Source organism: Cupressus sempervirens, chromosome 4 (genome assembly GCF_028749045.1).
Source record: "Cupressus sempervirens isolate cs-2001-9-10 chromosome 4, ASM2874904v1, whole genome shotgun sequence".
Classification (NCBI taxonomy): domain Eukaryota; kingdom Viridiplantae; phylum Streptophyta; class Pinopsida; order Cupressales; family Cupressaceae; genus Cupressus; species Cupressus sempervirens.
Genome location: NC_143121.1, coordinates 356,908,361 through 356,980,449, shown reverse-complemented (window position 1 = coordinate 356,980,449; position 72,089 = coordinate 356,908,361). Strand labels below are relative to the sequence as shown.

General features: G+C 31.3%; 2 pseudogenes; both read left to right on the top strand.

Moving 5' to 3' along the window:
* The first annotated feature begins 28,670 nt into the window (after positions 1–28,670).
* LOC149561536 (homocysteine S-methyltransferase 1 pseudogene) lies at positions 28,671–58,753 on the top strand (annotated as a pseudogene).
* Positions 58,754–64,851: 6,098 nt separating this feature from the next.
* On the top strand, positions 64,852–67,193 carry LOC149561535 (homocysteine S-methyltransferase 1 pseudogene; annotated as a pseudogene).
* The last annotated feature ends 4,896 nt before the right edge of the window (positions 67,194–72,089 follow it).

The window sequence follows — 72,089 nt, the reverse complement described above, 5'->3', positions numbered from 1 at the left end:
AACACATCTACGTACTCTTGTAATATTGGATAATCATCAAGTGAAGGTTCCTCCCTTACATCATCCTCTGTATCACTAATAGTGATGGAAAACAATTGGCATCCCCTTCGCATGCACCACTTAAGCTGGATGGTGGAAATCATATGGAGGGATACTGGTTTCTAAACTCCTAAAATCATCCTAGGTGTACCATGATCATCTACATAGTCAATTTTTTTCCATCGACAATCCACCTTGGTGCTGTGAGTGCTAAGCCAATCCATGCCGAGGACCACATCATAGGATCCTAATAGAGTAATATGCAAGTTTGAAGTGGTGACCACATCTCCATTCTAAATTGGGCACTTATGGATCAATGAATCAACTGACACCCTAGTCCCTGAAGCTAGCTCAACCTCCCAATTAACATCTTGTCTAGCTACCACTAGCCTGTAATGCTCCACTACATGTGGGGAAATAAAAGAATCTGTAGCTTTTGAGTTAAATAGTATAATCACCTCAAAACCTGTAATCATATCTACAACATCAATCACTATAGCTTGATGATCAGCCTAGTAGTCATCAACTATTGCAAAGACTCTATGGGGCCTACCCATGTCACCTATAGTAGGCTTTGAAGTAGCTCCTCGCTGATTGCCTATTGTAGGAACCTGTTGGTACTCTCTCGCATTATGACCCATACCACCACAAGCATAACATGGCCCATGAGTTTGAATCTATACTCCCTATGACCTGGATTTCTATTGACCCCTAGTTTTGTTAGATCTGCTAAAGCCTCCCCTAGAGGATTTCTGAGTCTTGGCTGACTATATGTACTAGCTCTATGGCCTCTAATCCCATCTAGGGCCATGTGACTACCACTGTTTGGGCTTTGAGCGCTAGTAACCCTGTAATGGTCTCTGCCTAGTGTCTTATTGCCCTTTTTGTTGTGTTTGTGGCCCTTTTGAGGGTCCTGCTGTATGACTCTGATTACCCTTCCAAGAGGTTTTCTTCTGAGCTGACTACTGGGAGGGATTCTTATGGGACCTAGAACGAATATCCTTAGCAACCAATGCTATCTTGATTGTCTCTCAGAAAGTAGTAGGAAAAGCCAACTGTACTAGTCCCTAAAGTGATAAGTTAAGGCCCTTAATGAATCGATGGATGCAAAGTTTCTTGTCTCTCATGTACTCCACATAAGGGAGTAGCTCTAAGAAACTACTCTCATATTGGGCCACTGTGAGACCCCTCTACTGAAGATCATGGAACTCTTCAACCTGCCTCTGTCTAAAGTGTTCTGACAAGTATCTACCCCTAAAATAGTCCACAAAAGACTCCCAAGTGAGTGTCTCTATGTTGATCCTCCTTATAGTCTCCTCCTATTGCCACCACGTGGAGGCATCATCTCGTAGAAGTTGTATGTCCAATCATGCTTTCAAGTTGCTCCCATGGGTACACAAAATTATTTGAATTCTAGAATATGGGTTAATTGAACACTTGAAGGACATAACCATATATATATAGATAGATAGATAGATAGATAGATAGATAGAATATTGTGTTCAATTTTAATAATTCAAAAGAAACAAGTAGTATATATTTAGATTTGTGTTAAAGTCTAATGGATAAGAGTAGTATAGCTAGAAATTAAATAGACATTAGTTTATGTGATGATAAAATGAATCGTGAATACAAATTGATAGTCATAGTTCATGTTAGGGATTGATGAATACAAACTCAACCAAGTAGATAAAGATGTTAGATCATTGTATATTTTATTTGTTTAAAGATATTAGATCATAGTATAATTTAGTTGTTTACAACTTGCATAAAAATAATATAAAATATCATGAGGTAGTACTTAAAATATTAGTAGGAAAGAATGATATTGTGAGCAGTAGGATAAAAGAGGTATATTAAAGTAGGATGGGTAAATATAATATTATAGTAATGATCAAGCTACAATGAGAGTTAAAGAATGAATTAATAATAATATTAATATCAATATAATGATTAACCTGTCCTTGAAACAAAGGAATAAACATTAGAACATACTCTTAATTGATACCTTAGGCCCCTACTATTATGATGTCACAAAATTAGCTCCACTTGAACATCCAATAGTTCATTTTGAATACGAAGAATTGAGAGTTCATGACCATTGCACCATGCATAGTGTGGCCTTAATATCTAACATTCTCCTTCCCTCTTAGTTCAAGGATGATTTTATTCTTTCTATCACTCTTCTGTGAAAAATAATAAAATTTGTTGTGTTGTTATCTTGGAAAGTTATGGCATGATATTCAAATATGAGAGTTGTTAGCCCCTATGACCATGTGTATCCTCTTATTCTACACTAGGCATGGGTAGATGGTGACGCTAGGAGGCTAATGCTTTCCCCATACAAGTTTATGCAACACCAAGTCAAGTAAAAATGGATGGTGGGCCACTACAATAATTACACCCATTTATGTTTTTTTGTTTCAAACATTCCTATACTTCTTACATGGTGCCTACCTCCATTTTTTTTGCACATTTTCTTGCTGCCTATGTATTCCAAAGGCAAGATGGCTTGAATTGATGATAAAGGTTGATGTGACAGCCCCTCACCTATTTAATATGCTAACAACTTGAAGTGTCTAAGTCTAATTTTGGTCAGAGATAAAGGTTTTCATTGGTTTTTGTCACAAGCCATGTCTCCTTGATATTAGAGAGCCCACCTATCTATTTAATGCATCAAGACAAGTGGGATGGGTGGTTTTCTTTTGTTGTTTTTTTTAAAACTTATTTTATTAAATCTAATCTATTGCCCTGGCTGACCAATATATCCTTGCACATAAGGTGGTCGACTAAGTTGGTGGCGATTAATTTAATAGTGGTCCCATTCCGTGACTAGTTAATCAATATTCCTTATCATGGACAATTTATTTATTAAGGAGAGTTTTAAGTTGTTTCAATTTTAACTTGTCAACTCATGATTTATTATTTTATTTGTCTGTAATAGAATGAGTTTTCTTGGGTCTGGCCATACATTTTCCAAAATAAAAATGTGCATCTATAGGCTTCCTTTGAGTTTGTTAATCAAATATGTCCCTTTAAACATTCTTAATGAATATTAAGACTAAATATGTGATGGTCTAATGTTTCATTACACCTAATCATTTTCTAGTTTAATTTTATTTTACTAGTTTAATTAACAATTTGTCATGAACCCACTACATGTGGTTATCACAAGATCAAATTTACCACAAGGCAACCAATATTTCTTGAAACTAATTTTCAAAGCATCGAATATACATTAAGAAAACTTGAATATCATTTATTCTCAACAAATATACTATCTACAATTCTATTCTATCCTATGCATATCTTACAATTAATTTTTACTTTAAATATTGAACTTCCGCAACATATTTTATACTCATGCAATTTTGTGAAGATAAAAGTATCAAATAATAGTGCTTACTCCATTCTCCATGATAGAACATGATACAATTTCTTTTCTTCAACACATACCAAACTTGTGCAATGATAAAGCAACATCAACACAATATCAAATAATTACAAGGTGGTGGAAACATTACTCAAACTACACAATGAAGAATCATACAACAAGATATCTCAAAATCTCTCTACATGAAGCCATTGATAACACATTGCTACACAATGAATTTTCATCATAAGATGGATCTCACTTCAACATTATAACACCAACCATAAAGGTGTCTTTCTCCATGCAAATAATGAACTTATTAACCATCCAATTTCCAAACTCTTCACGTGAAAACCTGCAAAAGAAAGATAAATTGGGAACCATGGAGGCTCACCTCGCAACCTAGGCCTCAAGGAGACCACCCACCGAGCTCAAGGAAACAAGGCATAAATGGTTTCATGCTACACACTCACATGCCATGCATATTCACAATAAATTGACAGGATTTACACAATATATTCTTAACACATCCCATCCCAAGGCTTTGCACAAAGATTCAACAAATAAATCAAGAATAGGGTGAAGGTGGGCTCTCATCATGAGGAGGATTTACATAGCCTTCATTCACAAAATACACATCTCTTTCAATATCAAAATGCCCTTTTAGTGTAATCAACATCTTCCCTTCTACATACCTCATTATACTTCCCAAGATGCAAGTGAGAAAGATAATTTGCATTCCATAAAACATATACCACCTTCTCCACACAAGGGAGAATTCCTCAACTCCATGTGTGAGCCCAACTAACCCCTTCACCCAAGCATATCTTCCCTCCCAAGGGTGAGTGATGCTTCACACCCAATTCACAAGACATATAACATGAAACAAAAAAAATCAAAGGACTCATACCACACTACCCACATGCAACACGCAACAAAGATTTATTCACAAGTACACCACAATGTCATCATGAAATGAAGAACACCATTTCTAATCTACATGTAGAATGAAGAGGCTTCATGGATCATGATACCAACCTTCCTCCAAGCAAGGCAATGAATAATTGTTGTAGAGCTCCGCCCTCCTTCTTTAAACCCTATTAGACTCTAAAGGTAGAGAGTTGCCAAGTGAGGTTCAATTTAGCCATGCCTCTATTTATAACCCTCTTATTTTCGGATTCAATGAAGAATGTCATTTTCACGGGGTCTCCTAGGTCCACTACACACCATAGAGGTCATTAATAGCTCCCGAACCTATAGTACTAACATGGGTAAGGTTAATTTTAATCACAATTTACCTTAAAGTTACTTTATGACCCTCCTAAAGCTAGGTAATTCAAATTTCAAATTTTTTTCCAAAGGTGATAACCTTGTCCTCTTCTAAGGCAATAATCAAATTTCTCAATTGAGGCTTATAACACGAAACAAGGTGGCCACATGATCCATTGACGAATAACATGTCATTTCACATAACAAATACAAGTGTCAAGTGACACACACAAAATGCACTAAAACATCACCCATGACACACTCAAAATCCACACATGAAAAACATACCACACACATACATCACACGTTTATGAAATAAGCACATCACAACGAGGTTTACGAATCTTACAAAGATTAACCTTGGCAGAGTTATTAAAGATGTGTCTATACCTTGTTTCCCCATTAAGTTTCCATGGTTCCTCTTCCTGCACATCAAACTCGAGCATCAGTAGTCCAAGGAATCAAATAAACATACATAATGTAAATGCAAATAACAATAATATCCATATTAACATAATTCAAATTAAATATCCTTTCTTAAACCTTCAATTTATTCCACTCCAAATGTTAAGATATCAAAATTTGTATATCATAAGCATCATAATCAAATTAGTATTCATCCTTACACTAAAAATTTCTAGAAGCAAACTAACATTTTGCATTATATCCAAATCTGATAATATCATGTCATAAAACTACACCCAAATATAATCAAACATTTCCTATACAATAACAGGTTCTCTACACATAAATAGTGTAAGACACTACTAAAGTTCCATATCCATAAAGAAGGAAAATCCTCCATCTATCTAGATATGTCAAAAATATCAAGGTCTCAAATATCAAAATGTAAATAAAACACCCAGGCTATAACGGGTTGGTGTGAGGCCTCACATAATGTTGAGCTTCACTTGGTTTCAAGAAAAGTTTAATATTCTTTACTAATTAGGGCCATCCATGTGAAGGTGGAAGCTCATTTTCTCCCTACCCCCCAACATCTAAATTCCCCATGAACATCTAAAATTCATTCATTCTTTTAATTAAGTGTAGCATTCATGAATTATCATATGATAATATTCATTAACACATTAGTTTCATTAGAACTTTCACATTAACATTGAAACATAAGATTCATTAGAACATTCACATGATCATTCAATAGAACATAAATTAAAAATCTATACATAAACATCAATCATTATCAAATAAGTTACTTAAATAAGTTAAATAATTTACATGAATAATTTTCTTTTTCTTTTTCTTTTTCTTTTTTTGTCCTTCCCTATATTGTTATAGAGGCATATCCATGTTGTCATCAATATTTTTTCTCACCCATGAACTTGCACTCCCTATCCTTTGCAAAGGAAGGTCCTTTGCAATAAAAAATAAAAGGGTTAAATTATTAAAAATTGGGACTTTAAATATTTTAAAGAACATTGTAGTGCTCTTTACCTTGTCCAACCACATCATCTTGCCCACTAGCTTGGACTTCAACACGCTCATCAAGAACGGCCTCTGCATCTCTTGCAATAGTAATACAAGATGTGTTCTTAATCCCAACACATATTATATTTAAATTTGTATTGCTACACCAAATTCAGTTAAAAATGGTTAATTGTATTAATAATTTAGAGATAAACAATTGAATAGAAAATATATACCTTGAGTACTAGGATCCACATTTGAATCACTGCCTCCATGGTGCTTGACTGATGTATTAGGATTAGCAGGATGCAATGCAGTGCAAATAATTAGTTCATTTATCATCAATATATACATATACACACAAGAAAAATGTTGAGAAATCTTAATAATTTATCTTGATATGTATAAATATATTCACTTAAAAAATTTAAACAAATGTATAGTCATTGTTTCCCTACTTTAAACAAATATAATGACTTATATTTTTGGAACTTAATATCAAATACAATAATTGCTAAAGTATTCAATTTGAAATAAAAATCAATTGACTTATTTAATTCATCGATAGATCCAACAGAAGAACCTTGCACACTCATTGCTCATAGTTGTTCAACCATGACTGTATAGCCTAATTTTTTGTCCTCTTCATAGATTATTTTTAAAACTCCATGGCCTGTGTTTTTGCTTGGTATCATGATTTTTTTTTTAATCAATTAATCAAGACCAAATTGTTTACAATTTATAGATATTTTCATATAATTTTTTTATTTACTTATACTTACAACTCGTTCAACAAGTTTTGAATATCCACCCGAGTCGAGCTTGTGCTACCTGTGCTTATGTTTTCTTGCTTTGATTGCCTTTTATGTGTCAAGCAACCTATGTGAAGTTTGAAATATGTTAGATAACATAAGTATTAAGAGTAATTATTACATAATTTCATTCTTAATATTATGACATACCTTCTTTCCATAGGTTGTACCATTTCTCCATCATCTAATGCTATTTTCTAAGTGAAATCATTTATACGATTCTCCCACTTAATTATGGAAATATAGGGGGCCTGCTAATAACAAGGATTTATTTTTCATTTGTGTCTTGTAGTTGAACCTAAAATACTTCAAGCTTAGCCCACTTTCTCAAGGAGACTAAGTCTTTGAAAGGCGCTGGGTCCAAAAAGTGTTGTCATGGCATCAATGAGTTGGTCCTTTAACTCTTTCTCTTGCAAATTCCACCTTTAAAAAAAAGAAAAAAACTGTTAGATTCATAAATGAATTAAAGCTACCTTTTAATTTACTTGAAGAAATTGATCAAATTAAGGAAATATGATCTAGAAATGAAATCAAAATATGATACACTGTGCGTATGGTCGGTCCAAATATATGCAAACATTCATTTTTAAAATTTTCATAAAATATATTATTCCCTATAAAATAATAATGTTATTAGTAGTTATTGCATGGGAGGTTAGTGCATTTGATTACGAGTATAAGATTGTATAGTAAAAGAATTGATCAATCTTTAAAGAACCTGGAAGTTGGGGTACTTTTAAGGGAAGACCATCTTCATTGCTAATGAGCAATGAATCATAATTCTTTAATCTTCCTATACATCCAATGCAGGAAAACCTAGGAAGATCCTCATTGCCTCTTGCATAAAATGAATCAAATATTTCAAAATTCTCCCTAAGAAATAATAGTTCAATTGAAATAAGCATGTGAAAAATTAGAGAGAAAAAGAGGAGTTGACTTACCAATAGGCGGTGCCACCGCATCTGTTGTTGAGCTTCATGTTGCCAAATTTGCAGTTGGCAATGCCTCTTTTTTTTTGTGCCTTGTAGCAGGTGGCATAGTGAATAGAGGATCAATGGTAGGATCTAAAAAATGACATTGTTAGAGCACAATAAAACAAGATTGTTAGAGCTATTTAAAAAAATATTGTTCAAGCAAAACACAAGTGTAGCATAGAACATGCGATGTACTTGGACCACCCGAAATATCATCCTCTATGGGATTGCCCCTTAACATCCTTACCATCCTTTCAAAAAATAACACATTTATTTTATTTAATGACATAAATAAAATATTACATTATGGGTGACTACAAGAAGTTGGGTCGCAATTCTGCGGAAGTTAGATCTGCAGAATTGTACTTCTCAGAAATGGGTACCCAATTTTTTAAAAATTAGGTACCCATTTCTAAAATTACGCTTCACGCACCCGAGCAAAATTTTAAAAATTGGGTACCCAATATTTAAAATGGATCGAGTGCCCGAGCCGCTTAACTATCGGGCGCCCACCTTTTTAAGAATCGGGTACCTAAGTTTTAAAAAATTTGGTACCCGATTGCTTAAAAATCAGGTACTCAATTTTTTACAAATCGGGTACCTGATTTGTAAAAGTTTATATAAGCACTTTTTTGGCATTTTTGAGGTCATTTTCATGACCTCAAAAATGGGAGCCCGATTAGAGAAGCATACGGGAGCCCATTTTTCAGCCCTACCGACTACCCCCTTGTTGCTAGTTTTCAATACACAGGTATTTTAATATGTTTTATAGTATTTTGTTTTATTTTCTTCAATTTTCAATTTAATATGTATGTTAATTTATTGTTTTTTTCACTATTAATATGTACGTAAAATTGTAAATTTACATTGTTAATGAACTTAAATGTTTAAATTTTTGTATTTGTTAATTAAAATATAGTTTCGTAAATGTTTATTTAAAAAATTATTGTTTTAGATGTTTTGAAATGTATTTAATTTATGTATTTATTACAATGTTGAATGATTAGATTAGATGTAAATTTATTGTTTAAACATGTAATTTTACAAATAAATATAACCTCGACCTAAAACCATATAACCTCGACCTTGTTTTAACTATAACCTCAACCTAAATTCATTGTTTAAACTATAATCTCGGCCTAACCATATAAATAAAACCCTAAACATATATAAAATACTTAATCACATAACAGTCGGCCAAGGGATCCAAACAAAAAACTTATAGTATTTAAAATGATTTTACTTAAATTGTATTGTACTTTGTTTCATGGATCGAAAATGGATGATGTAAAGTATTTTTATAAATGTATATTCTTTCAGCCTTTCATACCCTGTGACATGTACAGTGGATGATTGTGCATTCCAAATTAATTTGCCAAGTGGCGTTCAGAACAAATGTATATAAATTATTTAAATGGATTGAACTGAAGTAGTTAATATGAACTTTCATGTGGATGTGTTATTTATTTTACTTTTAGTAGTTTGTAATTATTTAAAAATGAAATGTAAATGTGCTCATTAAGGAATGCAATCTCTTATGTTTTTTATAAATGTAAATTATTGTATGTATGTTATTGCTTGCTTAGTAGAACTTTTGATTAGTTCTTTGGATCCCTTGGCTGGGCGTCATTTAGGATTAGTTCTATAATGTCAATTTGTATTGAATTTAACTCTAATCATAACCCTTACTATCATCTTAACCTAAGTAATCTTAATTTTCTAAAACCTACAACAGGTAATATATAAATAATTAAATAACTTTCCTATCTTACCTTGAGTACTAATTTTATAAATGTCAAACCCTAAGATTGAAAGGTAACCCTGGCCCTTAACTAATTAATATTATACTCATAAACAAAATTGAATTATACCATGATCATAAACCTAATTATATATCCCAACTTAAGAGTAGAAACCTTGAATTTAACCTTAAAAATCCTTTCCCCAACCATTAACCAAATTGAACCATTACCCTAGAAGATTGAACCAAGTTAAACGTTGACCTTACGACTAAACCAAATCACCCTAAACTAGAACTCAATAATATATTGAACACTTTAAAAAAAAATTCAAATCTAACTTTTTTGAATTAATGTTGGTTTTTAATCTAAAAGCTCTAACTATAATTCTATATCTAAAACCAAATTTAGCACTTTCAAACTTAATTCAATTTATTAACTCTTGTCCTAATTGAAACCTAAGCATGTAAACCTAATAAAATAGTATAAACAAAATTGAAACCTAATACTAAAACTAATTAAACATTGATATCAAGGTCTCAAAATGATACATCATAAAAAAATTAGAAGAGACTTGAATGAATTAGGCATCTAATTAAGTAACCCTCCCTGACCATCAAGAGGTGGAGATGTCCACATCAGTGTGAGTAGGAGCCCGGACTAGACCCTTGGATGGGTAGCCTAAATGTTTATTACCTTTGTAGAATGGAAGGCCACATAACAAAATATTGCCTTATTCTATAAAAAGAAATACCCACCACCTAGTGATATATATAGTAAGATCTTTTCCCTAATTTTACTATCAATTTTTTTGGTTAGAAGATGATGATATTTCAAAATGATTTAGAAGATAGGGATAAAATGAGAACCATCATTCCTAGAATGAAGATGCATTATTCCAAGTGATAAACCCATTTATATCATAAATCAACTCCTCCATCCAAAAAATTAGTAATGAGAAATCCCTATGTCAAGTAATCAATGGAGGGCTCATAAAATTGATCAACTGATCAACAGAGGGCTCATAAAATCCTTAGGTCAAGTAATCAGTTGATCCCTAAGGGGAGATAAGAATCTCATTAAAAATTAGAGATAGGACACTCCTAAATGCGTATCATACAAAATAATTATTGCCAAGGTCTTAGCCTCTAGACTAGAAGATATCCTACCCAAGATCGTTAACCCTACACAAAAGTGTTTTTTTAAGGATATTTATGCATATTGGAGAACTTGATAACCTATTGGAAGACTTTGGATTGAGAAACATTTCTAGGATAGAGTGTAGGCATGCTCAAGTAATTGATTATGAAAATGTCTACAAAAGGGTGGAATGGAGTTTCACTATGATGATGTTGCAAGCCCTCCATCCAATATTAAATGTCAAATGGTGTCCTCTCTTATGATTGGTGTCAAGGTTTTAGTAAAGAAATTAATGGGGTTAGATCATAATTTTTAGGACTCTCTAGATCAATTATGAAAGGGTGTCCTCTTGCATCCTCTTTATTTTTCATTGTTGAACATTGACTCATTACATTATCTCCTTAGAGATAACTAGTTGTCTCTAAAAGTTAGAGGATCTACTCTCCAAATAATTAATAAGTATCTAATTTACATAGTTTGTTGATAATATATTTGTATTCTTTTTAAGCTAGAAGAGTGCAACACGAGTCATTTAATGATCAAATTGGACCTCTTTTCTTTGTATCGGGTAGTAAGATTTATGTCTCTACATCTATCTTTTTGGGGCTAAATATTGACTCCCCTACCTTGTGTAGTAAATATGTATTGGATGGAGATTTCATAATTAAGTGGTTAGGTACCTAGGGATTCCATCTGTAGTAAACCCTAACATATAAATGAAATGTGTCTTTATATCAACAAGAAGATCTTTGGAAAACTCAACAACTGGAACTCTAATTATCTCACTTTGGTTGGTAGAATTCAAGTATGTTAAAAGATTCTCTCCTTGAATATTGGGTGTAAGTTTGTCTACTTCCTCCTCATTTTATTTAAATCAATTTGGTCTTCTATATAAATCTATTAGGACCATTTTGTGGATAGCCAAGGGATTACTTTGGCAATAAAATGGATAGCCAAAGCTTCATAAGGTAATGAATTATGGATTATGATTAGAATTAGGATTATTATATGGTTAGGGACATGTAAATTAGTTCATTACCTGACATGATCTACACTTATAGTTTGCAAGAAGGTTTTCAACTTGGTGCCATACTCTATTTTTGAGATCTTCTAAAATTGCTTTTGTAAGAGATGTTTATCTCAATACCTATATATGTACATAATATGATGGTGCTTCCCCATACATATATACTCAATATACTTTACACATTATATGAAACTTCTTATATTTTCACCTTTACATCTTTTCCCCCTTTCTAATGTAAATGCCAAAGGTGAATTTTACATGGTTATTCCAAAATGTGAGAAGAAGTCAGAACATACCTTTAGAATTAGTGCCATTGTCTTGTCCCAGTTTTATTGTAACATCTTTTTTGTGTGCAATGTAATCTAAACTTCTACTGATAATTCTATCATCTGATCAACAATGGAGAAATTGTTAGCATGTGCTCTATGACATGAGTATTTTTGAAACCTTTCTAGAGAACATTTTTTATTAGCCAACTACTTTTTGTAGAACTTCATATGACCAGGTTTACAACAATAATGCATGAGTTAAGTTTTAGATTTTGATTCTTTGAAGAATCATGAAGTTTTTTGTATCCTTTCTATATAGTAGAATTGTCCCCTCATTCCCAAAAGCCCCAAAATTCCCTTCATCCCTAGGTAACTTAGTTAATGGGGATGCCTATTTTAAGTATCGAGATTTGTACTTGTGTCACACAAAGTTTTTCTCTTTGTTCTTCTCCCTATTCTATTATGTTTGTAATATGGTCATATGATTGCATAGAAGGTTGAATCCTTTGAATGCTATATGACAAGAGCATTTTTGATACCTTTCCAAGAACAATTTTTGATCAGCCAACTGCTTTTTGTAGAATTTCATATGACCTACTTTACAACAATAATGTCATGTGATAGATTTTAGATTCTTTGAAGAATTGTGAAGTTTGATCTATCCTTTCTATATAGCATAATTGTCTTTGCCTTTCTCCTTGGTATTTAATGTTTTTTCATGTTGGATGTGTCATTGTTGATAGAAAACTACTTATGTTAAAAAGCGAAAAATAGTTAGGATTCAAACTACAATCATAAATATTTTTTTATCAATTCATAATTCTATCTCTAAGCTTTCATTAGATAATTGTAACCTTAACTCTCGTCTTAGGACCATAATGAATATCCAATACAAGTAAATATAATTTTAACTAAAACCATAATCCTAGGTAAGTTCCCTAACATTAAAGGATCACAATCATTATAATAATCTTAAACTTAGCCATCATGAAAACTGTTAACATAACAAAATTGTAAACCATAACCTTGTCATAATCTTAACTTTGTTTCATATTGAGACATGAACATGTATAATCCATAAGGAGTTCATACTTAAAAATTTAGTATTTAATGTTTAATTTGACTTAAGTGTTTAACTTTATTTATTTAATTGATATGATTTTAATAAAGATATGCGCATTTATATAGATCTAGTTGATAAATTTTAGATTTAAATTTTATTAAATAGTAATTTTGTCATACATGTATTATGTTGTGATGTATTGTTGATGTGTTTTATGTTTTAGTTTGTTTAAATATATATGCAAATTATATTTGATGGACACACCGCTACCCCCTCCCCCTCCCATAACCCCATCTCTGCCACCTCCACCTCCACCTCCACCTCCACCTCCACCTCCACCTCCACCACCCACCACAGATGAGCTCCACGAGACCATGAGGTGTAACCTTAGTGACCTCATGAGTGATATAGAGGCTATCCAAGGTGAGAGGCACCCCCCCTCACCTACTATGTCTTGCACATAGCATGCAAGGTGTGGTTGACTCCATTCATCATTTCGATTTAGACATCGATTCATTTAGATCATGGAGGGAAAGCATGCATGCCTTCTACTCTAATGGCTTATCATATAGAGAGGTTTATAACCTGCATATAGGTAAAGGAAATTTTCAACATTATTTTGTAAACCCTAAGATGGGTGAACCAATTAGTGAGAAGAAGCCTCACATTTCCATTAGGTGGTGTACACATTCGCGCATAGCAGCACATTTTTGGGAGCGGTGGTGGATGGTATTTGACCATCCACCACATGCTAATCATGAGGTACCCATGTACTTCCTTAGGAATTTATTGGCTGAGTTTGAGTTGGGTTTGAAACCCAACTATTTTGATATGAAAGCATTTTAGGGGGTTGGTAGAGGGATGCCTCAAGATATGCCTGGGGAAAAGCTGAGTGACAGAATGAGAAACCGCAGGTGAGATGAGCCCCTTGTACCTCTTCCTGTGCCTGTTGTGCCTACTCCTCACCAACATCATGCAATTTTATCTGCTTTTACCCATTTGAGTGCCCTTTCGGGCAATTTAGTATAGCAATGGATGCAGGCAATACATGCTCCTCCACTTGGACATGTTTGTACTAGTTGTGGAGGCATATGCACAGGCCCCTAAAGTGATCCTGGTGCAGCACACGATGGCCATTATGCTGAGGGTGCATATTTTGATGATGATGTATACACTACCCCTGGTGATGGTAGTGATGAGATAGACGTGTCATCATTTGTTGACCTCATGCAACAGGGAGAGCTTGGAGAGAGTCAAGAGCAGTAGGTAAAATTTTAATTTCAATATAAATATAAAGTGCACATAATTATTTACTTTCTACATATGTGTAATTGTATTAACTATATTAATTTGTACTTTTGAAATAACAGAGGATGGATGACACTGTTCCTCCTAGGAGGCAGTATAGTCTTTTTCTGAGACCTACAAATGTTGGCATCCCTTATATGGTATGCACTTTGAATTACACTATAAAAATGTACATTCAAATTCAAATTTAATAAGATGTGCTCATATGTTCTTTTTATTTGATTTTGTAGGGATTTTCTGCATCTACACATACTGATGTTAGTACAAGTCCTACTCTAGTTACCACTGAGGCACAACCTCAAATACATACGGTATGAACTTTTAACTGAAGACAAATAATTTGTATTATTTTTATGTATGTACATTATTATTAGCTTATAATTTGAACAATTTTGACTCACATGTATATATATATATTATGTGTTTTGATTTTACAAACAGGAGCATGGATATCATACTCATCCATACAGGCCTTGGTACAGTCTATTTTTGACTCCATCTTATGATTATCATGCTAGCATACTTGTAGACACATCTGTGACATTGGCTACCACTCAGGTATGATATATAGATTATATATACATGTTTAATTTATAGTGTATAAAAAATGTAGTGTAGAAATTATGTACTTTGTAATTATATTCATGTATATTTAATTTTGACTAAACATTTATGTATCCATAATTTTAGGACTACGTCCCCATGAGTGTTGCTGAGAGCACAGGACTTAGCTAGATGGAGGTACCTACATCCTCATTTGAGGTCAGTATTGTGATTTATGTACATAATGTATAGTTCATTATGCTCTAAAATCAAATTTAAAAAATGTATGTATTGTAAATTATAGGACCTCACCACTGCTGCATTTGGTAGTTTTGACAGTGCGCCTCCTCCTATTACTGAGGGACAACCATCTCATGTGGTATAATTTATTTTATTATGTAGTGAATATTTAATTTATTTTCAAGCTAGATTTTGAGACCCATTTCAATTAAGCAAGTACATGATGAGACGTGCCTCCTATTACACAAGGTGATACATCTACCTCACAGGGTGTCCGACATGATGAGATGACTCATATTACACATGATGATCCATCTGAGTCCTCTTCACATGGAGCAAAGAGGACATTTGATCAGATAGATTAGGTCTTGTTGGCACCTATAGATTGTGTTTTTATGATATATATATATATATATTGATAAGTAGGACATGATTTCCACAGCTAGTCATGTATGTACACTTTGTGTTAGGATAGTTAAAACTGTATGTTAGACCATGTATTTTTTCACTTCATAGATCATGTTATGATGTATGTTAGACCATGTACTATTTTTTTATGATTTCTTATCATGCTTGCGCATGTAGTACATATATTACTATGTTTCACCATGTTTTAAGTATATTCAAACCATTTTCTTTATTCTCACATATTTTATTCATGAACATATGACACATTTTGTAAGTATATATGCAAGATGAACAATAATTTTAACTATCTATAGAGCATTATTGGATAAATATCACATCAAATTTATGCATTGAGATAATTCATACAAATTAAATTGACCTACTCGATTAAAAAATGTATTGATAACGTACCTAACAATGTATCATAAGTGATCTTAATGTGTTGTTTGGTAATATAAGACTCATTGTCACCTCATAAGACCTATTATGTGGTAGTAAACATATGAATACCTATCATAACATATAACAGACATAATGACTTATTAGGATTCCCATGTCCCCTTAAGACACACATGTATGGATAGCGTACCTAACAATGTACATCATAAGTGATCTTAATGTGTTGTTTGGTAATGAAAGATATAATCAATACAATGAATACAATGACTAATGATCTAACATATAATCAATACAATGAGTAATGGTCTTTAAATTATCATGTGCAAGTGACATGTTTTTAATATTACAATCAATAGTAATTTGAAACTTCAAACAAACATTAATTGAAACATGCTTGAATGTAAAAGTAATAGAACAAAATAAGAGGTCATTACTTAAATTGACAATTAATTTATAATAATTTATCAAGTGCACATACCTTTAAGTTTCAAATAGAAGTAAACTCTCATTTTTGAAATAGTTTGTACAACATATTTCACAATATATGTAAGACAATGTCAATGATATATTTATAGTTCATTGAACTCATTTGAAACATAAAATTGGTTGAACGCATCTCTTCAAATGAGCTCCTGTAAAATAAAAATGTAAAACAAAAACACACATGTTAATAAATACATAAATTAATATTCAAGGTATCTGAACTATGTAAATATATATGTGTAATTTGTATGTACTTACTATGTGAAATTGCACAAGATGTTGATGTTCGATCCACTTTAACATTTAAATTTGCATATATTGTAATTGAGACCTGAATAAGAGGTATATAAGTTCTCTAAATTGGTATTGACAACACAAACATACATGTAATTAAATTATATAAGTACATATATATAAAAATAATACAATAATGAAAAAAATTACATGTGTTTGATTTAAATGTAGTCATCCCACTGTACCATTTGCATCCTCTCTCTTTTGCAATGCATCTATGATTGTCTCGTGCTCGTCCATTGAAATTGTCCATAATACCTTATTGGTGGGTCTCCCTTTGTATCTTTCTAATTTGATATTTGTTGCCACAACCAAATGAGAATAGTGTAAAATCTTCTTTTCAGTTTGGTAGTCTTCAAATACTGGCAAATCATTTCTTCTTGTTAGGTATCTATGTAGCCAGGTGCCAGCTACAACAACAGACCTGATTGGATACTCAAAACCATCATTGTCTACTTGATGACATGTCATTTTTTTCTTAGGTTCCACACATCTAGCTAGCCAATACTCAGTCTATTTATCATTATCACTAGGTGCAATAACATCATAAACATGTCCTACAAGATAAGATAAAGTATAGAAACACTTTAACCACTCGTGTACATATGCAAATTATATAAATTGAAGCATGAGATCGCAAAAAAATCTAATTAAATTGTGCATACCAGGTTCTATGAGGTTTGAAATACGATCATAGTCTTTTGATGCAAAAGTAACATTCTGGCCTTCATTTACTATTTCATCTTCAAAATGCGTGTCAGTAGGTGCTAATGATCTTTGTTGCCAATCTTCAACCCATTCTGTATTCTCACATTCTTCCCATTCACCTGCAAGACAAAATTGACAAAAACAAGCAAGCTCCCTAATCCATATAGTCCAAGTGTTAGAATCTAAACTCCTAAATGAATGCCATTTAGCTGAACCACTAATTGTATCACAATCATATCTTGAAGGGATATTGTTTTCTTCAACTAGGTAGAAGAAACGTTTGATTGTAGAGTTTTGACTTGATCCCGTGTATAAATATTTGTTACACCATTTGACAATCTCATGTGCATTTTTTAATTTAGCTCTTTCCTCAAATTTTAATTGCTCTTTACTAAGGGCTCTCTTCACACATGCACCAGCACCATCATGTTCTCCTTTACCATGTCCAGCCTCAAAAAAACTCCACACATGTTGGATGCTAGTTTTCTTATGTGTCATACTCAACCAATAGAACATTCTAGCATTCTTGAATTGTCCTATACAATTATCTGACCATATCCAATGTTGTGTCATTTGAATTTTTCTCTCTTTTAAATTATCATAGAAGACCTTGAAACAATATTGGACAAACTTAGATGAATGGATTTTATTATCACTTAAATAAAAATGGTACTCTCTCAATATTTTTCGATCCTCCTCTGTACTATCAGGTGCATGCCTATAAACTATATGAACATAAATTGTTACTTGCACTAAATTGTAATATTGTGGTTGTACCTCTTCTTGCAGTGTAAGCGTGTAGTTCTCTACAAAGTCAACAACTAAAAGTATAGTACCAATTGGAAATGTATTCTTACATATGCAAAATTGTCCATCAAGCCATCTAGAATATTGAGAGTGTTTAACATATTTTGGTATGATCACACTCTTAAACTCATCCATAAATGCATGACAACTAACTTTATCTGTAACTAGATCACACCTTCTTCCAAACTTCCCATCCTTCAATAGATATTCAATAGTTTTGAATCTTTTTACCTCAACTAATTGTTGTCCAAAAGTAGTCAAAGCATTTTCATGCAAACATTCATCTAACAAAGAAAGATTGCCACACATATCACATGTACTAGAAAGACATGCATTGAAAAGAAAGTATTGATCATTAGGTGGCTTACAAAATGAACCTGATATGAAATCTTTTATAGTTTGAGGTGGTATTTTTATACCACATTCTTGCAACATTTCTTTACTATGCATGGTACCACGTATAGATTGAAATACATCATAATGGTAACAAAATTGAATATGAGTTTTACAATAACATGTGATTCTTTCCTTGTTAATCCTTACATACCATGGTTTACACTTTTCAAAAGATCTTTGACTAATGGTAATATTTAATACCTTACCATCTACAAATTTTTTAAACAATTCAATTTGAGTCATGCCCAAAAATTGTTTAGGATGTGGATCACGTATTTTTGACCCAATTATCAATTTAAGAACATCTCTTGAATTAGGTGATACTCTTATATTATCATGCCAAAAATTTTCAATCAAACTTTTGATTTCACTAGTAAGTTTCATTTCACATCTCGAGAGTCTACCACTAGAAGTCTATAAAATATTTGCTTGATCACATTCGAAGTTAACCCTTCTCTTTACAACTCTTTCTAAAGACTTACGATTCACATTAAGATATCCACTTATGTTGGTAATCAATCTTTTGTCAGATGTTGATTTGTTAACTAAAGCTGTTGTTATTGCTCATCGTGCTGCATTCTTATCTTTAGACCGACTTCTCTTTTTGATAACATAAAGGCACTAGCAATAGTGGATACAACTTGTTTTAAAGACTCATTTTTATTCTTGAGTTTTGCATACATTCCCAACCTTCTCATTACTTTTCGCATTTTAGACATTTTAATTAGTTGCAACATTAGTTGACATTGAAACCCAAATTTCTTATTATAAAAAAAATGCCTATACAATCTATTAGCATGTGTCCTAATTTGTCTCCATGAAACCAATCCCTCAAGATTATCTAACACATCATTAGGAATATGAAGATTATGTTCAGACACTTTACTATCATCCTAACATGTTTTTTCAGTAGTTGGTGTTTCTATGTCTACATTCATGCAATTTTTATTTTCAGACACTATTATTTTCACTGTTATTTGGGATTTGAATATCATTTTCAAATTTTTTTGGCATTTCTTTTGGGGCAGGCATTTCAATTGGAGTATTTTGTGCATGATCGTTTGACAATTGCTTCTCATGAAGAAAATCTAAATTGTTTAAATCGTAACCTATGTTAGAGTAAATAATTAATTATCTAATTATTTATTCTATTTACTTAAGCTTACTTAGGTAAATGCAGTTATTTAATATTTTGTATTTAATGCATGTAGTGGTTAGTTGTTGACAACACGGGAGTTTGTTCCTTTCTAGCATGTTCCACCTTTTGTGGATATGTGCTGAGTTGTCATTCTTATCTTTTACCACCTTCTAGCTTGTTCTACAAGCTTCCATGAGCTCTTTATAAGTGGGCTCTCTCTTTGTACATTATCACATTATCATATTGTATATTGTAAATACAATTTCTCTTGTGTTTGCATATGTGGTCTCTCGTGTCCATTTAGGATTTTTCCCTTGCTCCATGCTCTTCCTCTCCTTGGCTTCTCTCTCTTTCTCTCCTTGGCTTCTCTTTGACAGGTTCTTGCATGCAGGTGATCTTGGGCATATTTGGAGTTGGCTTTTCTCAACTCCAACATGGTATTAGAGCCTTCCTACTGCTGCTTGGTTGAAGAATTTTGAAGCTGTGATTTGGAGTCACAAACCCTAGTTTGTTTATGCATTTTTTCTTCAAATCAGGGGATTAACATTTTTTTGGAGCACTTTGGGACCAAACGGACATCACCATTGGATCTGAAAGGCCATTTGCAGTCAGGATTCATATAAAACTTATCGATTTTGGACACAAGGCATTTTTGAAGATTTTTTGAAGCCTCTAGGTCGCTGTCGTATGGACTGTACAGATGTAGGGTTGAAATTTTTTTTAAAAAAATAAAAATGGGTTGCCGCCAGCGCACTACCAGGCGGCCACCCGCGCATCGCTCGTTGGCCACTACAACCGACTGAGCTGTCGTTGGGCAGTGTCAGCCCATCCGCCACTGTCCAACCACCCTCGCTTCACCTCTGTGCTCCACTTGGCCACCTCTGCCTGATTTCTTTGCCCGGTCCTCCGCTTAGCGCTGCCCACTGCTCTGCCGAGTCTAGTCAGCGGCACCAGCTCTGCACTCTGCACAGTCAGCGCGCATTCTCTAATTGATACGTGGCAGGTCTGCCATGTGACATTTTTCCATGTGGCCCTTGCCATGTCATCCGCCCACCACATGGCATCCACGTGGCCTTCTTTTTTGTGGTGATGATCTCCAAACCGTCAATTTTAATGTTGTGACTTGTTGACATCAGCATGATGTTAGCACTGCATCATCAGCCTTGCTTGCACTCTCCCTCTAGGTCATTTTGGACCTACCTATAGTTTTTTGGCCATAACTTTTGCATACGGAGGTATTTTTCTGATTAAAACAAGTGCCAGAAAGCTGGTTCCAAGACAGAGACTTTGGTGTAGGTATTTTTTAGGTTTTGATGTATTTTTATTGCCCATTTTTAGTCAAATTTTGAAGTCCTATTTTTGACTCCGACAAGCATATCTTTTGCGTCCCATGCCTATTTTTTGAAAACTTTATATTTTTGGAAAGCTGGTTCTATCACTTTTTTAGAAATATGGTCTTTTTTCTTATTTTTTGGCTCATGCTCTTTCTATCATAGTTTTGGCTTTTTTGCTATATGGTGGATATTTTGAGTGTTTTAGGCTCGAGGATCATTTTCCTGGCATGGATTCTCTTATTTTTAGCTGTACTTTATTTTGATTTAGCTTGTTTTCAGTTCTGATCATTGTAGCTATCATGTTGAAGCACTTTTTTGTATTGCACTGAGATAAAGTCTCACTTTTGCATTCCGAGGATCATGAACGTTGTTTTGAGTCAGTTGTACATGCACTATTTTCATAAAGCACCATGGGGGAGATAGTTGTTTGCTATTTTAGGCCTTCTCCCTTTGTCAAGTAAGTGTCCCTTCCATGACATTAGCCCCATGCAGAGTCTGTTTGACCGTGTCTTTATCGATGTTTGTACCTCTTTTCCTCTCTAGTTGTTCTTGGTTCGTCTGCAGGAGACTTTGGCCCAACTTCTTAGTTGCTTGTCATCACACCCCATTTGCATTAAGGGGGGGTTATGTTGTTGTTCTAATGCATCTGTGGTTCGATGGTTCGATAGTGGGAACTATGTATTCAGTGGTTGATCCTATGTACAAGGCGATTGTAGTGGCTGGCTACCTATGCATTTCGGTGAGATGGATCATCTACCATATAGACATGCTAAGTTTGTGCCTTCTTCTTCCATGGAGGTTCTTCAAATCAGTAGTTTGGCAGATTTGTAGCTTCTTCATGCTTTAGTGATGCTCTTCATGATCACTTCTTGTTCCTATTTTAGGGAAAATTTCCCTAGTTGGAGGCTTCTTCAGTTCTTCACTAGGTTCTTACCTCTTTTTGGGGGAGGGTTTTTCCCACGTGGTTTTCTCTCTTTCCTCGTTTTCAGAGGTTGCATTTTTTTGCATTGTACATGGGTACCTAACATGGCCTCATTGTCGGGACCCATTCTGCATTCATCTTAGTTTTGTGAACTTAAGGCATTTCCCTAAGTTGCACTTAAGGGGGGGTGTTAGAGTAAATAATTAATTATCTAATCAAAATAGGGGACAATACATGATACTTACTAGAATTTATAGTATTTACAAATGTATAGAAACTGAAAGCTATTGTTCATGGAATAAAAAGTACCTTCAATAGAAGTACTTCTTTAAGAATTGTCCATGAATTGGAAATTCCATAATATAGATCTTGATAATTATTTGATAAAATAGGAATCCTCACCCCACTTTTCATGAATCAAATATGAACCAAGCCAAATAGGATCAAACTTCCCATGTTTAACCCTATCTGACATTCCAAACTAGTATTAGGTCTTCCAACTCAAATTTCATTCCTGATACCCTTTTACCATACAAGTGTTTCACTTGTAATTGTATCTTCACATTTCTTGCAAAACTCACTCTTCTTGTTTCATCTAGCTATAAGATATTATCAAGCCTTACATACATCTCATATGTTACATCATCATCATATTGTTGGATAAACTTATACATTCCATTTAGATTTTTCTATGACAACCTGGTTTGTATTCCGTAAACTAAGTCAAAAGGTACACAACTTATTGCCTTCTTCTTTGTTACCCTATCAACCCATACTACTAAGGGTAATTTGGAATCCCAACCTTTCTTATTTTTATTCAAAATCCCTAAATTGATGTTCAATAGAATTTTATTACTATATTTTGGTTGCCAATTCCCTTGAGGATGATGTAGATCTAGTAATGTTATATTTCTCACAAAATCTTTCATATTTTTCAGATTTGAAACACATAGCATTATCTATAACAATTTCATCTAGACAACCAAATCTAATGATAATATTATTTAGGATAAAGTCAATCATCAATTTACTATTTTCCCTCTTGGTAGGGATTGCTCCAACCCCTTTTGTGAAATAGTTTGTTGCCACTAGAATCCATCAATGCCCACCATTGGATTTCTTTAATAATTTATCCTATGAAATCAATTCCCCTTATTTGAAATGGTTCTTTTACTTCCACTAACCTTAATGGTAAGTTACCAAAGAACTTCAAATTTCCTATGAACCTCTGACAAGCATCACACTTCTTTTCAAGATTTTGTGCATCTTTAAATAGTGTAGGTCACTAGAATCCAACCCTATTCACCTTATGAGCTATTTTTAGTTATGTAGTGGCCTCCACATACTCGACTATGCATCTCACTAATAATCTGAACTGAATTTTCTTCATCAATATATTTCAGCAATATACCTTCCATGTTTCTCCACTATAACTTTCCTATAAAAACCACATACTTAATAGCTTATAAATTTAGTGACCTACAGATACCTACAAACACCAAGAGTAAAATCCCAAGAAATATAATATAAGGTTCATAAATGTATATGATATGATATTTGGAAGTTGTGGGAAGGTGGATGAAAATTAGAGAGACCTTTCTTCTGATAGAGTTCATGGGACTTAGATCCAAGATGAAAACAACCTTGAGAATGAAATTAAATTTCAAAAGGATATCCCTTTTCAAAGAGGGATAAAATTCCTTTAGAAAGATTTTGAAGACCTCCAAGATAATCAATCTTCAATGGATGAATTTGAAGATGACAAGGAAGATGATGTTAGAGTAGGCGAAATGATTAAAGAATTTGCAATGTTTATGAAAAGTAAGAGACTTTCATGAAATGTTAGCTAAGTGAAGTCTTAGAATTGATTGGGATAACTAGAGATCAATGTGTTACACCATCACTAGAGAGAATTAGATCAAAAAGAGAAAAAAAAAATACTTGGGATAGGCATCAGTGGTGTTCATAGAATTCCTAACAATTAACCTAGACAAAGAATAGAAAAATGATATGAATAACATAGATGATAACCTTACACAAAATCCACATATGACTAAATGAGGAAGATATATTTATAGACAACCTACTAATAATCATAACGACAACAATGCACATCATAATAACAATGCATACAATCACAATAATCCTAGAAATTATAATGCATTTGTGGGTAATAACAATAATCAACAAAATAACAAACAACTCAGAGGTAGAAATGTGGATAATAATTAGAACATGAAAAGAAATGATGGACAAAAAAAAGAGGTTCAATTAGAATATTAGAGCTCTTGTACCATTGGAGAGATATAGACAGTTGGATTTCTATGGAATATATGGAATTCCAAATCCTATATCAAAGGATTTGAGAGCTGCAATACCAAAATACTTTGGGAATGGAACTGTATTAGTAGAAAATCATTAAATAAATTTAAAATTAGTAATTAAGTAAATGACTAAAGCCCATGAGGATGTCCTAATGAATTTATTTGTTCAATCCTTGACTGAAGATGTTGAAGAATGGTATAGAAGTCTACCTGATGGATCTTTGGGAAGTTGAGAGGAATGGGTTGATCAATTAATTGAACATTTTAGTAATCATAATGATCCTTGTTTTGCTTCACATGAATTAATCAGTATCAAGAGAAATTAGAATGAAGCCATACTTGAATTTAATAGGAGATTCAATAAAGTTCTAAATATAGACCCTAGACACATTAGGCCACTTGCTTGTGGAATTTTACATAGATTCTTTGGATCATAAGATGAACTCTGAGATTGGGAAGGAAAATCCTACCACCTCCAACAAGCCTTCAAAATTTCTTTGTCTTTGGAGAGAATTAGAAAGGCAGTAGGCAAGGGATTGAAAATAGATGATCCTAAATTGTTTAATCCTAAGGCTCTAAGTAGAACAAAGAAGAACACAAGATTGACAAGTTTTTTAACATGATGAAAGAGATGAATATGGGAAGTGGAAGAAACAATTTTTCCTAAAAAATAAATAATCATCCTTTTATCAAAAATGATAGATATAGGTTACAAGTCATAGCCTATAATACTAATTGGAAAGATGGAAAACTAGTGGGTCCACACTAAAGAGTCTCTATACCCTCTCAAAAGGACTAATCATTTTATTGATAGTAAGCCTCGATGTGATGTTTTCCAATTGCCTCATGTGGTAGACTAATGTGTAATTGCTCATAATATATAGGATGAATAAAAGAATGAAAATGTTGAAAAATCTAGATGTAATGCAATATCAAGTAGATTATGATGGGGAGAGGAATCATCAGAGGATGAATATACAATAAAATACACACATAGAAAATACCAAATGAATCAAGAGGTATTTTCAGATAATGAAGAATGTTAAGAAGGTTAGCAGTTAATAGTATTGAAACATCTACCCTAATTAGTAATACATATATAATTTATATCAATTAATAGTACATTATATTTTTATAATTCCTTATCTATATAACCTTTATGCATTTGAATGTTTAAATGAATTATATCTGACAAGTCATACTCAATTGATAATCAATATGATGATAGACTATAATCCAATGCTCTTGAAATCATTAATGAAATGCTTCTCCCTCACTCCAACTAAATTATTGGGTGACTCCCCTTGCATAGAATTATGCCTACAATAGTTATTGGGTCTAACTTATTCCCATGGATTACATTAATACTATTAATGGTTAACTAAACCAATTTTGAATCAGTACTAGTATATGTACATGTTGAGCATGACCATGTAGGGTCATGCCACTATTAAATTATGTTTCAACATGTATATATATCAGTTTAAATTTGAGTCTATAGATCATATTGACAACTAGGCATACTGATCTTTGATAAATATAATATATTATTATAGCAAGAACATAGAAACTCTGACAAAGTTTGATATTAAAGAAGACATCTATCTACTAAATTCTAGAATACATATCAAAACACTTTTATAAGACTACACCAACCATGATATACTAAAATTTGCATGATATTAGAGCCTACTTAGTAGAGAGACTATCAAAAGTGCTGCAAACATGTCAAATAAGGTAAGAGTAGAAGACGGACTAGAAGGTGCTATAAACTTTTTTTCATGAAAAATTTGGATTACCACAATCCTTGAAGAACTAGAACTAGAATCCTTCATTGAATCTAATAATCCAATTCTTGAAGATGAAATAGAAAAAATCACTTGGAGAAGGTGAAACAATAAAGCCAAAAAAATCATAATAGACTCTGTAAAGGATCACATACTTCCTTCCATTTCAAATCTATAGAAAGATTTTGAAGTATTCACAACAATAAAAAATGCATTTGAAATAAATAACTCAAACAGATTGATTACTCTAAAGAATCAACTGATGAATACTAAAATGAATAAGGGAGGAACAATCTCATCTTATTTTGGAAGGATCTCTAAAATTAAGAATCACCTAAATTCCATTGGAAAAAAAGTAGAAAATCAAGAACTCTCTATATTAGCACTTAGAGGATTACTACTATCTTGGGAAGCATTCATTCAAGTTGTCAATAGACCTACAATTCCTTAATTTGATCAACTAAAAATTTATTGTACATCAGAAGAGTCAAGATTAATTTCTAGAGGTATTGTATCAAATAAAGGGGGAGAAAATCAAACTCTTTCTTCAACTCCAAATCATCAAGGGAAAAATATGAAATTTAAAGGAAAGAAACATGACATTAAGAAAAAGAATAACAAGTTCAATAGTACTAATCTCTCCAAATTTAAATGCTATAAGTGTGAGAAATTTAGACATATCTTTAGTAAATTTCCTAAAAGGGAATGAATCTTAGCATCACTAGCTGAAAGTGAGAAAGAAGAAAATCTAGTTTTCTACTCTACTTTATCAAGTGAGATAAACTCTAATGAAAGAATGTGGATAATAGATAGTGGTTCTTCCTAACATATAAAAGGATTCATCGATAAATTTGAAATGCTTGAAAATTATAGATCTGAATGAGTTATGATTAGAGATAACTCCACTCATCCAGTCAAAGGTATTGGGACCCGCTCTATTCAATTAAGGACTAGAGTCACATTAAAGTTAAAAGATGTTCTATTTGTACCTAGAATAAAAAGAAATTAAATTTCAATCTCTGGATTAATGGATGAAGAATGTCAAGTTACATTCAATGAAGACAAAGTTTTTTACTATCCTAAAAACACAAGTCTAAAAAATGCTATCAGTATAGGGACTAGAGATGAGACCTTATATAAACTATGTAACATTCAAAAGTGAGCTTTGAATCATGAAATAGTAAATTTTAATAAAATTTGGCATAGATGACTTGGGCATATTGGTTTTAATTCACTACCAGAGATAGGTAAAATTACCTCTAGAATTCCAAACCTAAATTCTAACCATATCAATATATGTAAAGGTTGTGCTCTAGGAAAGGACATTAAAAAACCTTTCCCTCTTAGTGAACACAAGTATAAATCAATCCTAGAACTAATACACCCTGATCTATGTGGGCCCATGCCAACTCTCTCCCTAGGAGGCTACTCCTATTACATAACCTTCATCAATGATTACTCTAGGAAGACTTGGATTTTCTCTCTAAAAGCTAAAGAATCAAATGAAGTGTTATCAAATTCAATGAATTGGTGGAAATCAAGTGTGAAAGAAAATTAAAACTTTAAGATCTGATAATTGGGGAGAATATACCTCTGAGAATTTCAAACCCTTTTGTACATCTGTTCGGATTAAGAGGGAGTATACAATACCTTATTATCCTCAACAAGATGGAGTAGTAGAAAGAAAAAATAAAACTATTGTTGATGCAAAAAAAGCTATGCTTCATGATCAGAACCTATACTTCTCATTCTAGGTAGAAGCCACTAATACTATTGTATACATACAAAACAAAATGTCCACACTCTATTCTAGAAAATATAACACCTAAAGAAGTCTTTATAGGAAATAAACCCAACTTAAGTCATCTCAGAATCTTTGGTTGTCCTATGTATATACATATACCTAAAGAAAGAAGATCTAAGTTAGAACCATCAAGAAAGAAAGGAATATTTGTTGGGTATAGTGAAAAATCAAAAGGATACAAAGCCTATGTTCTTGGAAAAAGATTAGTTGAAGTAAGAAGAGATATCATATTTGAGGAAAATACTAAATTAAATCTATCTATAAGTACAAATGATGAGCTTTTAACTGACTTACATGAAAGTCCACAACCTGAAATTCAGAGGGAGAATATATCAGAAGAAATGAGTCTAGTACTAGATGTAGAAAATAGAAGCATCTCAAGTAACAAAAAGAGACCATTTTTGGAAAGAAAATTAACTAAAGAAAATGATATTGAACCAAATGAAATTACTAAGGAAGTCAAGAAAAATCAAAACAAATCATGTTATATTGCACTAGTAACTATAACTTGCCAAGCATGGAAAGATGCTATGGTTGAAGAATATCAATCAATACTACAAAATGTTGTTTGGGATATTGTACCTAGACCTAAAGTCAAATCTATCATCTCTACTAAATGACTATATAAAATCAAATATGTAGTAGATGGGAGCATTGAGAAACATAAAGCAAGGTTTGTTGCTTGAGGTTTTTCACAGAAGGCAGGTATTGATTATGAAGAAACTTTTGCCCCAATTGCTCATTTTACTTCAATCAGTAGTAGCAAAAGGATGGAAGGTGCATTAAATGGATGTGAAAACTACATTCTTAAATAGAGTCATAGATGAAGAAGTTTATATTGAATAGCCTAGAGGTTTCATGATAAAAAAATGAAAATCTTTATGTATGCAAACTAAGGAAAGCATTGTATGGCCTGAAACAAGCTCCTTGATCTTGGTATGAAAGAATTGCTAGCTATCTCATCAAATTAGGTTACTCTAAAAATGAAGTTGATCCTAATAAATATTTTAAAATCTCTAATGGAGATATGATCATATTAGTTCTTTATGTTGATGATCTCTTGATAACAAGTGATGACCATCTAATTGCTAAATGCAAACAAGACCTTGCTGCTAAATTTGACATGAAAGATTTAGGTTTGCTACATTAGTTTTTTGGCCTAGAATTATGTCAAAAGGAAGATTAGATATTCTTAAATCAAAGAAAATATACTTAGGATATTTTGAACAGATTTGGAATGATGGACAACAAGCCACTTGTAATTCCAATGGAAACTAATCTACACAAGCTAAAAGAGGAAGCAACTATGAGGCCTCGCCCTAACCCATCATTGCATAGTTGATACATTATTATTTTGATGCTCATGACTCGATATGTCGAGACACTTTTTGATGCACCAAACATTATTATGCTATTTTTATTTGATGTGTGATGCTTTAATTTCAGATATCTATTTCACCATTTAATACTTTATGAACATGTATAATGATGAAGTAAATGAATGTAGAACTAACACTTTGATTATGTAATTTTAATGATAAAAAATATGAGTAGAATGAGATAAACAATTGATTGTTAGAAAGATGGATGTTTTTAATTTACATGATTGTTTTGATACATATTTTACATATATGCATGTGATTCTTGAACTACTAATGTGTGCAATGAGTGTGCAGGATAGTTATTCGGCAAACCTAATGGAAAGACAGAACTGTACCCCTTGCTAATTTGTGCTATTTTGCATTGTCTTTCTTTGAAGGTTGTTAATTGGTCTTACTATTCTCCTAGCTTTAGTTTGGTTCCTATTAAGTCTTTAAGGCCTAAAAACATTAAATTTAAGTACCCTAGGGGTAAGGATATGGGTTGGGAGTGCTTTCCACCCCTTTAGCCTCTTTGGTTGACTTTTAGGGTCACTCAAAAACCCTACTTTTGGTTGATTGCGAAAATTGATTTGTCTCCTTCATGAGTTGGTGACTCAAACTTCACCTTGGGGTTAGCTAAAGTCTAGTTGAGTTAGGATCATATTTAGATGCATTTTGGAGAAGTTTTGGGGTTGTTACCCAATCTCTAGTTTTAGAGAGAAATTTCAAGATTGAAGGAAAGGAAGGAAAAGCTCTTCTCAACTTGTCATTTTACCATAAATTTTTTTGAAGGTAGGGTTCTTCACTCTTTTGATCATGTTCTTCATATTTTTCATGCTTTGATTCATGCATAAGTCATTGTGTTGTTCTTTGTATTGCTTGTATGTGTGTTGAGGTTGTTTGGGAGGGATGTTAACTTGTTCTTGGATTCCATTCTTATGCTTTGCTTTGAAATTTTGAGGGGAGATTTCATGGAGATTGTTTTGGCATTACTCACCATTGGATAGGGAAGAAGTAGCCATGTACAGGGGAAGCGCCTTAGTTGGACCTCAATAGTGTAGAGTCTCCTCTCATGGTGAGAAAAGAGAAAGAGAGTAGGGTGTATGGGTCCCTACTTGTCATCACATACCTTGTTTGAAAAATTGAATTCTTGAAGAAGGGAAGGAATGAAAAATCCTTGTTGTATTCGCCTCAAAAGGGCATTTGTAGAAGAACAGAAGTTCTTGAGTTTTAGCCTCGAAAGGGCTATGTTATGGGTATCCTATTGAGAAAATCCACCTTCCCCCTAGTTTGGTTCAATGTTGAACCTATTGTGCAAAACTAGGTTGGGGGATGCATGCTTGAATTGTTCATCATATTATGTTGTTTTACCTCTAGGTTGGTTCTTGTCTTTCCCATGATTCCCTTGATGCATTGAAGATATTGGAAAAGATCTCTTGTGAAAGACCTAGAAGAGAATTCAATTAAGTTGTAACATTATGTAAAAATGTATTTAAATTTTGATGCATTTGGCAAGGATGTCAGGTTTTCTTACTGGTTCTTTCGCAATGGAGCCTTGAACCAGGTTAACTAATAGAGAGAAAACATTGAGAAAACCTCCTTGCATTGTATCTTATGTTATTTCAATTCATGTGTATGTGTGTGAAAAAATAGATTAAATGGTGATGATTAATTATAAAATTTTCAAATTCAATTATGCTAAGGAAGAAAGTATGTTATGTAGAAAATTTGATTCATATTGTGACCCTTGGAAACAAATAATTTTACATTGATAATAGATACGAATGATTCAATATTCTTGTGCCAATTAAGTGATTGTAAAATCCAATTTTTAAAAAAAAACATACACTCTTGTTATAAGGTTTAATTGGAAGGCATATATTGGCAAAATTATAAACATCCCCCTTGCAATAAAAGGTTGTTTAATAAATAAATAAATAAATATATATATATATATATATATATATATATATATATATATATATATATATATATATATATATATATATATATATATATATATATATATATATATATATATATATATATATATATATATATATATATATATATATATATATATATATATATATATATATATATATATATATATATGTTTCTCAAAAAAAAAACTAGATAGTTAGAAAAATTTTCATACTTAAAAAAAAAAGCACCTACAAGAGCCTTTTTGCTCTCTGGACTTTCTATGGGCAAGTGAATTATGTTTCAAATGGTAGCAGAGAATATTCTCTATAAAATTCTTATTTTAAATCTTAAATTCAAAAAAAAAGAAATAATAATAATAACCAATATAAATCTATACACAAATATCTAATTTCTCAAATATCCTAAGCCAAAATTCTTACGAAATAAACTTTATGAAATAACTTCCCCACTTTTTCCTAGGTGTCAGATTTGGATAAAGGGACAAGATGGAGTTTAAAGCAACTCAAAAATCATTTATGGTGACTTAACCCATGTACATTCTCCATAGTATTTTTGCAGCCATTAAGTAGCCTCATGACTAATGAAAGTTTTTAAAAAAAAAATTAAAACTATTACTTACCTTTTGACCTTTTTGCCCAGTCCAACTGGTGTATCTTTCTTGGTAGATTTTTTTGGGGTTGTGTACACCTCCTTGGGCAGTGTGGAGAGCTTCATAATTATGCCCACATGGGATGTTTAGGTTAAAAAGTTTAAAGTTCTAAATGTATTCAGCATGGTATTAGTTTTAGATTTTTTTTTAATTTAAAGTTAAGAAGGGCTCACATGAGCCTAGATGTAGTTTTGAAATTTTAAAAAGTAGGAAGTCTTTTTATTAGTTTAGGTTTGTATATTTTATGTTAGGTATTAAATTAAGCTTGTTTGTTTAAGTTAGTTGTTTTAATTTTTTTAAAGAGTTTTAAATTAAGTTAGTTATAAATTAAGGTTAGTTTAAGTTTAATTTAGTTTTAGCCTTTAATTAGATTTGTTTTAGCATTTTTTTTATTAATAAGATTTAGTTAGTATTGTTATTTTAGATCTTTTTTTTTTCTTGAAAAAGAAGAAGATGTTTTATTAGTTAGTTTTAATTTGTTAACAATTATATTTTTTTGTTTTTAAAAATCTTAATTAGTATTATTTCATTTGGTGTATGTTTAGATTAATAAAGCTTGAAAACTAGAAGTTGTTAGTAAATGTTAGATTAAAAGGTAAAAATATTAAGTTTTATTTTACTATTTAGTAGTAATTACTTTTGAGTTATAGTTCTATAGTTGGGGATGTTTTAGCTTAAATAGATTATCGATTTGAATGTAATTATTTTAGATTAAAGTTGAAATTTATTATGTAATTATAATAAAGCTTAGAGTTACATGATTAAAATTTGTTATGTCATTTAAGTTATTAAGATAAGGTTAGTAGGTAGTGAAGGGATCACAATTCATGTCGAATTATCTTTAAAAGTAAATCAGTGATAATGTATCGAATCTTTTAATTAATTAAAAATTGAATTGTTTAATTTAATTAATCGATTTAATAATGAATGCTCAAATTAAACAATCTATTCATACATTTTGTTCTTAAACCTAAATGGAATATCAAGGCTCTTGATTGAAGAACCTGTTCGATGCCCTCTTTGTACCTTTGTTCTAACTAAATTAAACTATTCAAATCTAGTGGAATTGTTTATTATAAATTAAAATTTTAAAAAAAAAATTGTGTTTTTGTCTTGTATTTTGGGCATGACAGCAACACATTTAGAATCTATTGATCCTACCCTCTATAGAAAAATTATGGGATCTCTCATTTTTTCAGTACCACTAGATGTTGCTTCGATCTTGGATCAGTAATGGTATCATGGTTTAGCAAAAAATAACCTACAGTTGCTTTGAGTTCTATTGAATAGAATATATGGCAGCCTCCATGGGAGCACATGGAGCAGTTTGGTTAAGAATACTATTATTTGGATTATTTGGAAAGAGGTTAGATTCTACTATAATCAATTGTGACAATTAGAGTTGCATCAAACTTTTAGAAAATCCAGTGTTCCATAATTGGTGAAAGCATATTGAGACTCCTTACCAATATATAAGAGACATGATTGACTAGAATGTGATGAAGTTGATCTATGTTAACACAAATGATCAAAATGATTGCATTTTCACCAAACCTCTTGCAAGAGTGAAAATAGATTATTTTAGATCTAAACTTGGTATGACAAATATGTACTTACATTTTTTTGTAAATTTTATTCATAAATATTATATTTAATTATTGTTTGCAAACTTGTTAAATGGAAGGTGACAATCTTTCATATTTTGTTAAAGGTCTCTATTATAAGGTGATGAGCTTATAATTAGATGACCAACCTTTAAAAATTGAAAGTATTGAAGGTTATTGGTGTCATTGTTATAGGTAGGATTCTGCCAAACACATTGATATCCATCATGATTATATGCTAGATCTTGCGAGACATCATGAAAATTATTTGTGTCATTGTTTTAAGCTAGATTCTGCTGGAGACATTGATATCCATCATGAAAATTATTGGTGTCATTGTTTTAGGCTATATCCTACAATTGTTATAGGCTGTATTCTACCAGAGACATTGATATCCATCATGCTTATAGGCTAGATCTTGCTAGACATCATGGCTAGATTTTTGTTGAACACTGTGAAAATCAACTATTCTAGTTATTTAGACTATATTATATGCTAGATCTTGTCGGACATCATGAAAATTATTTGTGTCATTATTTTAAGCCAGATTCTGCCAGACACATTGATATCCATCATAAAAATTATTTGTGTCATTTTTATAGGCTATATTCTACTAGACACATTGATATCCATCATGATTATAGGCTAGATCTTGCTAGACATCATGGCTAGGTTTTTGTTGAACACCATGAAAATCAACTATTCTGGTTATAGGTAGGATTTTTCCAGACACATTGATATCCATCATGAAAATTATTGGTGTCATTGTTATAGGCTGTATTCTACTAGACACATTGATATCCATCATGATTATAGGCTAGATCTTGTTAGACATCATGGCCAGATTTTTGTCGAACACCGTGAAAATCAACTATTCTGGTTATTTAGACTATATTTTAGCAGATACCATATTTCATTAGATATAATTGAGTCATACTTAATTGTATGAAGAAGTTTCAATCCCTCATTGCTAAAGAGGGAGTGTTAAGAAGGTTAGCAGTTAATGGTATTGAATAATGCAGTATCATCAGTTAATAGTACAGTATTTTCAATGATGCCTTATCTATATAACCTTTATACATTTGGATGTTTAAATGAATTATATATGAGAAGTGATACTCAAATAATAATCAGTATAACAACAAATTATAATCTAATGCACTTGAAATCACTACTAAAATGCTTCTCCTTCACTTTGACTATATTATCAAGTGACTCCCTTTGCATTGTATTATGTCTGTCATAGTTATTGGGTCTAACTTATGCCTATGGATTACATTAATATTGTTAATGGTTAACTAAATTGATTGTGAATTAGTACTAGTATATGTGCATGTTGAGGCATGACCATGTAGGGTCATGCTCTTGTTAAGTTATGTTTCAACATGTATATATATTAGTTTAAATCCAAGTCTGCATATCATATTGATAACCAGGCATACTAATCTTAGATAAGGATAGTATATTATTATAGAAAGAATATAGAAAGTCTGGAAAAGTTTGACATTAAAGAAGACATCTATCTACTACAATCTAGAATACATATCTTTGATAAGTCTACACCAACCACGATCTACTAAAATTTACAAAGAATTCTCACAAAGCAAAAAATTGTCTGAAGAATAGAAAGAGGCTTATACTATTGCAGCAATTGAGTAGGTAAGAAGTAACTATACATTGAGGAACTAAGAGATCAATGAATATTATAGAAAAAGAGGAAGGATTTTTGCTAAGATTGAAGCCAAACTAGTCAAAGGTAAGGATCAAAATATTAATAAACAAGAGGATCAACCAAAACTTACAAAGATGACAAATGGAAAGCATCCTATTCGTAAGAATTCTAATTACTCTAATTTCTTTATAGCTAAATCTTTATCTTAGATAAAATTCTCTATTCCCCTAATGGAAATTATGAAATTCTCAGATTACAAGAATGAAGCATTAAAATTGATATATGAAGTAGAGAGTTATAAAGAGGAAGAATGATATGCTCAAATGACACTTGAAATATATTTAAGAACTATTATTAATAAGGATCCTACTCAATTCAATCCATTTTATTTAACTTTTATAAAAAATGATAAATTGGTAAAAAATAGTATGATTGATTTAGGAGCAGTTATGAATATTATGCCTATTGATGTGATGAAAAGTTTAAATTTAAATGTTGATATTTCTTATGGTAAATATTATGCAATGGATAACATATCTGTCCCTATTGTGGGATTCATAAAAGATATTGTTTTCAAATCTACTTCTTGTCCTAAAAAAGTTTATAAGACCAATATTATAGTCGTAGAGGTTCCTACAATGTATGGTATGATTTTTTCTAGACAATGGTCTAATTTGGTAGGAGGCAACATTTAATTAGATTTATCTTATGCAACTATCCTAGTGAATGGTAGGAATATCATAATAGACAACAAACCTAGGTCAACATATTTGATGGGAGATATTAGTCTAGATCAAACATATAGATATAGATAAGTTTCAAGTATGTATCAATAAAGAAGCATTGCAAAAAGTGGATCCTATTAGTGAACGTGCTTGCACAGATCATTATAAAATATGGAGGATGAATTTTGATGGCTCATGTTCCAAAGAAGGTAATGGTGTTGGTACAGTATTTATTTCTTCTAAAGGTAAAATTTTCAAATATTCATTCTTATTATCCTTTGAGTGTACTAATAACATAGTTGAATATGAGGCATTGTTGTTAGGATTAAGGATAGCCAATAAACATGGTATTAAAATTCTAAATGCTTTTGGTGATTCTGATTTGATTATTTACCAAGCTAGAAACAAATTTACTAAAAAAAGGAATAAGATGAAATAATATAAGAATGAGGTATGGGATAAAATTGAAATTTTTGATGCATTTAACATTAATTGGGTAGACAAATCTGAAAATGTTCTTGCTGAGTTTTTGGCTAATCTAGCAATCAGGAAAGGTAATATTCCCTATAAAGATATCACATAAATAGAAATAAAAAAAGGTAAATAGTTCATGATAATGTGCACAGTTGGAAATTCTTTGAAGATGACAAAGACATTATCAATTTTCTTGCATGTAAAGGGAGGTATTCAAAATTCAAATTGTAGACATTAATAATCTTGTAGAAGAAGTTGATGGGAAAGATACATTATTTGGTAGATGAGTCATTTAGATAAAAATTAAAAAAATTCCTAAAGGATTTGTAGCGCTAGAAAGAGTATCTAACAAAAAGGATGCTAAAGAGAAGGATAAGATTATTATTATAGATGAAAAAGATGTTGAAAAGATAAATCTAGGGATTAAATACTCTCCTAAAGAAGTGTTTATAGGGAAGAAATTGACCTCTAAAATCAGGCAAAATATCATTAATTTACTAAGGAAGTATAGACATGTGTTTTCCTAGTCATATGATGATCCCAAAGCTTATAGAGAGGATCTATTCAAACATTATGGAAAGACAAAGGTCTATAAATCCTACTCTTGCTCCTCAAATAAAAGAAGGGCTAATCAAAATGAGGGATGCTAGAATTATCAAACCAATTAGAAACTCAACATGGGTTTCTAATTTGATCTCGATTAGAAAAAAGAATGGAGATATCAGATCGTGTGTAAATTTTAGAAATTTGAACATCTCATCTCTCAAAGATAACTATGCTTTTCATAACATGGAAGCATTATTATAATAAGTTCTAGGGAATGAATTGTTATCCATGATGGATGGATTTTTAGGATATAATTAGGTCAATGTGAAAGAGGAAGAGCAATACAAAATAATATTTAGTACACCATGGGGAATCTATGTGTATGCAAGAATACTTTTTGGATTAACAAAGGCATGGGATACTTTCCAAAGAGCTATGGATGTAGCTTTTAATGGTTTGATTCATTTTATTATGGTAGTATACCAGGATGATGTCATAGCTTTTTCTAAGAAAGAAGAGGATCATTGTATGCATTTGGAAAAAAAAAAAAAGAGCTTTGGAATATGGAGTGTCTCTAAACTCTAAGAAAAAATCATTTTTCTATTATAGAAGGAAAGCTACTTGATCTTATTGTATCCAATGGTGGGGTGAAGATTTTCTCAGAGAGAGTTGCTGTCATAGATAAGATATAGGTTCAAAAGTATTTTCAAAAATTTCAATCATTCTTTGGACAAATTAACTTTGTATGAAAGTTTGTTTCATTTTTTTTAGAATTAGTAAAACCCATTTCTAAAATGATGAAAAAGAATGCAAAACTTTCTTGGAATGATGAAACATAGAAGGTATTTAGAGGTATAAAAAAGGCTATTAACACTTATAAATTTAGACCTAATTTTTGACAAGGATTCATCATAATTTCGATGCCAGTATGTGGACAAAATGATGAACACTATTGTTGATTTTTTTTTGTTGATTTTATGACATCCTAAATGTGTGTTGAAATTGTGACATTACCATGGTAGATATATTGATGAAACTATTGATGGGATATTTGCCTCAACCTACAAGCATTGTGTACTACACTTTCCACATATGCAACCAATGGTTGTCAAAATTGTGATGAAAACTAGTCGACAACTATGTCGCATTTATAACATCCACGTCAAAATGTTATGCATTTGTGCATTGAAATTATGACAAATACTGGTTGAAACTCACGTCACACATATAACATCCTCATCAAAATTATATGCTCCTTTGCATTGAAACTGTGAAAAATATTGGTTGAAACTCATGTTGCACATATAGCATTCTCCTCAAAATGCTATGCTCCTTTGTGTCAAAATTGTGATGTCTAGTTCTTTTTTTTTTTAATAATATATTATCGATTAAAATATTTATAATTATGCTCATGAGTTCTTACCTTAGATACATTAAATCTAGAATCTAGACTTGCATGGGTTTTTGCAAGTTAATTTCTTAATGATATTAACCATAGACTCTCTATCATGTATATTTATTGAGTGTTTCCATTCATGGATTGTTGTGTTAAAAAATCTATCAAGAAATGTATTATATGAGTCTAGAGAAGCTTGATGAACATTGGTCCTACTCTAGAGCTCATTGATGACACTACTTTCCCCCAACCAAAAGCTAGCTATTGTGACACTTGGACACCCATTTATATGACACAATATATTTTCCCTGACTCAAGTTAATCTTATCATGCTAGCCTAGAAGGGTATATAATAATTATTTTTAATTGATATAATGAGAGTCCCTATTGTAGCAAATAGTATTAAAGAGTAGAAACTATATTTCATCTACACTATTCTTATCCTACAACTAATATAACTAACAATATAACTATTCTTTTTCTTTGTGCATGATTGGCCATTACAAATAATTTTTATTATTGGTCTAGTGATCAATCATATCATAAATTTTTTTGTTATAAAGAGGTCACCATGATGTTTTAGTATTTTATAGTTTACACGTGAGTATTATATCTAAGCCAATGGCATGGGTTGGAGATAACTAAATAGCATTTTCTAGCATCTTTACAAGGAAACAAACTTCTCTACCTTCATTAATCTCATGAGCACCAACACATTCAAACCAAGAGCATTGTTAGACTGACACAAGCTCTCATGATTTGTGGCTTTGATCTTTGCAAAGAATGAGCAAAAGCAACTAATATTTAATATTTTGTGGAGGAATAAGCTATATATATATATATATATATATATATATATGTATGTATGTATGTATGTATGTATGTATGTATGTATGTATGTATGTATGTATGTATGTATGTAAAAAATCACAACTAGTTGGAAATTTTTTCTTCCAACAAGTATTCTACTTGTTCTAATTAATAAGACATGTCATTGTTTGATCTATTGTAGTTGGTAGATTCCATGGTATTTTGGGTGGGCTATGGAAGCCTACCCATTTTTGGGCATTGTGATCTATTTTAGTTAGCTAGGTTCATTTATGTGAAATATTCCTCCCTTTTTCCTATGAAGTTTCAAGAGTTCCTCTAATCTATTATTGCATTTAATTAAACATTCATCGTTCTACTTCAAAATGGGTGCTACTCTATTTTGTGGTGGAGAAAATGCTTTTCCCCTTTTATTTTTTTCTATCACATGCTTTTCAATTAATATTACATTTTTTATTTTCTAGGGGCTGAATAGAATGATGATTTGAATTGATGTATTTCAACCTTTTCTTTGCCATTTTTCTTATTTCATAGCTTATACTCTAGAGATTATTTGTATACTCATTATTGGCAATGAAGGCCTCTATTTTTTTTGTCCTAGGACCTAATCACTTTTATTTACTTGAAGTGACTTTGTATTTTGAAGTTTTGAGCCACTTCACAATGGAATCATGTTCACACCCGTATCAAATTTCATAGGATTTCTAGTAATAAGAATCATCCAGGGATTAATTTTGTGAGACTCTTATTGATGATTTTTTTCCATAGATCTAAATTCATAACTATTATTGATATCACAGTAGGATGTACTAGAGTTAAATACATTTCTTGACACTTCTTTCTAACTTCTATCTTGACAAGAAGTGGTTAGGGCTTCCTTCTTCTAAGTTATTATAAAAGGCTTCATTATTTAAAAACTCAAATTTTTCTCTTAGTTTCCTTGTAATAAATTTTTATGAATATCTAGGAACAAAAGAACCTTGCAGAGAACATGGAATGTCTAGGCTTAGGTACTACAAATTTCACATCATGATAAGGGGTCTCTTGCCAAGTAGTAGTTTATCAACTAGAAAATTCAAAATGCTGGTATAAAAAATAATGATGAGAATACGTAACCATATTCTTGCAGTCATCACAATCTCCATTCAATCATTCTTGCATTGATAAAGTAAGAAACAATGCCTACTAAAGAGAATTGTTGGTTCAATGTTCAACAATGACACATGATACTTAGAGAACCAAAATCAATAAACAACTTAAGAATTCCAGTGACAACCAACAAGGTGAAGATATTACCATTAATAAGTCACTCTTGATAGCTTAAATAACTATTGAATTAGAAGTCATTGTCATGGAGTGATAGTCCATATATTTGTATATTTAGTTTGTTATACTATTCATAGTATATGAAAAATTAAGGATTGAAGGGTCCCATGGAAATGGATTTGTAAAAATATAATTAGAAATGGTTATATAAAAAATAAGCACATTTGAATTAGTAGCTCTAGGCACTTTTTGAGTTTTCTATGATCTTCAGGATTTGGAAGTTCCAAGAGAGTATGGTGATCTCCTTATGTTTTTAAAGAAATAATATTGCTTCTACACCAAGTGGAAGCTCCTCTAGACACTAATAATACCTCATTTCTACAACTCCATGGCTCAGTAATGATAGTTACAAGGAAATATCCAACTAGCATTAAAAAATTATCATTCCTTCCTGAAGCTTCTAATTATTATTAATAATATGAATTCACACTCTACCATTTGTTATCAGGAGTGCATATTATGTGAGTTATACTTATGTGCACTATATTTTGTGAGTTACATCATACTAGAGCTTCTAGTCACCTTGAAGTTTTATCTAAGAAAACCCAAGTGATAAGAGAATGATGGTTTTTGTCAAACTTGGAAGAACATGTTTCATTTGTTTGAAAAAAAATGATGCTAATTACAAAAAAAAATCCATGGTCAAAAAATGCAATGTGAACATAGAAGAGGTAATTTATTGTTTTGTGCTAATGAAACAATGGTGATTTGGATATTTGTTTGAAACCTGAAATTAGTTTGATTTCCAATCTTGGATAGAACTATTAGTTAAATTTTTGTACCATTTCCTTAATTTGAAGCATATTAATCATAGTTATAAATTAGATAATTTAGAAAAATCTAAAGCTGAATAGATATCTTTGATTTAATTAGGAATATAAATAATTGAAGATTAAAGAGATGGCTTACCTAAATTGGTTAGCAGTGAAATAAGTCTTTGTTCAGAATACTAGAGGCTCCTACATAAAAATTGAAATGACACTTTCAAAATTTATTTGAAGAAAAATATCTTCATATCAACAAAAGGAACACTCTTTTATATCTAGATTTAATTATTTAAGCCATAGGAGAATCAATAAGATGCAACATCTAGATATGTAACTAGTTCAACCTAGATATACAAGATACTACCCCTATTAACTTTCTTGTTACAAGGATCTCATGTTTTAGGAATGTTGAGATATAGATGTAGAGAGAAAAAAAAAAAATCCATTATTATTTGTAATCTATAAATGTTACTTTTTGAGGGAAAAATAAGGCCCTGCTATAGTGAGGCTACATTAACAATCTACAAGAAAGGATCAATAGATAACATTAAAATCATTGTTATTTAGAAAAATTACTTCAGAACATATGATTGTCATGCCAAGACTATCTTGAAGTGGATGAATAAGCATACTTTACTACCATAGATATAATAGAAGAGATTAAAACTATGCATCATAAATGGAACCGTACCTCATATTCTTCAAACTCATGGCCTTCAATCATTAGAACAATATGTTCAACACTTGGGGGAGGACAAAGCAAGTCTTGATGTATCCCAAACTAGACACCAACCATATTGCAAACAATGTTGTGACTAGCTATTCTTTTTGCTAGAGTAACTATGACCTAGCCCATTTTAGACAAGTAAGCCATTTCTCATGTGTTATGGATTTTGGTGCTAGATATTTTCCATTTATAGCTAGCCTTAGAAATTTGATTTCTATTTAGTTTAGTTTGAGCTTCACTTGGTTTCAAGAATAGTTTAATATTCTCTACATAACAAGGCCAACCACGTGAAGGTGGAAGCTCATTTGGCCCCTCCCCCTCACCCCACTAACATCACTCTAAATTCCCCATTAACATTTAATAACATTCATTTAAGTATTTTTGAATATAACATTCAATCATTGTTGTCACACAATAACATTCATTAAGACATACAATTCATTAACACACAACATTCATGAATAATTCATTAACATCATTTCCTTTTGGGCTTCTTAATGTTCTTTTTTTAAGAATCTTGTAAGAGGAATATCAATGTCCTCATCATTCACCTTGTCATTCCCCTCCTCTACTGATTCTAATGCCAATGCATGCCTCCTTCCCATCTATTTAGGAATAGGTGGTCATTGTATGAAAGGGAGTCTATTGCAAAAACAATAGCATCATGAGTTAAATTCAAACCATTTATATTAGTGAATTACATGTATTTAATTAAGTAAAAGAACTATAGATCAAAAAAATTATTTAAAAAAAAAAAAAAAGATTTTCTTTACCTAAATGTGCCACATGATCTACATGGTGATCAGCCTGAACATCCTTTGGCACTCATTTAGCATGACATTCTATATCCTCTAAAATATACATAAAAAGGTTACACCAAGTTCAATTTAAGATGTTATATTGTATTAATAATTACATAATTATTTTAAAATAGTAAATGGACACCTACATCGACACTATGATGCACATCAAGGGCTTCATCACATGGTGTAGGATCTATGTTACAATTAGGAGGCTACATTAAAATGTCATGCACACATTATTATCAAATAGATTGTTACTCAAGTATTCAATTTATAATTTTTTTTATAGAATATTTAACTATTCACATGATGTAGGAGGCTCTTGGTTTGGGCTAGTGGAAGCTTGGCATAGGCGTTCAACCATGACTTGATAGCCTTCCTTGAAGGTAATTTTTTGGTGTTCTCTCATGGCCTCTAAATTAAATTCAAAGCCCTACATTTTTCGATTAAAAAAAACTATTTCCATTTTATAAATATTTTTTTTAGGAATTTTTTTTCTCCTACTTACAATTCATGCTTTAATTTATAAATATCCACTAGAGCTAAGTTTGTGCTTGCCAATCTTTTGTAGCTTGGCCTTTGTTGCCTTTGACATATCATGCAACCTATAAAAAGTTTTAAATATGTTAGATGATATAGATATAAAGATGCCTAATTAGTGCATTATTACATTGTACTAGTAGTTAATACTATTGCATACCTTCTTCTCTCATTTGCAGCTATAACTCCTCTTTTAACATCCATTTTTTCCTTTGCATCCAAAATGAAGTCATTCCAATCCCTCACGAAATAAAGGGAGGATGCTTATACTTTGGATTGTGGATGAGAATCCTTCTATAGAAGTCCCTCATAGTGTTCAGAGGTTTTTTAGCTTTTTCAAAAATTTTCTTCTCCTTACAAAATATTACCAAACTCATCCTCTAAATCTTTAATGAGCTAATCTTTTAAAAAAAAATTCTTTCAAGTTCCGCCTTTTAAGAAAAAACACAAAATTGCTAGATAGAAAAATTAACTAAAGTTGTGTACCTTGAATATACTAAAATAAAAGTTGTGTACCTTATATGTATGGTGGGCCCAAATATCTTTAGTGCATGGTCATAAAGCATATTATAAAAGCAATTATTTCCTGCAAAAAATTTCATGGATTGTTTATTGAAAACTTGTTATGAATAGGTAAATGCATATTATAGTATAAAAAATAACAATTTAAAAGTACCTAGAAGCTTAGGACATTTCAAAGGCATCAATTTATTGTCATCAATGAACAATGATGTCTGCATAGCTCCCATGCTAGAGACATGGGTGGATCTAGGGAATGATGATGAATTATCACCAATACATGTACTATGATCTATATCTGGTGTCACAGACATTAGCAATGTATCTTCTACTAGATACACCAATGATTAAAGTACAAATTATCAAATCATAATTAACACAAAACCAAATATAGAAAATCAAGGATTTACTAGGTACAGACTATAAAGGTGCTAGTGTTTGCATGCCCCTTGTTGTTGACATTGCAATCAACAATTTATAATGGACCTCTGTCGACCTCCTAGGAGTGTCCTACACTTGATGACCTAGTGAAAAATACATTGTTAGCAAAGACATTCTGATATAATAAAATTTAGAGTTAACTTAAGAAGTTTTTTAATGTTCAATCAAAGAAAAATATCCTTGTAACTTGTCAACCTAAGGATTATTTTACCTGAGGTAGGCAAAGCTCTGCCAGTATCAGTATCACCATGATGTCCTAGACTAGGCACTTGAGTTTGAAAAAAATCTGTGACAAGAATCCATACATATTTTAGTTCACAACATAAAATTAATCTTGATTGAACCTTTTTTATAATTAAAGATTCATTAATATTTACTTCAAAATGACGTGTTATGGCCATCAATTCCTCTTCCCTCTTCAACACCTCCTCCATTGGATTTGGATCTTAAAGAATGCTCATAATTTCTAAATTTATTTTTTTAGTTGTTTCCTCATCATATATGTTAAATTAGGCACCTCTATGATATCGTCATTAGAAGGGGTAGGTGCCTCTATTGTTGTAGGTGCTTTTCCCCTATCCTGAACATCAAATTGTGATAGAAATATTAGTAAAACTTTCATAAAAACTCCAAAACCCTAAATAAAATAACATAATAATATAAAATTTTCAATTATCTAATTTGTACAATTTCAATAAGGTTTACTGTCACTAAGGAATGGGTGGGAGCTATAGCATCCTCATGGCCTCTATCTTGTGGGGGATCTATATTGTCCTATGACAAAGATTAAATATAAAAACTTCATTGATCATGAAAAATACTCATTATTTTTATATTGATATTTTTAAATTTTTTTTTCATCTTGTATGTTGAATTAGGGACATCTATGATATCCTTAACTGAAGGGGTAATAGCTACCTCTGTTCTTGTAGATGCTCTTCCCCGATCCTAAACATCAAATTGTGATGGAAATATTAGTAAAAATTTCATAAAAACTCCCAAATGCTAAATAAAAAAACATAATAATATCACATCCTTTAGCTATCTAATTTATACAAGTTTAATAAGGTTTACCATGGCCAAAGAATGGGTAGGAGGAGCATCCTTGTGGCCTCTATCTTATGTTTGATCTTTTCATCCTATGACAAAGGTTAAATATAAAAACTTTAACCAACTGATCTTAGCAAAATTAAATTATTAATAAAATGGTATATAGTACTTACCACCCTCATGATAGTAACTTTGGTTGTATCCATGTGATTTAAATGGTAATCTATTAACAATTCTTCCCCTGCACTTATTGGTTTTATCGTACATACAAAAACTCGATTCCCCTCACATGCATCAAAAATGCAATTGGGTTACTTATTAGTTGAGGAAGGTCACATACTATTTATAAAACCCACAATATTACCTATTGCTTTTGGTCTCCTATCAATGTACATAGAAAATCTTTTTCTTTGATCATTTCCTTTCTATTGTATATAATTTGCTAATAGTGCATACCTAAGCATAATTTATTTTTATTGAACAATCTGCATCCAATCATTGTAATTGTAACAAGGACTGACATACTTTATCAATTTAACAACTTTTTTGTAACATACCTTTATCCCATCCATGGAAAATAGGCCCAAACCATGTAATGAGGATGGATCTATGTGATATATCATCTCATTAACACAAAAATTAGTGTTAATTGTAAGCAACTCATTAGGTACCCATTATTTCTCAATACGTGTATATCGAAAGGGCACCTTGATGTCGCCTTTTCTCTCATCATCATAAGAACATGATCCCCTTTAGCAAGGAAAAATTGCATGCGCTTATTGAATATTTTTCTAATCTTTTGATCTCTAGTTGATCTCCCACTTTTAGTCATAGTACATGTAGAACTTTCATCTGTCATTCCCTTATTTCCCACATTCAATGTAGATAGATTTGACAAGTACCTATTTGGCGGTCCCTGCAATCCATCAAATGAGATATTTCCATGTCCTCGCTTCAACTACTAAAGAATTTTGATAATAATTAAATATTATACATAAAATAATTAAGTCGTGACCCATGCATATAGTTCTTCTTTGTCTATATGTGAGAGATATAAAATGTACTAGGTGAAAAGTGATTATACAATTACATGTCTATACAATTCTTCTTTATCTATTTAAAAAAGAAGAATATAAGAAAATTATGTCTATTTATTGACTTATACTTGATGATTCATTTCACTATGCATGATCCTTGCCAAAGGGGTTGAATTTCATGCATATGTTAATCATTTATCTTAAGTTAGCTACAAATAAATTAAAAGATAACATGAAAATTTCACTCAATTTATTTTAGGACACCTGCATGTAAAATGATCAGAGCTTACTAGGAGTCATGTATATCTTAAAAAAATTGGACATGTTATAATTAATGTTTATATCTGTACATTTTGTTTTGAAAGAAAAATTTGGTTCATATTGTACTTAATAATCAAAGCTTATTAGAAGTCATTTACATCTTAAAATTTTTGGACATGTTCTACTTAATGTTTATATCTACACATATGTTTTTTTTTTAAAAAAATGGTGTATGTTGTAGTTAACAATCAAAGCTTAGTAGGTGTCACTGATCACATACCTTGTACACTTCAATCATGTCATTGATCATCTTCTTCATCTATCTCATCATCATCATCATCATCATTGTCATAGTCATCATTGCAACCATCATCATTATCATCGACACCATCATCATCACCATTATCATCATCATCACCACCAATATCATCATCACCAACATTGTCATAATCATCACCATAATCTTGATCTTCATCATCTTCTTCTTCGTCATCTTCAACATCTTCTTCTTCCATAACATTATACTTTATTGGTCTTCCTCTTGGTTCATGTCTAACAAAAAATGATCAACCCTGTTTATGTGGAACCTTTGAATAAAACACTTGCTCACATTGGCTTGGAAGAACATATGGCTTCATCTCCAACTGGGTCAAACAATGTTGTATTAATCATTGTAAAACCATTATCATGTTGAATAATAGTTCTATCTTCATCATTTTGATTTAGTCATAGCCTATACCATTTAATGATGAATATAACTACTTTGAAGGAGTTAAAGTTGCACTCAATTATATCATCCAAGATTTCATAGTATCAATTTTGAGATTGTTGAGGATGTATGTTGTTTCTAGATGATATAATTAGTGACCTCAAAAGCAATAGTTATCCCATAATCACGAGTTTTCCTAGTGTCATCCATCTTTTCTATGTGAAATTTGTGGCCATGATAGTGCATAGCTTTGTGGTTCTTAACTTGTAATTTTTGAATTATTTGACAATTATTTGCATCATGAGTTGATATGAAACATATGAGTGATGATCCTTAATAAATTTGTATGTACCTGTCCACCACTTAAACCCTTCACTAGATCAACTACCATTGACATAAAATTGGAATCTAGATTATGATGAGCTTCTATAACCAATAAAGCAACACCTTTCCATGTTAATGAGAAACCATTTTATTGACATCATTCAACCCATACCATCATCCAATCAAGATTGTTTACAATATACAAATGTATTGCATCCCACTCTCGACCAACTATAATTAAAAGATATACCAATTATAAATAATTTATATTAAAGATCTATAAGAATTAATTAACTACAATGACATCTTATATTTACCTTTCACTTTCCTCAATCTACCTTTTTCCATCAAGTACTTCCCTTAAAATTTGTTAATGGAATTCAGATCCTAAATACAATCTACATGGATCTTTGCTAAAAACTTAGGAAGATATTTACTAATGTACACCATGGTATGGTATACCATGTACCCCTCCACCATAGAACTGTCTAGATGTGCTCTCTATCAAACCAAGCCTTTCAAGAATTTCAAGTGCCTCTCAACCATCCACATTGACCTAGTTGGTGTAGGTCCACACAATTCAATCTATTCAAGTTGATGTATGAGGTAGTGTTTGTGTGCATTGAAAAAAGTTGGAGGTAGACACCTTTTCATTTCACACATAAGATGAGGAATTTTTCTCTTCCAATATTTTATATCTTTTTTATTGATTTCTTTTGATGACAACCACCTCATGTATTTTTCAAGATGATATATAACTTATTTTCCACTATTCTTAAAGGGATGTTAGAGAGATAGAGCTATAACATACTACAATATTTGTAAAATGAGATTATCAACATTTTATAAAAGAATGCAATGAAAGCTACGTGCAGTATACAAATATATAGTGAATACAAAATAACATTAATTACCTTAATAATTGTATTCCAATCACGTGTTTTCATCCCTAACCCAAATTCACTTTTTTTTGATATAAGATCATTTATGTTCACAACAAATCCTATGGGAAATCACATTTTTTATGACTTCTTTTATAGCATTACTTTGCTACTCTGATAGTAACCAAGGGAACTTGTATCAATCAAGTCTTGATTGTTATTTGATTGAATAAAAAATTTTATTGCATGGTTGGATTCTTCAATGTCACTAAATTTTTTGACAATTTTGTCTTTGTGACACCTTCCATCCATAATTTTCCATAACATTTTGGTTACATTCTTTCTAATATGCATTGGATCAAACAAATGCATGATTGGGAGTTGCTCATAGTAAAAAAACCTACTAAATTGTATAGGATAAATTTTTAATCCTTTTGGAAGTTGGTCATTAATGCCTTGACAACCTTTAGAAACATCAATTACATCATTAGTAAAGAAAATCAAAATATGAATTTCAAAGAAAAAAACATCAGATGGAATGACATTACCTCTACAATTTATTTTATTGTATTCCAATTCCCATAGGAAAGGTGTCATTCTTCATAGCTTTGATGTAGTCTCTTCTTTCCCATTGAAAAAATGATTTTCAGTAATTTAGTAATTATGATTTTTGTGGAGAAAGTGTCTATTCTCATGGAACACCTACTTTCCTAAACTTTTTGAATGATGAGATTTTATCTTTGGCCCACAAACTAAACATGCAAATTTTTCCTTTGTTTGAGGACATACAAGATCATGTACATAATTGGATTAAATTCATTAACTTTTTTTTAGCATTATAACATACCAAAAAAGAGGTGTTAAGAAGAGAACATACCACAATAATGTGTTGGCCCAGGGGTATCATGTATTGTCCATACAAGAATTGCATGGACTTGAAATTGTCTCTGTCCTCTTGGTCTAGATGTCATACATAGTGATCCCATTCCATAACACCATCAACTCATCAACAAGGGGCTCAATATATACATTGATATCTTTAACTTGGTACTTACCTAGTTGAATGAACCAAAATATTACATAATTATTATGATAATTTTGATGCATTATTTTTTATTAAATTAATTTAGATGACTATTAAATGAAAAAATACCTAGAATAATTAGTGCCAACATTATGTGCTCCTTCTTTATCGTGATGCAAGCAGGAATGTTATTGTTGATAACAAAAATAGGCCACACCAAGTAAGTAGATCTCATCTCTCCAAATGGATTGACACCATCCACTGCTAATGAAAGCTTGAGATTACAAGGTTCTTCCTTAAAGTGTAGCCATTTTCCCTCTATTTCCTTAAATGTTGAACCATCTATAGGCATTTGTATAATGTCATCTTCACTTCTATTGTACGCATGGTAATCCATATTATGTGCCAAGCTATTGCACCTCTATAATTGTTGTAGACATGGAATAATGGGAATAACCCAAAGACCTTGCAAGACACCTTTTTTGTTATTTGATCTTATCAATATCTACTAATATGACAAATAGGGAATTGCGTTGCAAATTCATGTTGTTTATGATATATAATATGGTCATTTAGATATGCATGTATTATTTGATACTCCATTCCAATATCTTTCATAATGATAGTTAATTCTTAGTACAAGTGAGGTAGAATGTTTGATGGTGGTATTAAACACTCACCAATCAACCTACGAAAAAAAATATAATTTATTAATATAAAGAATCTTAATTGCTACATAATTCACCCAATGTTAATTGTAAGGGAATTATGATTAACAAAATGAAAAAGGATGACATACCGTAACATACCTATCATTGCTATGTTGGACAAACCATTCATACCCTTCAATTTCACAAACAACAATACAATGGCAAGAAGATTTATTTGAGAGCCTTTGTATAAGGGCTAATGTGCCTTCTCAAGTATAAGTACATCAAGGTTTGCATCAATATCATCACCATCATCATCATCTTGATCATTGTGATCTTATTCAATTGGATCATTACCTTCTACTTTTATATTCACACCTCCATGTTCCCTCAATTCAAAATCCACATTCTCAAAATTGTCATAGTCCACAACATGAAACTCAGGGTGGTTGGCCTATATCAAAATGATGACCTTATATTAACCATGACCATGATGTCATCATCAAGTCATATCTTATGTATTTTATAAATTATTAAAATACATACCAATGGATGAAATTTGTTTCCCCCTTCAATGTGACCATGCTACCTACAATGTTCCTTGGCTATTTTGATTAGACATCTTCAAGTCTTTAAGCCCTTAGAAATTTTGCAAGGACAATAATATTTTCCATCACCTTTTCTTTTTATGTTAGACCATAGTCTATCAATTGTCTCCCTATTTTGTTGTGTGTTAATATCATTAGACATGGTCTTTCTTGAATGGAATGACTCATTAGTAGAAGAAGGATGATTTGTTTGCAACTTGTAGATTCTATTTCAATTATATTAAAAGAACATCCAACATTAATAATCAAGATGCCTTTTGGTAGGTTGATAGTTGGATTGAAAATAATATATAAATCTTTTAATATTTAAACACTCATTAATATTCATATTATAAACTAATCATATATTATCTAACCTTGCATTACTTCTCCTTGGTTATTTTACAAGACCAAGAAAATCTTTGCATCACCAATAATAATATAATCATTGATTATGGTAGGGACTGATATCAATCAATAATACATTAAACAAATAGATATATAATGAGAATAGGGAAAATATTAATAAATAGCAATATTGATGATAAAAATCAACATCTCTGCCAGCAAATACTCCAATGTATAAACATAAAAATTCACATAAAAATCATCTCTACCAAAACAAGTGGAAGATTATACAAAGGCCACTGAAAGAGAAGGACATGCACACATCTATAAAGCAAGAAGATTGGTTATTAGTATATGAATTGACTAGAGGCACCCATGGCATATTGCATTGAGCACCACATTCATAAACACCTCTATCAAATATTAAGATGATGAGTGTGTATACTATCAATACTAGTATTTCCATGCATCAACTTGATTGGGCCTCACTTCCAATTCATGTAATGAATCTATGTTGTTATACTAGCCAACATTATTAAGCTTACATTATCGATTGTCCTTAATGACTCATAATGTTTGGGTAATCATCCATGATTTATTCATAATAATCAAGAAGAACAAAGAAATTAGTTATGAAAGGTGATGAATTTCCACTGTGTCTCTTCATATCCCAAAGAACATATTTATACAAGCTGATCAACTCTCCACAGGTAGATAAGAACAATTGATTTTATAAATTATATATTCCCTTTGTGGAATCTCTCAACTTTAGAGAATTGAAGGTCGCAATAGCAACTGCTAGTGCAAGAAATATAATTGTATATTAGAGACAACATCCATTGAAGAGCATATAACATCAAATATACATCAAAGATGATTCCTATTTTATATATATATATATATATATATATAGTGCAAGAAATATAATTGTATATTAGAGACAACATCCATTGAAGAGCATATAACATCAAATATACATCAAAGATGATTCCTATATATATATATATATATATATATATATATTAGAGATGGCATATCCCTACCTAAGATCATTGTTATCCTATAACTTCTAGCATACACCAAAAGTAACAATTATCATATACAAGTACAATCTTAGAGCCGTTATACGATGGAGGAGTCATCATACATGGCTATCATAGTATGTGATAGGATTTATATGGTGCAGAAGAAATACCATGAATATGTTCATTGAATAATATAGGTCAACATGTAATCTAATAATCTCATTAATAATAAATGTCAAATATGAAATTGAATTCATTACTGACTAGTGTAATTTTGATGTGACATCAGCCCACTCTTTAAATGCATATATATAGATACAACACATGACATCAAACTGGTATATTCTAAAGTGCCACATATCATTTTTGGTGATGTTGAAAATAGACATAAAGTTAATCAAAGGGGTAGTTAAGCTATACTAACCTCTATATTATATGTTGATCTCAAAGGATATTAATACCCTTTGCAAGGCCCTTTTTATATTTCCTCAATATATCAAATTCTTATATAATAAAATTGGAAATCATAATCTACGAAATTACAATAGACATAATCAGACATATGCTAGCACTATATCAAAAGGTCAAAGTACATACAAATAGGTGAAGGAAAGAATATGTATTGTGTTAAGGATATTAAGAATCTTGAAGAAGCATTCTCCACATTCATTATCATAACAATGGAAGCATGGGATTCTATATATGTAGAAGATTAGACAGGGGGACATTACACTTAGCCAAAATGGATAAATTGAGAAACAATTGGAGTTCCCTAAATTTCTTCTTAACAACAAAAAATTCATTTAAAAATCCTTAAAATTCATACATAATGTTTGGAAGTATGGTGTTTGAGTTGGGATATTGACATGTTTTATGAGCATGGCAAGAGACCATCAAGCTTGTAGTTTATTTTCTTTTTTTATTATAGTTAATTAAATTGGAATAATAAGAATTTTGGATCTACCTTAATTTTAAAGTATTGATTTGTTAGTTCATAGCACAATTTGAGAAGCCACACTTGTCCTTGTAAATTAAGTTGCCTAGTTATTGCCAACATTTGAGGGTAGTATTCCTTGATTGAGATGTTCCAAGAAAGGAGAGCTTGAGTTATATAATATGTTGGGAAGAGAAGGCATTCACTTGAAATTTGAAAAGAATTTTTTTTTTTCATGGGCTAAACATTATCCCTATCTACATAGAGATCAAGCTTTTTGAAAAGGGACACCCTTAAGAGTAGATCACCATTTAGATTAACATCTGGAATAACAATTGTATCCACTCTTCATAGTGAAAATATTGAATAAGTTGTAATAGTTTAATGAATCTCAATTTTCTTGTGTTATGTTTCAAAAAAATATATAATATACAAAATATAGTGTTCATGAACATTTATAAGTTTTTGTTTGTCCATATTTAGACTATGTTATTAAAATGGGATCAAAGCTCAAATCTTGCTAGCCCATGAATCGTGGAGGGAATTTTGACAAAAAGAAGGGAAATCCTTGCTCAAGATAAACTTATGGAAATTCATAGAAGCCAAGTTAAAATGATTAAGCTATTAGAAAAAAAAAGTTGCAGGTTTAAAGAAGCATGCAAAATTTATAAGTATAATAAAACCATAATAGAAACAATTGAGCCTTAAGTATAAGTATGTCATCTTTGAGATATCTCCCACACAAGGCCTAGGCATACACTATAATGCCCCACCAAGGGATCCAAAAGAATTAACCTAAAGTTTTACTAAGTTTTCCATACAACTTTTTTTTAATCAAGAAAGATAAATCATTCACATCAAACACATAGTAGCAGAAGCAATGACATACAATCAACTGTAAGCATACATAACAGGTTACATTCCTTAAGGATCCCATGATGTGAGTCACATTTAAATTTAATTAATACTAAGTCTAACAACTACCACATCCACATGAAAGAATAACTAGAAAGCCCAAAGTCCATATTATACATTTGTTTTGAATGTCTCTTGGCAATTTCAATTCAAAATGCTCAATCATCCACTATACATGTCACATGGTATGAAAGGTTTAAAATATTAAACATATGTAAAAATAAAGATACATCATCCTTATCAACCATGATACAAGTGCAATAAAGTAAATGAAACCAATAACATACATGATCCATCCATCCATCATAAAACACAACTAACTAAGTGCACGATTCCTCCAACTGTCAATAGCATCATTAGACCATTGTGGGCCCTAGCCATCCCCTATGTGTAACATCCCAAGCCACTAAAGGGATAATTGGTACTATAGTAATAGGGATGCCACTCCTAAAACATGCTACAAAATATGCATAAAGAAATCTAACATGCAAGAATAAAGCATAAGATGATCCTACGAAGTAGATAACATCATCTATCACATGCTAATCATTAGTATAACGAAATGTACCTGTAAATAACATCCATCATAAGATCCATGAATAGAATGAAGGTAAATACCAACAAAGAATGTTCCAGCCACGGTGATTATAGACGGATATTAATGATAAGAGTAAAAGAGCACTAGCACCCAATTGTGTGGAACCTAAATGGCCCACTCCCACCATGTTGAGGAGATAGTCTCAAGTCCCAAATAGGATATTAAATCACATAACACAAATACTCTCTAAGTCCAGGAATCCTAAAAGTATTCTAACTCAAAGGCTCTAACACATAGATCAACATCTAGACCCAGAGGTACAACAAAGACATGTAAGAATCTACTATGTAAGCGGGAAAGTGTCATCACATGAATCACGCTAGAGTTACCCTAGTAGTTTCTCAATAGACCCAAGCCCCCTAGTGATCTCTATGTGGCCATTAGTATCCTCTCATACTGACAAGGCATACTACAAAATGCAAGGTCGCAACCAAGCATTCTCTCTACTCCCATCCTAGTCTGTACTAGCACTCGAGGCATGGGCAAGAACATAAAATTAACTCTTTTTAGGTTCATTTTAATCCCCATTTAGTGTAATGTTTTCACTTATTAATACAACTTACAATGAGTTACCCTGTCAGACACTTAGGGCCCCGACCCCCATTGCAAGCCACTTCCCAACATTACATATAGATAACCTACCCTAAGCTCATAAAATCAAAAATCACACAATCACCTCAGTCTTATACAAGTGACTAGAAAGCATTATAAAGATAATCAAAATAATCACATCAATACTCTGTGAGCAACAAAAAAGCATCAAATGATAAATCACAATATCCATTGATTCTCAATGAGCAATCAAAATAAATCACAATACCCCTCAGTTCTCAACGAGCAACCAAAGAGTATCTCAAAGTAGTACCGATTGAAGACCCCAAAATGGTCAAGTCAAACATGTCACAACATGACATCATCAAGATTGAAACAAACAGTTTAGTCCAACCAAGGCAACTGGAAAGTAATCCAAGTATAACTGATCAATGACTCAAAAATAGTTAAGTTAAGTGTCTCATATACATAACCTCAGCTTCACACAAGAAGATTGAAGAGCATCAATGAACAATAAATACAAACATCTCATAGAGCATACCATCACATTACCATGGTTGGGTTTTAAAAAGATCGAGATCAAATAACATTAGCATGACATCACATCTCATAACCCCCGAGCCTCTAGTAGACATCCTATGACTAGTCAACAATCTAGTCAACCCCAAAACCCCAAAACACAAACAATATACATACAACAATGTAAGTTTCATGTTTTGGTTTAGCCTTGAATACATAGTGTCAGTTCACAGCAAAGTTCCAATTTTCATTTCAGTGTGGGTTTCCAATTTAAAGAGGTTCATATTACTCAATATAGATTAACCCATTAGTTTCTTCAAATAGAATAAAAAATTACCCAATTCAAATTCCCAAAAATAATCAAAATGCAGATACATGTTTCAGTTTTCTTTTGCAACCACATGGTTAAGTCAAATATGAGTTTTTCAATTTCCATTTTAGAGTTTATTTTCAAGTGAGAAGACTCTCCTTCACCCTATAGTTATCCCATATATATAGTTGAATCAATTAAGGTTTAACCCTGTGTTATTTTTAAATCAACCTTTCTAAAAATCAACTAAGGTAAATGCTTGAATAACTTAAATCATTAAGATTAAAATTAATATTCTCTCAATGATATAATTATGTTTTTATTACAAATCATCATCATGATAAAATGAGTTCATCTCCATTAAACACTTCCCATTTAATTTGATCTAAATTAAATTAAATTATTCATTAATTCCCAATAAATCAATTTGCAATTCTAATGAACCCAATATTATCAATAACAATAATTGAATAAATTAAAAACTTCAACTTATAACATTCTCTATTAATTACCCTTAATTAAATTAAATTAAATTAAGCTAATTACTAAGTTCTAAACATCAAACTATATTAATAAAATTTTATTATTAATTAAATAATAAAATTATTATCAAAACTAATAATAACTAAATATTCAATATTTATAAACTTTTAATTATATATATATATATATATAAACAAAATTTATTAACAAAACTATTATTAAACCTTACTATATTACAAATCATCTATGTGTAGGCTTTTAAAGCCGTAGCCTTAATACAAGGGTTGTCGGTGACAGTTGTGCTATTTCCTTTCTCATACACTATTAGATACCAAATCAACTAATGATCTTAGCTGGAAGATATCCATAGTTTCCAGTAAGAATTATTATAATGTTGGCTCTATGATATCAGGTGATATATCCCATTAGTTAATTTATGGTACTAAGCACCTTAAGGTGAAGTAACTCGTGCCTAAATAGGAGGTGATTAAAAGTGTAGAAGGATGTGTAGTGACCAATGCAAGATTAACCACTCAGTTAGAAAATCATGGAGTTAACATTAATCATCCACTTTGGTGTGCATTATGCTTAATGACACATCCAAATCTCATTAAATAGGTTCATTTAGAGTATTTAGAGGCAGGAGCTCAAATTTTGGTTACTTCATCTTATTAGGCTACACTTCCAGGATTTACATCAAATGGGCTTCCAATTGAAGAAGGTGAATCCTTGATGGGGTCAAGCCAAATAACAGAATGGACTCAACAGGAAAGGAAACTTTATTAACTATGAAAAATGTTGATACACTTAGTACAAAGAAAATAGACTTCATAACATGCCCTATGGGCTTAAAATAGTATAAATCTGGAGATAATTTCTCCTTCTAGTAGCTCCTCTCAAACTTCACTCCGAACTGCCTTATACAATGCCAGAAATGTTCTTAAATAGACCCCAAAGGGTTAAGGATTAGGAATACATTCTAGAAAGTGATATTTGGCATCCACCACTCAAATAGAAGGCTCCAAAATTCACATTAGAAGTTGGTGCAAAATTAGAAGAATACATAAATGGTAACCAAACTTTTGGAAGGCATAACTTTTGAACCGTAGCTCTGATTGACGAACTATTTACATTTCCAAAAAGTTCTCAGAGTGCTCTATAGCCCTATGGACCAGCTTTGCTCATCCCCCATTTTAAGCCATGTATGAGGTCATTTAATGCCCCTGACCTAACTTTGAAGCATTCTTAAGAGGTCTCCAAAAATTGAAAAACTGTAATAACTTTCAAACCGTGGAGCATTTTGACCCAATTCTTTTTCTAGAATGTTCTAAATTACATTTATAATCATTCCACCAATTTACACCTTCTAACTCAGCATAATTATGGCTTGATTACATAGTCCTATTTTTTCAACATTTACACGTATCCAAAGGTGCTTAAAAACTCTAACCTGAAATACTAATAGTGGAACTGTGAGAGTTGGAACCTTTATTTGACCTAAATGGGTATCCAGAAATGAAAACACATGAAATAGAAACTATTTCTAGTTTTTTTTTTTTTGGTGACATAGGGTTGCCCTTATACTTCTGGATGCTCCTGCATCAATCCTTATTACGAAAGAGTGTGAGGTTGGCATGTCAAGCTCATGATTCATTTTGGGAGACTCTACACAAGGTATCTATGAGAAATAACAAATACCAAAGGGCATTAGTTGCTGCATCTATTGGGAGTTATGGGGCATATTTGGTAGATGGTTCTAAATATAGTGGTAACTATGGATCAGATATTACCTTGGATAAATTAAAGGATTTCCATAGGTGTCGACTAAAGGTTCTTGCTGAGGCAGGACTAGATTTATTGGTTTTTGACACTATCCCAAATAAACTTGAAACCCAAGCTTGCCTTGAGCTATTGGAGCAAGAGGACATTCAAATCCCAGCTTGGTTATGTTTTGGTTCTAATGATAATATGTATGCATCCTCAAGTGAGATGATTCAGGAATGTATCGGTGTAGCCAAAAGAAGTGAAAAGGTTGCTGTAGTTGGTATAAATTGTTCTCCACCAGAATTTATCAAGGATGCTATTAAAATCATCCGACAAGAAACCAATAAAGTAGTAGTGGTCTATCCAAATAGTAGAGGAAAATGAGATGCCAAGGCAAAGCAATGGTCGAGGACATTCACCAAACAAAATTAAATAAAACATATATAAGCCACAACTTTTAAAAGAAAGGTTGTGCTGCCACAATCTTAGACTTCCATTGCCACGATATGGGCCTCTTGCCTATCTCTATATTATAATATTATTGGGAAAATTCTAAATATTCAAGCCACGTCTCAAATAGTTCCTTATCAGGTTGCTTATTGATCAAGTTAAATCACCATGTGAAGTTTCCCACCATTCTAGGAGATATGGAGAATATCATTGTTTTGTTCCTTAAAATATTCATTCCATATGAATAGTTTTTGCTAACTCAAAATCATTCTTTCTAATAAATATTGTTTAAACTTGATATAATCGTGAGTACCACATTCATATAATCGATTCAAATAAGTAATAGACTTGATGAGGTAGGTCCAGATATGACAAGCTGGAAAAGCCTTCCCATTTATTAATAGTAATCTTTTTCATCTGATGTCGTCTTTCTCATTTGAGAACGCCAGTTAATATGCATCCATTTGTATGCAAGTGTTGAAGGTTGCAGAAGTATGATCATTTTCTTTGCCAGTTTAGAAATATAATTTTGATTAAAGTACACGGTTGTTTCAATGAGGCATATTTCATTAGTTATGGATTTCATTACACTGAAATATTCAAGGATTTGTTTAGGAGGTGATTAAATAAGAATTGTAATATATGAGTTTCGTCAATAATGATCCTCTTTATTAAAATAATTTTGTTCATTTACAACAAACCTCCCCCTTCTAATCTTATTGTTCAGTATATGTGTGTGTGTGTGTGTATGGATATATATGTATATATATGTATATGTATATATGCATATGGATATATATGTATATGTATGTATAATTATATGTATATATAAATATATATACATACATATATACATATTGATGGGGACACAACCCAAGCACAAAATGGACACAATAGGAAAAGGGAAAATGTATTAACTGTGAAAATAAACTAGTACATTCAGTACAAAGAAAATTGACTTCAAAACATTCCCTAAGGGCTTACAATAGCATAAATCTGGAGATCATTTCTCCTTTTAGTACCTCCTCTCAAACTTCACTCCGAACTGCCTTTTACAATGCTAGAAATGTCCTTAAATAGACCCTGGAGGGTTAAGGACTAGGAATACATTCTAGAAAGTGCTAGTAGGCATCCACCGACCAAATAGAAGGCTCCAAAAGTTGTGTTAGAAGTCGACGCAAATCTAGAAGAATCTAGAAACGGTAACCGAACTTTTGGGAGGCATAACTTTTGAACCATAACTCCGATTGACGAACCGTTTACATTTTCGAAAAGCTTTCAAAACTCTCTATAGCCCTATGGACCAGCTTCACTTGTCCCCCATTTTTTGGCCCTTTTTGAGGTCATTTAATGCCCCTAACCTAACTTTGAAGCATTCTTAGGAGATCTCCAAAACCTGAAAAACTGCGATAACTTTCAAACCGTGGGGCCTTTTGACTTGATTTTTTTTTGGAATGCTCTAAATTACAATTACATTCATCTGGCCAATTTACACCTCCTAGTTCACCAAAATGATGGCTCAATTACATAATCTTATTTTTTTGGCATTTACACGTATCCCAAGGTGTTCAAATACTCTATCCTAGAACACTGATAGTGGAACTGTGAGAGTTGGAACCTTTATTTGACCCAAATGGGTATCCAGAAATGAAAACACATGAAACATAAACTAAGTCTAAGTACATTTTTTTGGGTGACATAGGATTGCCCTTATACCTCTGGATGCTCTTGCATCACATATATATATATATATATATATATATATATATATATATATATGTATGTATGTATGTATATTTTATATATATGTACATATATATGTATAAATATGTATATATATACACATATATACATATATATGTACATATATATATATATATATAAATATACATACATCTATATATGTACACACATATATATACATATGTATGTGTGTATATACATATATATACATATATATATGTATGTATATATATGTATATATATACACATATATACATATATATGTATGTACACACATATATATATGTACATACATACATACATACATACATACACATATATATATATATATGTGTGTGTGTGTGTGTGTGTATGTACATATATATATATATATATATATATATATATATATATATATATATATATATATATATATATATATATATATTGATATTGATTCCAACACTAAACTGATGGAAAAAATACAACCACTCGAATTTTCAACTTAGAATTTTCATTTCTAATTTCAAACTTTTCCCCAATCTAATTTCTCAATTACATTTTAGTTCAATCTAAATCTCAATTTAAAATTAATTTCTTTCATCATTGGAACGAAGGTTTTTTAATTGGGTTTTTCCTTGATTTCTTCACACAAAGAAGAATCTACATGCATACCTAAATTTTCACAATATAAAAAAAATTTCATCACAAGAATTATCCAAGCAGTCATCTAGCAGACACAATGTAGACAAGAAGAGAGAGAGAGTGTGTAAAAGAGTATGTGAAATAATCATGAGTTCCTACCTAGACATTGATGCTAGTTCGCTATGACTCAGAAAATTGTAGAGAAGCTCCTCCTCTAAAAACCTTCTCTTTTCTAAAAATTCCTTCACTCTCCACCATTCCCAAATCCTCCGAGAACCAAACCCCCAAGTGAATAGGAGTGCCTGTAGAAGCATATGAGCATGTAGAAGCCTAAGAGCATGTAGAAGCATATGAGCCTCCCGTACACACTAGGAGAGCCTATATATAAAGGCTACTAAGATGCATCTAGAATGTGTCTAGAAAGAACTAGGAGATAAGCATGACAACTAAGCACATATTTTATACGATAAGAATATAAACATAATGAGTTGTCTAGAATGTTGTAGACACCATGTGCTCAAATAATGTGCTAACTCCTAAATGTAGACAACATAGGCATAATTAGAGTGCAAACTTCTATGTTGTCAACATGAAAACTCACAAGAGTTCATATACTCCTATGTGAATAAGTATTAAAATAAAGCACATTACTTAATTAATTAAATTTTTTTATTTAATATTCACTTGAATCCTTTTTAAATTAATTTACTAATTTTAAATCTCATGCACTTATCATGTGGCCATAAAATTTTAAATAAATTAATTTATTTTCCACTTCTAATTTATTTCTAAACATTAATTGATAAAATATTTATTAACTTAAATAATAATATTATTTAGTGTATATTTAAAAATGAACTCTAAATATATTATTATTAAATTAAATAAATATTATCATGTTCCAAATTTAAACTTATAACTTTTATCTTCAAATTTAATTCTTTTTATTTAATTAATTTCTCAATTAATTAAATAAAATTAAATATTAAAATATCATAATAATTTTCCATTAAATTAAATCATTAATTAAATCTTTTTAATTAGACTTAATTAATAGAAAATACACCAAAGACTCATAAAGTAAAATATGAAAACCCATCATAGCAAAACACATACAAAGTGAAACTAAGGGGTTATAATCATGAATTAATGTCATTCAATGCATTCAAAGTGTACTCAACTTAGATACTTGTCATAAATTTCAATTAGGACAAATGGCTTAAAGGTTTAGGATTTGGACTTGAGAATTTATCTCCCCTCTCTTAGCATTGAGATAATGCGATAGGGTATACTCATCCTGGCAATTCAGGGAAGTTGGTACCTGGTACCTACAACCTACATAAAATCTATGCATGTACATACACAATATATACTAAGCTAAATAGGAAATGGCAGGAAGTGGTGCATCGTGTAGATCCTAACTAGTAGGTGACTACAATTCCTTTTCTTAATCACATCAAAAATGCCATACATAAAAAAAATAAACATGCACACCATACACATGTAGTATGGGGTAAGTATACATAAGAAAACACATTTTCTAATAAACCATCTAACTAATCATCATCAATAATTGAAATTGCTTGAATAATCATCATGCATACATGAAATATAGAGTACCAAATAATCTCATCATATAATAAATTGAATCTGAAACAATATCTGATAATCTCAAAATAATGTCACTAATAATCATCAACATAAAATTGTCCTAAAAGAGTTCAAAAACAATAGCAAAATGCAAACTAGGGCAGGCACTACATCCACCCCGCCTAGAATTAGGCTTACTCTTGGAAGCCTACATGAATGATAATACTGAACAACTCACTGTGTGGGTCCCATTGAACCCTTTCCCCCTATAGGAGCATATGATTCTACTGAGGACACTACAACACACTTAAAGCAATATGATTCTAGTTTAATAGTAAACAAAAAACCACATTGATCCAACATTTGTTCTTTTAACAATTATTGAAATAGATTTCCTAAACATGCTAAACAAGGATCAACATCCCTAATCCATTAGAAAATATACAAGTTATGATGCATAGAAAAAATACACATGTTTTGAAAATAAAATAAGTTTCAATTTTTAGTTTAACCTATGTTTAGTTTTTAGTATAATTTTAGTTTTGAAACCTAAGTGTTGAAGCATAAAAAACATGCAAGTAATAGTTTAAGTCATGTTTCATCTAACCTAGTTTCAAGTTTCAATTTGAAAGAGATACACATGATAGTTCAAAGTTTTTATTTTTGTTTGACTAGTTAACAAATAGTGGCATTCCAATATACCTAGAGCTCCCAATATAGAAACTCAAGCTCTGATACCAGGTGTAATGCCCCACCAAATGATCCAAAACAATTAACCTAAAGTTTTACTAAGTTTTCCATACAATTTTTTTTTTAATCTAGAAAGATAAATCATTCACATCAAACAAATAGTAGCGAAAGCAATAACATACAATCGACTATAAGCATACATAACAAGTTACATTCCTTAAGGATCCCATGACATGAGTCACATTTAAATTTAATTAATACTAAGTCTAACAACTACCACATCCACATGAAAGAATAATTAGACATTCCAAAGTCAATATTATACATTTGTTCTAAATGTCTCTTGGCAATTCAAATTCAGAATGCTCAATTATCCACTATACATGTCATAGGGTATGAAAGGCTTAAAAGATTAAACATATGTAAAAATAAAGATACATCATCCTCATTGACAATGATACAAGTGCAATAAAGTAAATGAAACCAATAAAATACATGATACATCCATCCATCATAAAACACAACTAACTAAGTGTGCAATTCCTCCTAACTATCAATAGCATCATTAGACCATTCTGGGCCCTAGCCATCCTCTGCACGTAACATTCCAAGTCACTGAAGGGATCATTGGTACTATAGTAATGGGGATGTCACTCCTGAAACATGCTACAACATATGCATAAAGAAATCTAACATGCAAGAATAAAGCATAAGATGATCCTACAAAGTAGATAACATCATCTATTACATGCTAATCATTAATATAAAGAAATGTACTAGTAAATAACATCCATCATAAGATCCATGAATAGAATGAAGGTAAATACTGACAAAAAATGCTCTAGCCACGGTGACTATGGATGGATCTCAATGATAAGAATAAAAAAGCACTACCACCCGACCACGTGGAACCTAAATGGCCCACTCCTACCGTGTTGAGGAGATAGTCTCAAGTTTCAAACAGGATATCAAATCACATAACACGAATACTCTCTAAGTCGAAGAATCCTAAAAGTATTCTAACTCAAAGGTTCCAACACATAGATTGACATCTAGACCTAGAGGCACAACAAAGACATGTAGGAATCTACTTTGTAAGTGAGAAAGTGTCATCACATGAATCACACTAGACTTACCCTGGTAGTCTCTCAATAGACCCTGGCCCCAAAATGGTCAAGTCAAACAAGTCACAACATGACATCATCAAAATTGAAACCAACACTTTAGTCCCATGAAGGTGACTGGAAAGTAATCCAAGTATAACTAATTGATGATTCAAAAATGGTTAACTCAAGTGTCTCATATACATAACCTTAGCTTCACATAGGAAGCCTAAAGAGCATCAATGAACAATAAATACAAACATCTCATAGAGCATACCATCACATTATGATGGTTGGGTTTTAAAAAGATCAAGATCAAATAAAATTAGCATGGCATCACATCTCATAACCCCTGAGCCTCTGGTAGACATCCTATGACTAGTCAACAATATAGTCAACCCCAAAACACAAACAATATACATATAATAATGTAAGTTTCATGTTTTGGTTTAGCCTTGAATACACAATGTTAGTTCACAACAAACTTCCAATTTTCATTTCAATGTGGGTTTCCAATTTAAAGAGGTTCATCTTACTCAATATAGATTAACTCATTAGTTTCTTTGAATAGAATACAAAATTACCCCATTCAAATTCCCAAAAATAAATCAAAATGTAGATACATGTTTCAATTTGCTTTTGCAACCACATGGATAAGCCAAATATGAGGTTTTTAGTTTCCATTTCAGAGTTTATTTTCAAGTGAGAAGATTCTCGTTTACCCTATAGTTATCCCGTATATATAGTTGAATCAATTAATATTTAACCCTATATTATTTTGAAATCAACCTTTCTAGAAATCAACTAAGGTAAATGTTTGAATAACATAAATCATTAAGATTAAAATTAATATTCTCTCAATGATTTAATTATGTTTTTATTACAAATCATCATCATGATAAAATGAGTTCATCTCCATTAAACACTTCCTAGTTAATTCGATCTCCATTAAATTAAATTATTCATTGATTCCCAATAAATCAATTTGCAATTCTAATGAACTCAATATTATCTATAACAATAATTGAATGAATTAAAAATTTCAATTTAAAACCTTCTCTATTAATTAGCCTTAATTAGACTAAATTTAATTAAGCTAATTACTAAGTTCTAAATATCAAACTATATTAATAACATTTAATTATTTATTAAATAATAAAATTATTATCAAAACTATTAATAACTAATAATTAAATTTTCAATATTTATAAACTCTTAATAATATAATAATATATATATATATATATATGTATATGTATATGTATATGTATATGTATATGTATTTATATGTATATGTATATACATATACATATACATATATATATATATATATATATGTATATGTATATATATATATATGTATATGTATATGTATATGTATATGTATATATATGTATATGTATCTGTATATGTATATGTATATATATGTATATGTATATACATATTCATACATATACATATACATATACATATATACATATACATATATACATACATATACATACATACATACATACATATATATATATATATATATATATATATATATATATATATATATATATATATATATATATGACAACAAATCTATTAACAAAATTATTATTAAACCTTACTATATTACAAATCATCTATAGGCAAGCTTTTAAAGCCACAACCTTAATACAAGGGTTGTCGGTGACAATTGTGCTATTTCCTTCCTCGCATACACTATTAGATTCCAAATGAACTCATGATCTTAGCTGGTAGATATCCATAGTTCCCTGGAAGAATTATTATAATGTTGGCTCTATGATCTCGGGTGACATCCCATTAGTCAATTTATGGTAATAAGCACCTCGAGGTGAAGTAACCCACACCTAAATAGGAGGTGATTAAAAGTGTAGAAGGATGTGTAATGATCGATGGAGGATTTGTCACTTGGTTAGAAAATCATGGAGTTAACATTAATCATCCACTTTGGAGTGCATTATGCATAATGAGACATCTAGACCTCATTAAACAGGTTCATTTATAGTATTTAGAGGTAGGAGCTCAAATTTTGGTTACTTCATCTTATCAGGCCGCACTTCCAGGATTTACATCAAATGGGCTTCCAATTGAAGAAGGTGAATCCTTGTTACGGAAGAGTGTGAGGTTGGCATGTGAAGCTTGTGATTCATTTTGGGAGACTCTGCACAAGGTATATGTGAGAAATACCAAATACCATAGGGCATTGGTTACTGCATCTATTAGGAGTTATGGGGCATATTTGGTAATTGATTCTAAATATAGTGGTAACTACAGAATATATTACCTTGGATAAATTAAAGGATTTCCACAAGCATCAACTGAAGGTTCTTGTTGAGGGAGGATTGGATTTACTGACTTTTGAGACTATCCCAAATAAACTTGAAGCCCAAGCATGCATTAAGCTTTTGGAGGAAGCAAAAACTCAAATCCCGGCTTGGTTATGTTTTATTTCTATTGATAATATGTACGCATCCTTAGGTGAGATGATTCGAGAATGTATCGGTGTAGCCAAAAGAAGTGAAAAGGTTGCTGCAGTTGGTATAAATTGTTCTCCACCAGAGTTTATCAAGGATGCTATTAAAACCATCTGACAGGAAACCAATAAAGTAGTAGTGGTCTATCCAAATAGTAGAGAAAAATGGGATGCCAAGGCAAAGTAGTGGTTGAGGACATTCACCGAACAAAATTAAATAAAACATATATAAGCCACGGCTTTTAAAAGAAAGGTCGTGCGGTCACAATCTCAGACTTCCATTGCCATGATATGGGCCTCTTGCCTATCTTTGTATTATAATATTATTGGGTGAATTCTAAATATTCAAACCACGTCTCAAATAGTTCCATATCAGGCTGCTTATTGATCAAGCTGAATCACCATGTGAAGTTTCCTGTCATTTTGGGAGATATGGAGAATATCGTTACTTTGTTCCTTAAAATATTTGTTCCATATTAATAGCTATTGCTGACTCTAATTCATTCATTCTAATAAACAATGTTTGCACTTCATATAGTCGTGAGTACCTTCTTCATATAATCGATTCAAATAAGTAATAGACTTGATAAGGTAGTTCCAGATATGACAAGCTAGAAAAGCATTCCCATTTATTAATAGTAATCTTTGCAGTCTGATGTTGTCTTTCTCATTCAAAAAGGCTAGTTAATATGCATCCATTCGTATGCAAGTTTAGAAGGTTGCACAAGTATGATCGTTTTCTTTATCAGTTTAGAAATATAATTTTGATTAAAGTACAAGGTTTTTTCAATGAGGCATATTTCATTAGTTGTTGTGGATTTCATTACACTGAAATATTCAAGGATCTATTTAGGAGGTGATTAAATAATAATTGTAATATATGGGTTTCATCAATAATGACCCTCTTTATTTAAATAATTTTGTTTTTTTACAACAAATCTCCCCTTTCTAATCTTATTGTTGTGTGTGTGTGTGTCTATATATATATATATAAAATTGATTCCAACACTAAATTGATGGAAAAAAATTACAACAACCCCTAAAATTTTCAACTTAGAATTTCCATTTCTAATTTCAAATCTTTCCCCAATCTAATTTCCAAATTACATTTTAGTTCAACCCAAATCTTGATTTAAAACAAATTTCTTTCATCAATGGAACAAGGGTTTTCTAGTTGGGTTTTTCCTTGATTTCTTTGCACAAAGAAGAATCAACATGCATACCCAGATTTCCACAATATAAAAAATATATTCATCACAATAATTATCCAAGTAGTCATCTAGTAGACATGATGTAGATAGGAAGAGAGAGAGCATAATAGAGTATGTGAAATAATCATGAGTGCCTACATGGACACTGATGCTAATTCGCTACACCTAAAAAAATTGTAGAGAGCCTCCTCCTCTCAGAACCTTCTCTTTCCTAAAAATTCCTTCATTCTCCAACATTCCCAAATCCTCCGAGAACCAAACCCCCAAGTGACTAGGAGTTCCTGTAGAAGCATATGAGCATGTAGAAGCCTAAGATCATGTAGAATCCTATGAGCCTCCCATACACACTACGAGAGCCTATATATAAAAGGCCTCTAAGATGCATCTAGAATGTGTCTACAAAGAATTAGGAGATAAGCATGAAAACTAAGCACATATTTTTCACAAGAAGAAGTTAAACATGATGAGGTGTCTAGAATGTTGTAGATACCATGTGCTCAAATAATGTCCTAACTCCTGAGTGTAGACAACATGTGCATAATTAGTGTGCAAACTCCTGTGTTGTCAACATAACAACTCACAAGAGTTCGCATACTCCTGTGTGAATAAGTTTTAAAATAATGCACATTACTTAATTAATTAAATTTTTTTATTTAATATTCACTTGACTCCTTTTTAAATTAATTTATTAATTTTAAATATCATGCACTTATCATGTGGTCATGAAATTTTTAATAAATTAATTTCTTTTCCACTTCTAATTTATTTTCGAACATTAATGGATAAAATATTTATTAACTTAAATAATAATATTATTTAGAATTTATTTAAAAATGAACTCTAAATATATTATTATTAAATTACATAAATATTATCACATTCTAAATTTTAACTTATAACTTTTATCTTCAAATTTAATTTCTTTTATTTAATTAATTTTCCAACTAATAAAATAAAATAAAATATTAAAATATCATAATAATTTTCCATTAAATTAAATTGTTAATTAAATCTTTTTAATTAGACTTAATTAATAAAAAATACACCAAAGACTCATAACGTAAAAGACAAAATCAAACTAAGGGATTATAATCATGAATTAACATTATTCGACGAATTCAGAGGGTACTCAACTCAGATACTTGTCTTTATTTTCAATTAGGACAAATGGCTTAAAGGTTTAGGATTTGGACTTGAGAATTGATCTCCCCTCTCTTACTATTGAGATAATGCGATAGGGTACAATCATCCTAGCAATTCTGAGAAGTCGATACCTGGTACCTACAACCTACATAAAATCCATGCATGTACATACACAATATAAACTAAGCAAAACTAGCAATGGAAGGAAGTGGTGCATTGTGTAGATCCTAAGTAGTAGGTGACTATGACTCCTTTCCTTAACCACAACAAAAACACCATACATAAAGAAAAGAAACATGCATACCATACACATGTAGTATGGGGTAAGTACTCATAAGAAAACACATGTGATAATAAACCATCTAACTAATCATCATCAATAACTGAAATCACTTGAATAATCATCATGAATACATAAAATATAGAGTAGCAAATGATCTCATCATATAATAAACTAAATCTAAAACAATATTTGATAATTTCAAAATAATGTCACTAATAATCATCAACATAAAACTATCCTAAAAGACTTTGGCAACAATAGCAAAATACAAACCAGGGCAAGCACTACATACCCCATAGATTCATCTTGCATACCTTGATACCAATATGATGCAGAGATAGGTTAACCCAACAACTTGACCAAATCACTCTATGAAATATATAATAAACCACAAGGTTTTCCAACTTTGGCTTAAAGGTTTCCTTTGAAATAAAATCAATTGGTTTTCTCACAACCTAAGGCTCTCACCACATGTTCTTAGTTTGATATTATCACTTTCTAACATGTTTAAAACTCTCACAAAGTCTTATCAAATAAATAGATAATGAAAACTACCAAAATGATCACAAATGGGTGAATCTCCTTTTAGTCCTACAAAACCTAATTTATGACCTTTTCATAAAATTTCTCAAAAAAAATTAATAAACATATTATATATCATAGTTGATAGTGGGATCTATATAAGATATGTGAAACACATGTACAAGTCCTTTGGACTAACTATGTGGAATGTTTAATTTTAATTTTGTTCACATGTGCAAGCTAGAGATCTCATACTAGTTGAAGCAACTAACACTTGTTTAGTATTCAAAAAAACTCATGCAACTTGTATTAATGATTATCAATCAAATAGATTTGATCTATTAATTTTAGTCTTGTGTGTGGATGACCATATTCTTATTATTGATTAGGAGCTAATAGGATGGTGTTAGGTACAAGAAAGTCTTCATATTGTTAGTTGTGTACATCTAGAATTTACTTTGAGTAGACATAGTTTATGTCAACACATGGGTAGAAAGTCAAACAAAAAGATGAATGAGTAAAGAGTAATGGGCATTTGAGGATAGTAAGGGGTTGATTTTTGGAAGGTTAACAGGTAGAGAAATTGAAGATAGATAATTTTGGAGGGAAACATGATGGATTAAATAATTTTCTATGAATGATGGAAGAAAGAAAGGCCCTCTTTAGAATAAAGAGAGTGGGTCAATAAAGAGAGAGATTGAAAAAAAGTACAATGAGGTTCTTTTGAGGTTGATAGAAGAGAGGTTAAATAGGATGAACATAGCTGAAGGAATGGAAATGGTCTTAAAGAGAGATGGATACTAGAGATCCCATCATTGAGGAGTTCATGGAGCATTGCCAAGAAAGCTAACAGAGGAATATGTTTGCGATTGAAGGAGAAGAAAGTATGCCGAGTCAAGAAAGAAGTACAAGAACAATGGAGAGCTATAGAAGAATATAGGAGGAAAGGGTTGGCCAAATAGGTGCATGGATAAATGTTTGAATGAATCTATATGTGAACATCATCAAATGAGATTCAATAATAAAGTTAATATTTTGGTGTTCATTATCTAGGATAATGATTGAATTTGTTGTTTCCTCCTAGTTTATGTAACTATTGTGATGCTTGGTCATTTTTTCTATTCATCATTCCTACTTCCAATATGTCCTGTTACAAAATATATCTAGTATTTTGGTTATAACATTAGAAATTTGTTCTTTGAAGTTTTAACAAATGTGTGTGAACCCTTTAATTATATTCAACTATAGATATTTGAAACATGATAAATACTATTTACCCTTATTTTACAAACCTCTATGGTTTCAACAATGACTGAGTATTATAACAATCAGTTGGAGGTAGTACTGAGGCAATTGAAACAACAAAGCAAATAGGAGCTTAATTTTTTCTTCTTGCATAACTACTTTGGTGCACTTTCCAAATTCACTCCACATCAAGGAGCACCCCATATTTCATGTACTATAATCAGTGCATTAACTTAAAAATAACTTACTATCTTTGTGATGCTAAAAGATCTGTATGCGAACCCGCCTCCTCCCACCCAAAAGTGCTTTGGCACAATGAAACAATGAAAACTATGTTTCAATTTTTATTTTTTTCTAATATAATCCCTTGTTTGTCACTATTTTGACATCCCATGTTTGTCATTATTTTGATGTTTTTAGGAGCATAAACAAAAAAATGAAGTTCACATGCCAATTTGGCCTCTTGCCAAAAAGTTTCATCAAAAATAGAGGCCAAATGTACTAGTGTAAAGAGGCTCCTGTGCTAAGGTCCCCTGATTTTTTTTAACCTTTCCAATTATTTTCTATTGCATCATTTCATACTATAGCAATAATTTTATTACATAAAAATGAGGATTGTCATGAACAACCCATTGCATTTTTTAGCAAAATTTTGCAAGCATCTAAGTTATACTATGAT